This window comes from Phyllobates terribilis, unplaced genomic scaffold (assembly GCF_046119375.1).
Source record: "Phyllobates terribilis strain yellow unplaced genomic scaffold, ASM4611937v1 Scaffold_8__6_contigs__length_399053987, whole genome shotgun sequence".
Lineage (NCBI taxonomy): Eukaryota > Metazoa > Chordata > Amphibia > Anura > Dendrobatidae > Phyllobates > Phyllobates terribilis.
In genome coordinates this window covers 279,000,262-279,072,350 of record NW_027362768.1, presented here as the reverse complement: position 1 = coordinate 279,072,350, position 72,089 = coordinate 279,000,262, and the positions used below count along the sequence as shown (strand labels likewise).

Sequence of the window (72,089 nt, the reverse complement as noted above, 5' to 3'; positions counted from 1 at the left end):
CACCGGGCAAAATAGTGTCGGCTGGGGACCGAGTACCGAGGGACGGCCACCACCATAAGGTTGCGGAAGGATTCCGTCTCCAACAGCCTAAAAGGCAGCATTTCCAGCGCAAGCAGTCGTGAAATGTGCTAATTTAGGACTGTGGCCTGTGGGGCGTTGGCTGCGAATTTGCGCTTTCGTTCAAAGCTCTGGGATATGGACAATTGAACGCTGCGGTGGGACATGGACGTGGATGCTGTTTCTTGAGAAACTGCCATAACAAGTGAAGACTGAGAGGAGGGGGCATCTTTGCATGCAGTATGGACAGGGGATTGCCTTGCACGCACAACAGAGGGTTCTATCACACGCACAACAGCGGAAGAAGCAGTGGTGACACCCGCTGACACTGGTCGTGGACCCTGGGGTTCAACCCACAAAGTCGGGTGCTTTGCTGCCATGTGCCTGATCATGCTGGTGGTGGTCAGGCTGGTAGTTTTGTCACCCCTACTGATGCTGGCATGGCAGGTGGTACAAATGGCCTTTTTGGGGTTATCAGCAGAGTCTTTAAAAAAATTCCAGACTCTGGAAGACCTACCGGTTGTACTGGCAACGTCCCTCGTGTTGGTGTTACAGGGAACTGTTGCCCGCCTTCTGTGTGCGGCCACCACACTGCTTCTTCCTGCCTGTTGGGGTTCTCTGCCTCCCTCCCCCTGTGTGCTGCTGGCCTCACTCTGCGTGTCCTCCTGCCACGTTGGGTCAGTTACTAGATCATCCACCACCTCCTCCTCTTCCACTTGCGCACCACAATCCTCCTCCTCACTTCGTGGCAATTGTGTCTCGTCATTGTCCACCTCTTGTGACAAATTGCCAGCGTCGACTTCCTGTGGCCGTGGCTGTTCAAATATTTGGGCATCGCTACATGAGATCTCCTCTTCCACCACTTCAAGCGTATCAGGCGAGGGGCACAAATATGGAAATGGACCAGTGAACAGCTCTTCAGAGTGTCCAAGTGTGGGATCAGTTGCTGTTTGACGACACTCGGCATGGTGGGAGGAAGGAGCATCAGGGTGAGGAGGAGTATGCGGTCGAGACTCACGGCTGCTAAAACTTGACCGTGTGGAAGACAGACCGGAGGTGGTGGTGCCCAGGTAACTGGAAGTATTATCTGCTATCCAATTAATAACCTGTTCACACTGATCAGTTCGCAATACTGGTGTTGTAGTGTGCTTCCCTAGTAATTCGGTCAAGAAGTCGGAGCGAGAAGATGTGGCTGTTGGTTGTGGCACATTTTCACCTTGGCCATGGCCCCGTCCTCTACACGCACCATCACCAGAACGTCCAGTTCCACGTCCCTTGTCATGTGCCTTGCCCATTGTAAATGAAGTAAAATAGCTTACTCTCGCACTATCAATGGGAAAAGCGTAATAAAAAGGAGATTAGAACCGTGGAAGAGGAAAATCACAGTTCTATTTGTCTGGCCTACACCAGAATCTTTTAAACAGATATATTTGTGACTGAACAGACAGGGAGACACTATTACTGTTTTTTTTCACGTAAAACAGGCCAAAAGCTGGATAATACAGGGATTTGAACCGTGGAGCTGCAAATCCACAGATCTAATTTACTGGCGTATACCAGACTTTTTTAAATAGATATATTTGGGGCTGAACAGTGAGCGACACACTGAAACTGTTTTTTTTTATGTAAAAAGACCCAAAAGTGGATTATACAGAGATTTGACCCGTGGAACTGGAAAACCACAGTTATAGTTATGTGGCGTACACCAGACTCTTTTAAACAGATATATTGGTGTCTGACCAGTCAGGGAGACACTATTACAGTTTTTTTTTACGGCAAAAAATGCCAAAAGTAGGATAATACAGAGATTTGACCCGTGGAACTGCAAAACCACAGTTATAGTTATGTGGCGTACACCAGACTCTTTTAAACAGATATATTGGTGTCTGACCAGTCAGGGGGACACTATTACAGTTTTTTTTATGGCAAAAAATGCCAAAAGCAGGATAATACAGAGATTTGACCCGTGGAACTGCAAAACCACAGTTATAGTTATGTCGCATACACCAGACTCTTTTAAACAGATATATTGGTGTCTGAACAGTCAGGGAGACACTATTACAGTTTTTTTTAAGGCAAAAAATTCCAAAAACAGGATAATACAGAGATTTGACCCGTGGAACTGCAAAACCACAGTTCTATTTTTCTGGCCTACACCAGACTCTTTTAAACAGATATATTGGTGTCTGAACAGTCACAGACACACTCAATTTTTTTTTTTGGGGGGGGGGGGATACCAAAAAGTTAATAAGATGCATATTTGGACAGTCTGACTGAGGAAAAAAAAATACAGGATTTAGATGAAAAAAAAATAAAACATTTCCTGGCCCCTGAGACCGTGGTGATAAGTCTAGCAATTTGACCAACAGGAGCACACAGGACTGTAATGCAGCGTTTGCTGGTATAACCACTGCGTCTCCTATGCAGCCTGCCTGCCTGCCTGATATCTGGGATGGATATTAGTCCTGAGAAGGACTGTTTGTTTGATTTGTCAGCCTTTAGAGACCCTACACTACTTATTTCGCACTATATATCTCTCCCTAACTCAGCAGCCTACACTGGCTGATCCCGAGCGACTGTGTCCAAGATGGCGACGCCCGGTTTTAAACACTCGAGGTGACGCTGTGCGGCCAGCCAATCACTGTAATGCCCACAAACAACATGGCTGTGGCATTACAGTGACTGGCTGGCAATCCCTGCATGTTCATTGGCTCTGTAAAGAGCGCCAAACGTGCAGGGCAGAGACCTGAGCTCCCGCCTGAGTAACCCGGAAATGCTCGGTGCTCGCCGAACATCCCGAGTAGCGTGATGCTCGGGCGAGTAACGAGCAGTGTCGAGCATGGTCGCTCAACACTAACAGTTACACCTGTAGGAATATTAAATATTTTTTTTTTGTTTTCTTTTTAGATTTTACTTATGCTCTGGGGAAAGAGCTTGGTATGAATGTTAATTTTTCTTATATTTTTCATAATGATCTCTGCAATAATTTGATTTGCAATCTTGTGTACAATACACTGCAATACAGTATTGTATTGTAAAATTAACTATCTCCTATTAAGCCTAGCCACAGATTGAGCTTAGCAGGTGGACAAATATGGCAGGTTTGGGGGTCTTGAGTAGACACACCCTTCCCATCTTCCATGACAATGCCATTGGCACCCTGCAGTCAAGTTGCAGGGTGGTCATTGGGCGTTGAAAGGGACACCTTCCCCTATTTCAAGCCTCTTAAATGCCACAGTCATGATTCACAGCATCATCTAAGATTAGGGACCAAGACAATTTTGGCCCTAATAACTCCAGTTTTCAAATTTGACATATATCAATTTATGTGGTGGTAACTCTGGAACGCTTCAACATATCACAGTGATTCTGTCCTTTTTATTTTGTTGGGATTTTTGAAGGGTTAAAATTTAGCATCAATTTTTTATTTTTTCACAGAAATTTATGAAACCTATTTTTTTACAGACCTATTTAGTTTTGATGTGACTTTGAGAGGCTTATATATTGAAAAAACTCCCAAAAGTTATACCATTTTAAAAACTGTACCTCTTAAGTTATTCAAAAGTGCTGTTTGGAAATGTGTTACCCCTTAAGGTGTTTCTCAAAAATGAAAGCAAATTGGAATGAAAATTTTTTAAAAAATAAATAAATTGCCTCTAAATATTGCGATAGCCCTAAATTTTTCTTTTTTGCAAGGGGTAATAGGAGAAAATTAACCCCACTATTTGTTACACAATTTTTTCCATATATGGTAATACCTCATATGTGGTCAAAAAACGCTGTGTGGTCACATGACAGAGCTTGGAAAGTAAGAAGTGCTATTTGATCTATTTTTGGAGGACACATTTGGCTGGAACAGAGTCCTTCAGGTGCAGAACCCCACTTTTGGAAACTAGAACTCAAGGATTTCATCTAGAGGTGCATTGAGTATTTTGAACCCAAAGGTGATTCACAAAAGTTTACAACATTGGGATGTGAAATTGAAAAATTTCATTTTTTTCCAGTGAAATGCTGTTTTAGCCTTATATTTGTCATTTTCACAAGGGGTAATAAGAGAAAATAGACCACACAATTCGTTATACAACATCTCCCAGACACGTTGATACCCCATATATGTGGCTGAAAGCTAATGTTTGGGTACATGGCAGGGCTCGGAAAGGGAAAAAGCACTCTGTTTTTTGGAGCTCAAATTTGGCTGGAATAGGTTATAGTGTTGCATTTGCAGAGCACTTCAGGTACAAAAGCAGCTGAATTCCCCTCTACCACCCACAAGTGACCCCATTTTGGAAACTGAACCTCTCAAGGAATTCATTTAGGAGAGTGGGGAGCATTTTTAACCCACAGATGCTTCACAGAATTTGATACGTTCGGGTTTTGAAAATGAAAAAAATATTTTTTTCTACTAACATGTTTTTTAAGCCTCAACATTTTCATTCTCCAAAAGGGTAACAGGTCATATTAGAACCCACAACTTACTAAACAATTTCTCCTGAACACAGCGATACCTTATATGTGGTCAAAAACTACTATTTGGGCACATGGCAGGACTTCGAAAGAAAAGAACACTACTTGATTTTTGGAGCAGACATTTGGAATACAATCTTTGGAGCACAATGTTGAATAGATTGCGGATGCCATGTTGGATTTGCAGAACTCCTGAGCAGGAATGCATCTGACGGTGGGACAGACTGGGCATTTTCCCAGGACGAAGCAGCAGGGGGGGGTGCCATCTGGCTGACTAATGTGGTGGTCTGAGATGTCTCCCAGGCGGCATTTTGCTGTCCCCCCGAAGTGGAATTCACCTGTTCTCCAAGACAGTTGTCAAACTGCCATCTCCCTGTACTCAATTGTATTTGCGTCTTTCAGGAGTGAGTACAATTGAAGGACTGACTGCCAACTCTTCCGGGTCAGAGCGTTGTCGGCAGTATGATCAGTTGACCTGATCACCTGATCACGCTACTGATGTCACTTCTGCGTCTCCGAGGCGGATGATAAGGTGAGAACTCCATTAGAGCCAAAGATACAGAGGAGTCTTCAGGGAGAATTCTGGGACATTATGGGGGATAAAATTGTGAGAGGACAGTATGGGGGGAGTCTTGTGGGAAAGTAAAGGAGAGAAAATTGTGAGGGGACAGTATGGGGGGGGGAGTTTGAGGAGACAGTATAGGTGGGAAAGTGTGAAGGAACATTATGGAGGAATAGTGTGAGGGGAAAGTATGGGGAAGTCTGAAGAGTCAGTATGGGTTGGGAAAGTGTGAAGGTACAGTATGGGGGAAATAGTGTGAAGGAATAGTATGGCGAGAAAAGTGTGAGGGGACAATATGGGGAAAGAGTGGGAAGGGACAGTATTTGAGGGTAGTAGCATGGAACAGTATGTGGAGAGCGGACAGTATGAGGGCACAGTATGGGGTCAGTGTGATGGGACAGTGTGTGGGGAGAAATGTGTGAGTGGACAGTATGGGAAAGAATACTGTGAGGAGATAATATAGAGGGAAACGTGTGAGGGGAAAGTATGGGGGGAAATTGTAAGGTGTCAGTATGGAGGAGAAATGTGTGAGGGGGCAGTATTGGGGGAGAAATGTGTAATAGCCCAGTATGGGGGGAGTATGAGGTGTCAATATGGGGGAAAGGTGTGAGAGGACAATATGGTGGAAAAGTATGTGAGGTCAAAGTGGAGGGGATGTGAGAGGACAATATGGGGGGAAAGTGTGGGGGGAAGTGTGAGGGGTCACAGTATAGAGAGGGTAGTGTGGGGGGCATTATAGAGATGGGGCATCATGGGGAGACAGTGTGAGGGAACAGCAATTAGGGGAAAGTATGCAGAGGGGGGGAGTGTGGGTTTGAAGCACAGCATAGAGACCGGACAATAGAGGGGGGATACAGTGTGAACCCCAGTGTGAAGAGGGGGCCCAGTATGAAAAGGGGGCAGCATGGTGGGGGACAGTTAAGATAGAAACAAGTTGGTGGTTATAGTTCATAAGGGTGGAAAGTGTTATTTTTTTAATGTTATTTTTAAGGGCACCGTGTCGAGATGTGTTGCAGAAGACCGGAGAGGATGGAAGTTTGCAGAGACGATGATGTGGATATGAAAAGTCATTATGATTTCTGGACAAGATGGAGATGAAAAGAAAGAGAACAATTCCAATCAGAGAAGATGTCATCTACAAGGTACTTGGATGTAAATGTTTATGATTGACTTCATCTCGTCAGTACTGTGGTTCCTGTATGGTCCACAGCCTGATGACAGCTGTTAAGGACATACTAGGAGTTGTAGGTTTATATGATATAATTGTATATGGGGCTGACCTCACAATGCAGTTGATCGCTGTACTACGTTTGATGCTGTATTCATGTACTAATGATGGTTCTGGGGATGTATTCATGTACTGATGGTGGTTAGGATGATGTGTTCCTGTACTGATTGTGCATCTGATGAAATATTCCTGTAGTGAAGACGTTTCTGGTGATGTATTCCTGTACTGATGGTGGGTCTGCTGATGTATTCATGTACCGATGGTGGTTCTAGTGAAATATTCATGTATTGATGGTGGTTCTGGTGATGTAGTCATGTACTGATGATGGTTCTGGTGAGGTATTCATGTATAGATGGTGGTTTTGGTAATGTATTCATATACTAATGGTGTTTCTGGTGATCTATTCATGTACTGGTGGTGGTTCTGGGGATGTATTCATATACTGTTATTGGCTCTGATCCTGTACACATGAAGCAAACCATAACTCATCAGATAACGTTATACATGACTATGTTGATAAAGTATTTTGCCATCTGACAAATTAAGGGTTAGAACATCTGTATTTATGCAATAAGTGTTAATGATAAAAATTCAGCACTGCAACATTCCATATCCTAACAACGTGTAATATACTCACTGTCAGAATTCAGCTTTGCTTGCCGATTTTCACATGTCCACATATATGTGATTTTCAGACGATCATGTGATGTCGTAGAGAAGAATGAAAAATCCATAAAGACATCTCCAGAGAGGGGACATATCACCCTCACATTGAACATGTGGGATTAATTATAACTGGGGAAGTGAAAGAGAGCTCACATTTAACATTTGGGATTAATTATAACTGGGCAAGTGAAAAACTAATTATAACTGAGGAAGTGAGAGAGCTAACACATCAACCTCCATTGAAGTAGGGACCTCCTGCAGTGACCCGGTAATTACAACAGTTGATCTGCTCTGAGAACCAGACACTAAGCCGGGGATTCATGTACTCAAAGGCAGAGAAATACAGGGGTTTCCTCTGTTCAAAGGAGTTATCGCAGATCTTTTGAAGCCAGTGGTCTGTAATGAATATTGGTGTTTGCATCGATCTGATAGTTATGGGAGATGTATTTTTGGCATCATAGTGAAGGGACAAACATAATGCATTCACTCACATCACCATAAGGCCATTCTAACCCCTTCAACTCAAGATCAGTCTGGTGAATGATGCTATCTATGCCATGATTCATCTCTATGAAAAGGTAAAACCGCAAATAGGGAACATGACGACAGTATCTACCGCCTGGGACCTCTAGGGGTGAAGATATCCTGAAAGTTAGGGATCTCATAAACTTCTAAAAGACCTAGCACATCCCCCAACCAGCCCCCATATAAGTTCACCAAGGGGAGGTATGTGGACATAGACTGGATCTAATAAAAGTCTGAGTTTTAGTGTCTGTCATTGTTCATTTTGGAAGACAACGGTTCGTTGTGAGAGTGCTCCATTTTCCTAATTGAAGCTCTTCCCTCCATAAAGATAAGAACCATTCCTGCAACATCAGGTTAAGTACTTCTCTTTTGTTATTCCTTTTTTTAAGAGGTTGTTGTATATACAGTATTGTTTTGTTCCCATTTTGTATAATTTTTTGTATATTTTTTATAAACACTGCCTACCTTTCCGGATATATATAAAATGTAATAGCTCTGTTCCTCTTGCTCTGTAAACTGGACCCCTGAAGCCATACACTATGTGTAACGGGTGTCCTATCGGCCTGAATAAATGATTGGTGGTGGCAGCTAGTTGTTCTCTTTGTTATTGTGGAATTGGCAGTGACCATACCACGGTATATATATATATATATATATATATATATATATATATATATATATATATATATTCCATGAGTTGGAATTGGAGGTGTATATACCATATGCTCACTGTGAGTTCCCCAATAACTGGCCTACCAGTGTAAGCAGCCCAGCCTCGTCTATAACTCGTCAGTCAATTGCATAATTGCCCTGACGATTGGAGGCAGTGGAGTTGCGTCTTTCTGACAAACTGGTGACTGCGTTGGAATCTGCGTGACACCCCAGCTGTTCTCCCTGACATGTGCCAACCAGCTTCTCTTCCTGCTTCCCTCAATACAATATGGGCTGTAGCTTTTAACTGAATATTGCGAGAATTATGAAGAGCAGCTTGTCGGCACGTGACTGTAACACTGCAAATCGCATATGAGCTGTCATATGGTAACCACTCAAACCATTTGTAGGAGGGGGCGCCAAGCTGAATTTTTGCCCCAGGTGCAGGAAAACTTAGATTTGATTCTGTCCTGAGTTTCCTAAAAAGCTAAAACTCCCTCACAAGTGACCCCAGTTTGGAAACTGAACCCTTCAAGGAATTCTTCTAGATGTGTGGTGAGCATTTTTAAACCACAAATGCTTCACACAATGCTATAAGTTTGGGGTGTGAAAACCAAAAAAAATTATTTTTTTCCACTAAAATGTTGTTTTAGCCTTAATTTTTTCATTCTCAAGAGAGTTAATAGAAAAAACGAATCCCATAATTATCTTTGGAATTTAAACCAAATGCAGCAATGCCCCATATGTGGTTGTACACTACTGTTTGAGCACACGGCAGAGCTTAAAAAAAAAAAGGAAGAGTCACGATTTGGCTTTTAGAATGCTGATCTTGTTTGAATAGATAGTGGGCGTAATCAGCAAAGCCCCTGAGGTGCCAGAACAGCAAAAAACTCCCATAAGTGACCCCATTTTGGAAACTACACTGATCATGTAATTTGTGCAGGGGTGTAGTGAGCATCTTGAACCAATAGGTGCCCCACAAAATTTTATAACATTGGGCAGTGGAAATAATATAACATTATTTTACCACTAAAATGTTACATTAGCTGAAATTTTTTCATTTTACTAGGGATAATAGTAGAAAATAGACACTCAGTTTGTTATGCAATTTCTTCCAACTGCGGTGATACACCATATGTTGTCGGAAACTACTGTTTGACCACACGGATGGGCTTAGAAGGAATGAGCCCTATTTGACTTTGGGAACACAAATTTTTCTGGAACAGCTCGCAAGAAAACATTTGCAGAGCCTCTACCGTGCCAGAAAGCAGAAAAAAAATCAAAGTTACCCCATTTTGGAAATTACACCCCTCAATGAATTCGCCACCAGGACAAGTGACTATTTTGGCCCCACAGGGGTTTTCCAAAAAAATCATGGAGTGGATGTTGCAGAGTGAAAATTGCAAAGATGACATTCTTGGGTCCCAATACTTTGAGCCCAGTGTTTGCGTCTGGAGATACAGTATGTACCTTAAATTAGTTAGGAGGAAAAATGTGGAGTATTTATAGACTCAAATAAAATCAGTTTTTATTAGATATATATTACAATACACATTATTTCATAAAAAACAGACAGGACAGACAAAAATTACTTCAAAATGTATGCAGCACTGAATATAGCCATTAAATATGTCTAATCCGAACCTAGAAAACCCGTGGTAAGCAATTTAAAATACACAGGTATAGAATGCCAAAGTGGGCAGCAAAGCCATAGATAGCAAGTTAACACCACCAAAAGGTGGTGAATCACAGTATCTCAGCCTGTGTATCAGGATGAAATGAACAAAACACAATTATTGAATTTCATTATGTAAACACATTGGTATAGTGTCAATCAAGTGTAATCTTCATAGCTTACCCAGGGAGCAGGATGGTCAGAAGTGTAACAGGCTAGCATACACAAAAACCCCCTCAGAGAACCCTGTGTATGTTAGCCTGTTGCACTTCTGGCCATCCTGCTCCCTGGGTAAGCTTTGAACATTACACTTGATTGACACTATACCAATGTGTTTACATAATGAAATTCAGTAATTGTGTTTTGTTCATTTCATCCTGATACACAGGCTGAGATACTGTGATTCACCACCTTTTGGTGGTGTTAACTTGCTATCTATGGCTCTGCTGCCCACTTTGGCATTCTATACCTGTGTATTTTAAATTGCTTACCACGGGTTTTGTAGGTTCGGATTAGACATATTTAATGGCTATATTCAGTGCTGCATACATTTTGATGTCATTTTTGTCTGTCCTGTCTGTTTTTTATGAAATAATGTGTATTTTAATATACAGTATATCTAATAAAAACTTATTTTATTTGAGTCTATAAATACTCCACATTTTTCCTCCTAACTAATTTATGTTATATATGGAGTTTGACGGGGTTGCAAAGCCGTGACAATCCGGCTGTGCTCCCAAGTGTTTACATATATAATGCTTTATCTGGGACTATTTGTACTAAACTGTATGTACCTTGTAAGTTGTTAAGTGGCTTTTTGCCGCCAGAGCAATTTCCATACATGTGTATGCTAACTGCAGTTTACACACAATGTGGGTCTCAGAAGGGGTAATGGAGGGCATTTGGATTAGGGAGAACAGATTTCACTACATTTTATTTTGAGGGGACACAAGTCACTTTTCCAGAGCATTTTAACTACAAGTAAAGTGGAACCCCCCTGTTTTACCATTGACATTTGATGGACCTGAGTGGGAACTGTTTTTTCACGCGATACTTTGAGATTTTTTATTGGTAGCGCTTTGGGGTACATACATTTTTTTTAATGTGTTTAAAGCTAGGCTCACATTTATCTTGTGTGCTCTATGCTGAGTCTACGTCCCCCCAAATAATGAGACTCGGATGAGACCTGCCAGAGACAAGTTCACTATAATGCAGCAGATACAGTTGTGCTCAAAAGTTTACATACCCCGGCAGAATTTTTCCTTTCTTGGCCTTGTTTCAGAGAATATGAATGATAACAAAATATATTTTCCTCCAGTCATGGTTATTGGTTGGGTGAAGCCATTTATTGTCAAACTATTGTGTTTTCTCTTTTTAAATCTTAATGACAACCAAAAACATCCAACTGACTCTGATCAAAACTTCACATACCCTGGTGATTTTGGCCTGATAACATGCACAGAATTTGACACAAATGGGTTTGAATTAAAGGTAACATCCTCACCTGTGACCTGTTTGCTTGTAATCAGTGTGTGTGCATAAAAGCTGAAAGAGTGTCTGGGATCCAGACAGACTCTTGTATCTTTCATCCAGCCACTGACGTTTCTGGATTGTGAGTCATGGGGAAAGCAAAAGAATTGTCAACGGATCTACGGGAAAAGGTAGTTGAACTGTATAACACAGGAAAGGGATACAAAAAGAAATCCACGGAATTGATAATGCCAGTCAGCAGCGTTCAAACTGTGATTAACAAATGGAAAATCAGGGGCTCTGTAAAAACCAAACCACGGTCAGGTAGACCAACAAAAATTTCGGCCACAACTGCCAGGAAAATTGTTCGGGATGCAAAGAAAAATCCACAAATAACATCACCTGAAATTCAGGACTCTCTGAAAACTAGCGGTGTGGCTGTTTCAAGATGCACAATAAGGAGGCACTTGAAGAAAAATGGGCTGCATGGTCGAGTCGCCAGAAGAAATCCATTACTGCGCAAATGCCACAAAGTATCTTGTCTACAATACGCCAAACAGCACAGAGACAAGCCTCAAAACTTCTGGAACAAGGTAATTTGGAGTGATGAGACCAAATTTGAGCTTTTTGGCCACAACCATAAACGTTACATTTGGAGAGAGGTCAACAAGGCCTATGATGAAAGGAACACCATTCCTACAGTAAAGCCCGGAGGTGGATCGCTGATGTTTTGGGGATGTGTGAGCTACAAAGGCACAGGGAACTTGTTAAAAGTTGAAGGAAAGATGCAGCACGTAATCAGCAAATACTGGAGGCAAATTTGCACTCATCAGCCAGGAAGCTGCGCATGGGACGTTCTTGGACATTCCAACATGACAACGATCCAAAACACAAGGCCAAGTCGACCTGTCATTGGCTACAGCAGAACAAAGTGAAGGTTCTGGAGTGGCCATCTCAGTCTCCTGACCTCAATATCATTGAGCCACTCTGGGGAGATCTCAAGCGCGTAGTTCATGCTAGACAGCCCAGGAATTTACAGGAACTGGAGGCTTTTTGCCAAGAAGAATGGGCAGCTTTAGCATCTGAGAAAATAAAGAGCCTCATCCACAACTACCACAAAAGACTTCAAGCTGTCATTGATGTTAGAGGGGGCAATATACGGTATTAAGAACTGGGGTATGTGACCTTTTGATCATGGTAATTTGGATGTTTTTGGCTGTCATTAAGATTTAAAAAGAGAAAACACAGTAGTTTTACAATAAATGGCTTCACCCAACCAATAACCATGAGTGGAGAAAAGTTTTTTTTGTTATCATTCATATTCTCTGAAACAAGGCCAAGAAAGGAAAAATTCTTCCAGGGTATGTAAACTTTCGAGCACAGCTGTATAGTCACTATGGACTCTGTCTAGTCTCTATTTTGGTGCTGTATTTTTAGGCATGTACATATCTGTGGTCGATCACACATTTGTGCGCCAAAAGATGCCTGAAAAGAAAGAACGCCTCTGAAACAGAGGCCAGTCGGATTTCAAAGTGACTCCATCTGCCTCAATGTAGTGAATGATTCCATCGGGACTTCTGTTTTTTAGAACACTAGAAGCTGCTTTTTACAGTACTAGCAAAAGCAATGAGATTTTAGAAATCTCATGCACACACTTTAATTTTTTTTTCCTAAATGAATTTGGAAAACGTCAGCTTTTTTTAAAATCAGCAGCCTGTCAACTGTTTCAGTGTTTTTATGGCGTTTTTTCACCAATAGAAAGCAATGAGAACATGCAAAAACCCTGCAAAAACGCAACTAAGCCTTTTGCCATCTTTTGGGGGAATAAAACTAATTTTATTTAACATGTACAGCAGACAAATCACACAAATAATCCGCACAAAAAACACAGCAAAAATGTTACAAAAATGCTGAAAAATGGGAATTTTAAAAGTAGCATTTTTACTTTCATAAAGAGCAGGTTTTGACACTAAAAACAAATTTTTATAAAAATAGTTTTTCGTAGCCATATTCTGAGAGCTATAAGGTTTCTATTTTTTGCCAATAGCGCTGTATAAGGGCATGTATTTTTGCGGGATGATTAGAAGTTTTTATTGGTACCATTTTATGTTTGCATTTTATTCACAATTTTCTGCCGTAAAATGAGCAAAACCCAGCAATTTGGGAACTGTTTTGAATTATTTATTCTTTTACACCATTCACTGTGCAGTATTTCTGATAAAACAGTTTTATTATTTAGGTCAGTACTATTACAGCTGTACCAGATTTTATATATAAAGGAAAGGGTTTTTTTTGCCACCATAATTTGAGAGCTACAACTTTTTTTAATTTTCTGCCAAATGTGATATGACTGCTTGTGTTTTGCAAGTTTGGCGCCCAGCTGCGCTTGGAGCCACAGATCCTAGAGGGGTGCATTAACGGATTCCTCCACAAGAGGCCCCCACAGCACACACACACCCCCACCTTCCACCTCAGACCACCAGAGGGAGCCCGTTAGGGATATAAAAAGGGAAGGTGGAGCTAGGCAGTAAGCAGTTCCTCTGAAGAGTTCCTGCGGTAGAGAATCCTGAGAGAGGTCAGTCTGCAGTGGAGCTCAGTCTAGTTTAGAGAACTCAGCTAATAGTTCAGCAGTGGAGCACGAGGCTCCTGCTAGCTAGATTCAGGGAGCTCAGTTAGAGCTTAAGGTGTGCCGACGCCATAAGAGCGGCAGAAGAAGCAGCCAGCTAGCTGCCAGTGTGTATAGCCTAGTGAGGGCTCGAGTAGGCCGAAGGCTAGAGGAGTGAGTAGCACTGGGGGCAGAGGAGCTGTACAAGCTCACCCCAGAAAACATATACCGGACACCGGGTCTGCGTCTACAGGGCCGTATATCCCCCTGTAGAGACAACCGGAGACCCCTGGAAGACTTCAATCCCAGGATCACCCAAGAGCTGATACGTACCAGAGCCAGGAGTCACGGAGGCCACGCAAGCTGGGAGCGCGTACTCCAAGAGAAGGCCCTACCACAAAGTCAGCCGGTGCAGGACAGAGACAAAGTTAGGCCTAGCTCCAGGCAGGTAAGAAACTTACCACACAAAGGCAAGAAACAGGAGGCCCTATACCCGCTCACTGGGGAGGATCCTGATATGCACCCTTCGCCCTACAGTGCTCCCGGATGTGCCTGAATTTCCATCAGTAAAAGGTACTGAAGTGACTATCGTGTCTGTCCCTGTTCTTACTCTGGCCCGGCTGGGTCCCATCTGTCCTGCATCCTTACATCCCCACTGCGCTGAGGCCTAGCTCCACCTGTGGGGAGCTATACCACGCAAGCTGCCTTAACACTGGCCTCAGTGGGCTGCCGCAGCGCTGGTGATCCTCACCAGACACCACAGGTGGCGTCACGAACTTAGTAACATAATCATCCACCCTTTTAAAAGAGAGGCCCAGGGTACGGCCCCGGGAGCCGACCACCGCGACATCCCCCAGGGTCAGGCCATAACAAGGCCCGGGCGCCGAGTACTCCCCATTCCCCCCCCCTGGGCTCTACACAAGATAGGTTGAGGTTTTCAGTGATGCAATTTTTTTACATACTATATTCATTTTTGATCGCTTTTTATTCCATTTTTTGTGTGTCGGCATTTGAAAAAGCTGCATTTTTGTTGTTTTTTTTAGTTATGGTGTTCCATGTATGGAATAAATAATGTCACAATTTTATAGGTTGGGTTGTTCTGGATGTGACGATATCAATTTGTGTAAATTTTTTCTTTATTTTTACTTAAAAGTTGCATTTGTAGTGGCAAATCGTTTTTTTCATGATTTTTTGTGTGCTTTTTTGTTCGTGTTTTTTTTTTGTTTTGTTTTTTACGGTTTTGCAAGTCTAACCCAACCTTTTTTTTTTCAGTTTTTTGCTTAGTCCCGCTATGGAACTTGAATATTTCTAACTTTGATTGCTGGTCTCGTATACTACAATACTTCTGTACTGTGGTGCAGGAGACCTGTCAGTTTTAAGTTAAAGAGGTTGTCCACTACTTCAGCATTGATGACCTATCCTGGATAGGTCATCAATGTCTGATCGGCCGGGGTCCAACACCCCGCACCCCCACCCATCAGCTGTTATCGATGTTGACGGCCGGAAATGCACACTTGCGGAGCTGACCGTCTTCTGATAGTGGCTGCCGCCTATTTGAGTAGGAGGTGGATATGTAGTACCAAGCCTTGGCCTCTATCAGAGGACGGCCAGCTTTGCAAATGCTTTTATCCGGCCGGTGGGTGCTGCCACCGATAGCAGCTGATTGGTGGGGGTGCCAGGTGTCGGACACCGACCGATCAGACATTGATGACTAAATGTAAAGTAATGCTAAAGTAGTGGACAACCTCTTTAAGTCCCCAAAATAAGTTATTGGCAAGTTTTTGACGCTGTTTAAATTGATCTGCGGTGCGATTTTGAAATCCGCAACATGTCGATTTCTCTGGCGAGTATGCTGAGTTTTTCCCCTAGAATTGCCATAATTGTGCAAAATCCTCAAGTAAAAAAACAGAAAAATTCATTTTTAATGTGTTTCTTCTGTGGAAACGCACTAAAACCGCATGTAATCCAAACATGACTGTATCAATAACATTTTTCCAAAGCCGAATACCACGAAGTATCAAAAACAAGCCAGCTTTATTTAAAATATGGCGTACCAAAAAGAGACAAAAACCACAGGATTAAAAATGCGATAAAAACACATGGAAAAAAAACACTCTCAAAAACGCAATGAAAAATGCGGATGCGGTATTACGGATGCGATATTACAGATGCGGTATTATGTCTACTCAGCTATATAGGCTGTTTCTCTATGACACCAACAAAACTCCCCTGATGAATCTATTTGAAAAAATGTGTCGGGAGCGTGATCTGTTGATCTCTACCAGGGTAATGCGTCGCTGCACAGATGAGTGCCCCCCATCACGTGGAGGATCATGTATATGGAGGATCATTAGTGGACACCACCTGGACCCGTGGCTGAGATTGTTGCATATTAGGTTTGCTGTTTTGGCACCAATTGCCTTTGACACTATTGTAGGTTATTTTGTAGTGGACTTTGCCTAACTTTGTTCATGTTGTTGTGTCGTCTTTTTATAGCCAGGAGGCTTTTTAGAGTGTACTTTATTAAAGGTTATGGTTTATTATTCTTTATCTACCCTTGCAAGTACTTTTTACTAATATGAATATATTAAAAAATTGGATAAATTTAAGTAATTTTCACTTTCACATAGCAAAAGTAAGGACAAGGAGCAAATGGGAATTATTTTGGTAGGGATCCATGATGACAGTTATTAGGTGCCTTTTTCAGTTTCATGCTCTTGTAGGCCATTGGGTATCATGACAGAGCTCAAATGCCCTTTGTAGCATATTTCACCTAATGCTGCATACCCCTCACTCCAAAGCTACAGCTCCACTTTCACTCTTAATACTAAATCCTAGCAATTACAATGGGGCTTTTATAGAGAGTACAGTTTTAATGTACACTTTTGCTTTTATTCTTTTGAAAAAATATTTGTTATGTTGCAAAGGCGAGGTTAGAAAGCGAAATCTATTCAATACTTTTTCGTATAATAAGCAGCAACATTTTCAAGCAAGGGTTAAGTATATATGGTCATCTGACTGTTTATCTGGAGCGTGAATATAATTTGCTTACTATGGCCGTGCTGTCATATGATGGGTACACTGATCTATGGCAGGCGGTTCTCCATGGATATTAGCACAGCTCCGTTGTGGTTTTTTTTGCCTTTCTGTAATGATAATTCCCATAGCACAGCTCCATGTAGATAGGGATGGATGATGTACTTGTGTGTGAGTGCAGGGGCGGAACTACCGCCCGTGCAGCCGGTTCATTGAACGGGGGCCCCGAGGGAGAGGGGGCCCCTCCAGCCTCAGCAGGGCCGCCATCAGGGCATGACTGCCCTGACTCCAGTATGGGGCCCGGCCGGTAGGGGCCCCCTCGGAGCCCCGTTGGGGGCCCCCCTCTTATGCATCTCTCGCCTCATGGGGCCCCTGGCCCCATGCTAAGCGCCGGGTCCGGGACATCTCAGCGCTGTGCTGCCGTGGCAGCGCCTTCAAGATTCCCCTGACTTCCGGTCATGTGACGGTGCCGTCACATGGCCGGAAGTCAGGAGAACCTGGTGTCAGCGATTTGGACGAGCGCCAGGATTCTGCAGGGATCGCATGGGGGTAAGTATAACAAGTTTTATTTTTTTAAAAATACAATTAACTAGAAGTGGGGGGAATTGGGAGATGCACATGTGTGTGTGGGGGGGGGGGAATTGGGAGATGCACATGTGTGGGGGGGGGAATTGGGAGATGCACATGTGTGTGGGGGGGGGGAATTGGGAGATGCACATGTGTGTGTGGGGGGGGGAATTGGGAGATGCACATGTGTGGGGGGGGGGAATTGGGAGATGCACATGTGTGGGGGGGGGGAATTGGGAGATGCATATGTGTGGGGGGGGGGATTGGGAGATGCACATGTGTGTGGGGGGGGGGGAATTGGGAGATGCACATGTGTGGGGGGGGGAATTGGGAGATGCACATGTGTGGGGGGGGGAATTGGGAGATGCACATGTGTGGGGGGGGGAATTGGGAGATGCACATGTGTGGGGGGGGGGATTGGGAGATGCACATGTGTGGGGGGGGGATGAGAGAGGTGCACATGTGGGGGAGGGGAATGAGAGAGGTGCACATGTGGGGGTGAGAGAGGTGCACATGGGGGGATGAGAGAGGGGCACATGTGGGGGAGGGGGATGAGAGATGTGCACATGGGGGGTGGTGAGAGATGTGCACATGGGGGGTGGTGAAAGATGTGCACATGGGGGGGTTTGAGAGCTGCACATGGAGGGGTGAGAGCTGCACATGGGGGGGATGAGAGCTGCACATGGGGGAATTGGGAGAAAATGAGCTGCACATGGGGGAATTGGGAGTAGGGGGATAATGAGCTGCACATAATGAATGTGGGGTGGGGGAGAGTAAATGATGATGGGGTGGGGAGAGCACGGACATGATATAATGAATTGGGGCAGGGGGTGCATGTAAATAATGAATGCGGGGAGCAGGAAGCATAGAGTAGGGGGCGTTGCGGATGCAGGAGTGTAACTGGTAACAAATTGGCGGAAAGAGTAGAGGTTCTAATTAAATTATATATTGAGTGCCTATTTACAGTTAATGGGGGCACCGTGGTGGATTACAATTTATATTTGGAATGGTAGGTGGCATAATAACTAACCATATATTGATGGTGGATGCACGTCTGTATTCAGCTGCGTAATGTAGAAGTTGGGGAATGTGCTCTAGATAACTGTGTTATTTTATGCAGAGATGAGTCCTGGCTGGAAGACGTGATGGCGGTCTGTGCTGGATGAAGGAGAAAAGCGTAGCTGAAGGACTTCACCTAGAGACGTCACCAGTGAGTCAGTGTATTACATGTACACTTACACTATATACTATGTACCGGGCTCCTGTGTATAATGTCACTGGTGATCACTGTATTACCTGTACACTATATACAGAGCTCCTGTGTATAATGTCACTGGTGATCACTGTATTACCTGTACACTGACACTATATACAGAGCTCCTGTGTATAATGTCACTGGTGATCACTAGATTACCTGGACACTTACATTATACATACCATGTATAGAGCTCCCGTGTATAATGACACTTATGGTAATATTAGTAATGTGGTGGTAATATTAGTAATGTGGTGGTAATATGTGGTCTGGTCATGGTGTGGCAGTTTTTCTCCCTTCTGTGTGGTATTATTCGGTCACTATGTTGTGGTAATATGTGGTCTGGTCATGGTGTGGCGGTATTCCCTGTATGTGGTATTATTGGTCATTTTAAAAAAAAATGTATATGACACATTCCCTTAAAGAAAACTAAATAAACATATATCTAAAAAGAGTATTGCATATTTTAAGAAAATTTTAATAGGTTAGAGTAGGGCCCGGCCAGAAGAGTCTACCTTATCGTGGTGGCGGCTTTAAAAATCTTTTGGCCAAAACAAAAGCTGATGGCTATGTATGTGGCGCCGTCACATGGCCGAACGTCAGGAGAACGTGGTGGCAGCGACGTGGACGAGCGCCAGGATTCTGCAGGGATCGCATGGGGGTAAGTATAACAAGTTTTATTTTTTTAAATACAATTAATTAACCAGGAGTGGGGGGAATCAGAGATGCACATGGGGGGGGGGGTGAGAGATGCACATGGGGGGGGGGGGTGAGAGATGCACATGGGGGGGGGGGGTGAGAGATGCACATGGGGGGGGATGAGAGATGCACATGTGGGGGGGATGAGAGATGCACATGGGGGGGGGATGAGAGATGCACATGGGGGGGGGGTGAGAGATGCACATGGGGGGGTGAGAGATGCACATGGGGGGGTGAGAGATGCACATGGGGGGGTGAGAGATGCACATGGGGGGATGAGAGATGCACATGGGATGGATGAGAGATGCAAATGGGGGGGATGAGAGATGCACATGGGGGGGATGAGAGATGCACATGGGGGGGATGAGAGATGCACATGGGGGGGGATGAGAGATGCACATGGGGGGGGATGAGAGATGCACATGGGGGGGATGAGAGATGCACATGGGGGGGGATGAGAGATGCACATGGGGGGGATGAGAGATGCACATGGGGGGGGATGAGAGATGCACATGGGGGGGGATGAGAGATGCACATGGGGGGGATGAGAGATGCACATGGGAGGGGGATGAGAGATGCACATGGGAGGGGGATGAGAGATGCACATGGGAGGGGGATGAGAGATGCACATGGGAGGGGGATGAGAGATGCACATGGGGGGGATGAGAGATGCACATGGGGGGGTGAGAGATGCACGGGGGGGGGGTGAGAGATGCACGGGGGGGGGTGAGAGATGCACGGGGGGGGGGTGAGAGATGCACGGGGGGGGTGAGAGATGCACGGGGGGGTGAGAGATGCACGGGGGGGGTGAGAGATGCACGGGGGGGGTGAGAGATGCACGGGGGGGTGAGAGATGCACGGGGGGGGGTGAGAGATGCACGGGGGGATGAGAGATGCACGGGGGGGGTGAGCTGCACATGGGGGGGTTATGTTTACATAACTTTGTTGCCTTATGAAGGGCAGGGGGGGCCCCCAAAAATTTCTTGCACAGGGGCCCACTACAGTCTGTGTCCGCCCCTGTGTGAGTGCATTCGCTTACGTGGATGTATGTGGTGGCTATTTAGCAAGTAGTTTGCATAAAGTTGTTTCTGTCCTATTCGGGAAACAGTCACATTTCTGCCCCATTGTTATGCTAGAATTGGTGAAGCGACACAGTGGGTGACCTTGCAGGACTCCTTGACCTTGTCAGCATTCAGCAGTTTCAACGTAGGAGACTGATCGGCTTGTGATTGAAGCACACACGCGTCTGATCCACGCACAGGCACAGAATCATCTGACATGATCAGCCACAGTCATCTGACACAAATACCAAATCATCTGACAGCAGCCGCAAACACAGTCATATGATTGTGTGAATTTCAAGCATCTGACAGTGAAGCACATCCCAGCCCGCTTTACCACAGCTGAGCTTCTGCTCTATGTATCTCCCATCTTTATTGCACTGAAAACTATAGGACTTTATTGGGAGTATATGCTTTTAGTGTGCTATTCTTCTTACATTCCTCCTGTCATTTAGAACAGTTTGGGCCAGAGGTTTCCAGAGGTTTTAGCAATGTAAAATCTGATAATTGTGAGGCTGTGTGGCCACTATGCATTTTTTAAGCGTTTCCGCAGCGACAATTCCGCAGCAAAAACGCTTAAAAAACGCTTAGTAGAAGGCCTGCCATGTTCCCCAATGATAATCCGCATCTGCTGTGCACATGCTGCGGAAATTTCCGCTGCGGATTATCATTGTGGAAAAAAACGCAGCACTAGCAATTATTTTGAATAATCGAGGCGTTTTCGCCGCCATTGACTTGCATTAGAACGCATAATATCCGCATCACTACATGTGCACATGCGGATATTAAGCAATTCAATGTGCGGATGGTACCCGGGTCTGGAGAAGAGGAGACTCTCCTGCAGGCCCGGAAACCATAGTACCTGTATAAAAAAAAGAATTAAAATAAAAAATATACATTATACTTACCTTCTGATGGCCCGCGGTCTCCATAGCGATGCGTCCGGTCTTCCCGGCAGCTTGCGATGGTCTAAAAGGACCTGCCATGACGTCATTTAGTCGCATGACCCGTCACATGACTAAATGACGTCATGGCAGGTCCTTTTACACAACTGCGAGACACCGGGAAGACTGGACGCATTGGATAAGGAGACCGGGGGCCATCAGAAGGTAAGTATAATATTTATTTTTTATTTTTTACCATTCTTTTACGGTCATCCTATATAAATCCATGCTGGTTGCATGGATTTATATAGTGTGACCAAGTTGTCAAGCACTTTCCAAGTGATGCTAAAATCTCTTGGAAAGCGCTTGTCAACCCGCATGCGGAAATGCATGTGAAGAACGCTTCACTTCCGCTTGTCCCTGGCAGGAAAACGCATGTACAATCCGCATGCACAATCCGCATGTACAATCCGCATGTACAATCCGCATGCGTTTTTTCTGCCAAGGAGATGCAGAAACGCTCAGGAAAAAATCCAGAGCATTTCTGCATCGTGGGCACATAGCCTGATGTGTATATGATGAGCAATACTCATGATAGTATTTGGTGTTCATGTACACTGCAAATACTGTGATTAGAAGTGTCTATTCACGGGTGAAATTCACTTTTTTTGACAGAAGCTTTAAAGAGAACCTGTAATGTAAAAAAATGCTATTAACCTGCAGATATGGCGTTAATCTGCAGGCTATGTTCACACATGTTGGTTTTTTTTTTACGTCATAAATCTCTGGCAGGAAATCAGCTGCGTCAAAAACATTGGTTTTGCTGTGTTTTTTTTGCGTTTTTTGTGCATTTTTTCACCTTTTTTTCACTTTTGTCTTTATTTATGCATGTACATAAAGTTCTGTGAAAAAAAAAGAACCCCATTCTATTTTGATGAAGATGCCCACTTTTGGGTAAGTCAAAATCAGGACTATGGCCTATTATGTTACTGTTTATCTTATTATCAATGGATTTTATCTGTAAACTGTGTGTATTTGGGGGGGGGGGATTTAAAGTTGACTCTAGCAACCAATCACAGCGCAGCTTTCATTTTTTTATGAGCAGAATTTAAATTGAAAGCTGCTCTGTGATTGCTTGCTCTTGGCAACAAGCCAGTTGTTCTTTGAAGGGGTATTTCCATCTCCAAGATCCTTTCCCAATATGTCGTAGGTGTAATAATACGCCGGCGAACGGCGCAAAAAAATAAAATATAAAAACAATAACTGAATTGCTGGTTTTTGTTCATTTTGTGTCTGAAAAATCTGTATAAACAGCGATCCAAAATTACTATGTGCCCCAAAATGGTACCAAAAAAAATCTGCAACTTGTCGCACACAAAATAAGCCATCACACAGCTTTGTTCACCAAAAAATAAAAAAGTTACAGCTCTCAGAATATGGCGACGAAAATAACTACTCTTTATTAAAAAAAAAAGCGTTTTTACTGTGTGATAGCAACAAAACCTAAAAAACCCATATAAATCTGGTACCGCTGTAATCGCACCAACCCGAAGAATAAATCCACCTAATCACTTTTATCGCACAGTGAACCGCAAAAAAATAAAAATAAGAACTATTCTGGTACTGCTGTCTATTTCTTCATTCTGCCTCCAAAAAAAATCGGAATAAGTCTCAGCTCACATTTATCCTGCACTCTCCGCTGAGCGCTTGTGTTGGGGTTTCCGTGTAAATTCACCAAAACCACAATTCAGACAAAAAACCCAGATGGAGCCATTCACTTATGAGGCCGATGGAGTCCCATTGACTGGTCTCTGTTCTGGCGGCGTACCATCATTTTAGGCTGTTTTTTTAGCACACAAGTGTGGGCGACCACAGATCTGTGTGCACCTAAAAAGATGGAGACCACCAGAGCAGACGTCAAACGGACTAAAGTGTCTCCATCTGCCTCTTTGTGGTGGGTGGTTCCGTTGGGGGTTTTGTAAGAATCGCATTTTTGTGGGATTTACACAGAAACTACGACGTAAGTGCTCAGCATAGAACACAAGAATGTGATCCAGTCTTATTCTGGAAGCAATCGAAAATTATGTATCCCAAAATGTTAGCAATAAATTTATCCCACATAAAACCAGCCCCTCTCAGGTCCGTCATCTGTCACTGGGACTGTAGGGGGTCCCACGTTACTGATAGAACAAAGACTCTGGAAATGCGACGACTCCCACCCCTTCAAATAAAATCCAGTGAATTATGCGCTCCCAAATCCAAATGCCCCCTCCTTCTGAGCCCCACTGTGCCTAAACTGCAGTAAGCGGCCACATATTTGGCATTATTGTAGCGGGGAGAGCACTTAATTTACGGGGTGTGTGTCACCAGGAGAAATGTATGGGGGCACTACACTTTATGGTGGCACAATGTATGGGCACTAACCTGGCATAAGAATAAAGCCTGGCGTGGATGTTACATAATAGTCACTGCAGCAGTAGATGAATTCATTGAGATGTGTAATTTCTACTATGGGGTCACTTTTGGGGATTTTCTGTTGTTCTGACACCTTAGGGGCTCCGCAAATGGCGCCCACAAACTATTCTAAAAAAAATCTATGCTCCAAAAGCCAAATAGTGCTCCTTCCTTCTCAGCCCTGAAGTGTGGCCTAACAATAATTTCTGATGACACACAGTGGGTACGGAAAGTATTCAGACCCCTTTAAATTTTTCACTCTTTGTTTCATTGCAGCCATTTGGTAAATTCTAAAAAGTTCATTTTTTTCTCATTAAAGTACACTCTGCACCCCATCTTGACTGAAAAAAAAACAGAAATGTAGAAATTTTTGCAAATTTATTAAAAAAGAAAAACTGAAATATCACATGGTCACAAGTATTCAGACCCTTTGCTCAGTATTGAGTAGAAGCACCCTTTTGAGCTAGTACAGCCATGAGTCTTCTTGGGAATGATGCAACAAGTTTTTCACACATTGTGCTCATCAGAATGACCTGTTTGTGTTTTTTGGGAACTTAAGAAACTACTGTTGTATCCTTAGTAAAATAAAACATAGAACTATAAACGTCTCTCTTACTGAGGATACCTTGTGGCAGTTCTGGCTTATTTCTTCTAACAGTACCCAGCATGATCATTTTTATTTTCAGCAACATCTGCCCTAGTTGGTATGATGTGAAAAAATTGTCGCATGTAACATTTTGTCCTTTGAGTCTGTGTGTCAAATCCAAAACTACTTGCATAGCTTGATTTTTTCAGCTTTCTCCAGTGTTGTTTCCTATGTATACCTGAGCGTTTACAGCGTATGAACTTTTGCTGTCGCATAGAGTCCATATTTTGATGCCGTACTTTGCCGGCTTACTTGGAATATACTGTCTGAACAGGCACCTACCTCTGAATGACACCAGTTGTTCATCTACAGTCACATTTTCACCAGTATTATGAAATGTTGGTAGAATCTCTACCCATTTATTCCACAAATCTCTAATAAGGGCAAGTTTGTCTGTGGCTCTTCTTTCAATTTGATTGGTTTTATTATCAAACCGAAGGACTCTTGAAATCTCATGAAATCTTGCTAGAGACATTGTGGCCAGCTAACAAGGAAAACAAGAAAATCTTTTCATTTACAATGTGAAATGTTGATAACTGAGTTGAACTATTTCTATGTGAACAGCAGGGTAAATAAGATACAGCGAAAATTTTTTGCACATAACTATACTGGAAGCGAATCCATCTGCTGTATCGTAATTTGAAAATGTATGTACGCGTAAATCTGCACGGAGCAAAAGGACCTAGATAAATTGATAAATAGTAGTAGATGCAATATATAGTCCAAAATGAGATTATAACTCATTTATTTTACTCAAAAAAATGTCTGGAGATTAGTATAAAAGGCTATCGGTCATTTTTGACTGAACAGTACAAGTATAAAAGAAAACGTGGAGCAAAAAGTAAACAAAAAAAAATACCCATAGTAAGAACCCCTTCAAATGAGGAAAAGTCAATTAACCACAAGTTTCAGAACCGCATAATGAATATTTTAAAAAATATCAAATTTCAAATTCGGTCATTTTTGACCGAACAGAACAGCAGGGTTAATGGAATATTAATTAAGGATGCTTTTATGAATATATTGGAGGTGTTGAAGTTTCAATTCTCATTTGAATTATAGCTTGAAAAGTTGTAAAAATGGAACTGAAAATGATCATTTTTTAGGGTTTTGCTTGTAAAAAAAGCAAGGAAAACATTTTCCGTTGTGCACAACAGTTCCTTTCCTTACAGTTCACACTATATTAAGTTATATTAACTTATCCTATATGAGCTCATGAAATTTTTTAATGAAATCAGTCTGAAGATACTTCAAAGGCTTGTTTACTGGTGAAATAAAGGACATGCTCTTGGTAACTGTGAGGTTAAATTTGGCCAAATAGGGTTAATTAGCTAATCAGGCCAGCGTCCCACAGCAGAATCCCTTAATCACATTGGGGATGTGAAATTTCATCTGTGCAGACGCGGCTTTGTGTGTAAATCTGCAGGAGCAGTTCTGGCTTTTCCGGGGTCAGATTCTCAAGAGCTCCATTAAATAGAGCCTTTGTTTTCAAGGCTGAATGATACGATCATGAGGAACCGGAGACTGTTGGATTGGTCTTGGGGAGGGGCTGAACTGGGAGGGAGCTCAGAGGACGCCATATTTAACCCGTTACAAATCTCATTCTATCTGGAATCACTGGTTGTATATTAAAGTACTGCAGAGATTTTATTCCATGGCTTCCCCCAACCACTTCTCGGCTATGGAGAAGGGTGCTTGTTATTGTGTTATTGGTGAGTGGTCCATTACCAAGTTATGTGATCCACGGACAATCAGATGCAACGCTTCCATCATACACTCTTCCAATCATACAGTCTGGAATTTAGTGGTAATAACCCGGCTAAAGGAAAAGTTTGATGTTAAAGGCATTTTATTACTGATATATTTACTAAGCTGATAGTGTTATCTAGCCCACTGTAGCAAATGACTATAGTGTGTCCTTATTGTAGCGATGTCTGATAATAATGTATTTCCCTCTTATTATCATATATAAACCCAAGAGTTTGTGTTTGATTTCAGTGTCATGACACAAAGATTTTGTGCCTTGGTCACTAACTTCATCATCCAACAATGTAGATATTAGATACTTAAAAGGGGGGGGGGGGGCTATCAAATACTTTGCAAAACCTCATTAGTGGCCCTAAGGTGGTAGAAAATGAAAACAGACTAATGTCCCAGACCGGCGCTGCTCAAAACTAAGAACTATGTCCCCTACAGCTGCCGACTGGCTGCAGCAGTCATGTGATGTCCCCCAACAGAAGAGGAAGCTATGAGACTGGCATAACTACTGAGTACAGAGGAGCACTGCCGGTCTGAAAAGAGAGTATTGATTTTTTTTAAATGTTTCCACTACCCTTGAGCCAATTATGAAGTGTTGTAAGGTTGTGGACAAACCCTTTAACACCTTAATGACCTTGGGATTTTCCTTTTTTGAATTTTCATTTTTTGCTCCCCTTCTTCCCAGACCCATAGCCTTTTTATTTTTTAGTCAATATGGCCATGTGAGGGCTTATTTTTTGCGGGACAATTTGTACTTTTAAACGCCAACACTAGTTTTACCATATCGTGTACTGGAAAACGGGGAAAAAATTCCAAGTGCGGTGAAATTGCACAAAAAATGCAATTCCACATTTGTTTTTTTTTTTTGTTTTTTTTACCACGTTCACTGAATGCTAAAACTGATCTGCCATTATTATTCTCTGCCATTATGAGTTTGTAGACACCAAACATGTATAGTTTCTTTTTTATTTAAGTGGTAAAAAAAATCCAAAGTTTGCTAAAAAAAAAAAAAATGGCGCCATTTTCCGAGACCCCTAGCGTCTCCATTGTTCCGGATCTGGGGCTGGGTGAGGGCTTATTTTTTGTGTGTCGAGCTGACGTTTTTATTAATACCATTTTGGGGTAGATCCTATGTTTTGATCGCCCGTTATTGCATTTTATTGTAATGTTGCAATGGCCAAAAAAAACGTAATTCTGGCGTTTAAAATGTATTTATCGTTACGCCATTTACATATTGAATTAATTATTATTTTATATTGATAGATCGGGCGATTCTGAACGCGGCGATACCAAATATGTGTATATTGGGTTTTATTTTTATTATTTTATTTTGAATGGGTGAAAGGGGGGTGATTTAAACTTTTATTTATTTATTTAATTTTTTATATTTTTAAAACATTTTTTTTTTACACTTTCTGCTTGCTTCAATAGTCTCCATAAGAGACTAGAAGCAGCAGTTGTCAGATTGCCTCTGCTGCATACAGGCGATGAGTAGATCGCTTGTATGCAGCAGAAATGCTCACTTGCTATGAGCGCCGACCACTAGGTGGCGCTCATAGCGACCAGATCATGACAACCACAGGGGTCTGCTGCAGACCCCGGGTTGTCATGCCCACCCATCGGTGACCCGCGATCATGTGACGGGGTCACCGATGTGCAGGGCTAATGCCGCACTTCCGGCGCGGTGATGTTAAATGCCGCTGTCAGAGATTGACAGCAGCATTTAACTGGTTAACAGCCGCGGGTGGATCGCGATTCCACCCGTGGCTGTTGTGGGCACATGTCAGCTGTATAAATCAGCTGACATGTGTCCGGTTCAGTGCAGGGGTTAAAGGGAACCTGACTGCTCTCATAGTCATGTATATTTGACTCTGAAACCCTGTGGAGTTTCAGGGAATAATATACTTTTGCTAGCTGTCGATGACTGAGCCGCACTGTGCACTAGTTGTACAGGTGGGTCTCTGGCAGCTTCTCTCCACCCACTGACAGTGACTGACAGGTCTCTACCTATTTGTGCGCATAGGCAGAGACTTATCAGTCATTGGCAATGGGCAGGGAGAAGACGCCAAGGGACCCGCATGTACATCTAGTTTCCCATGCGGCTCACTCCCCAGTGGCTATTAAAAGTATATCATCTCTTAAACTCCGCAGCGTTTCAGACTCAAACATACCTGGCTGAGATACTACAGCCAGTGCCTGATCTATGCTGACCACGGTATGGACAGCATGTATCACCTGTCAGGTTCCATTTAATATAAATGTAATAAATAGTATGATGTTTTACAAAGTTTTAAGGGTGCTTTATCACAGCATTTTTTTTTAAAAAAATGCAGAATTCCTTTGCATTGTTTGCTTGGCATTTTTTGCAGTTAATTATGAAGCAAAATACAAACAAGGCTTTTTCTGTGCCCTTTTTGATGTGTTTGTGCCTTTTGGCATTTTTGGGCGTTTTTTCCAAAACACAGTAAGTTTTAGGTATGGCTTTTTTTTGGAAAGAATGCATGAAATTCATGGCAACAAAAAAAGTCCATAAAAAAGTATGTGAAGGAAACTCGCATTACATTAAAGGAATAATTGGACTAAGAATTAGATGAGGAGCCCAACTTGCTAAAGTTAGCATGCATATAACCCAGGCCCTTGTACATTGTCCTGGAATTTCCAAGGCCTCTATTTAGAGACTGCCCCACTAAATGTTACTTTTACACAGAAAATTAGATATGGTCCATGAAGTGTTTTATACTGCAATCATGGGCAATAGAGAACGAGGCAATGTATGATATAGTCCTTGCCCTTGAAGAAATTATTTAATGTTCCTACTAGGTTTTATCCTTCCCTATGTCCCCATACTATTGTATGTATTTAACCGCTACTATGTTCTCACTCTAAGGCTATGTGCCCATGATGTCGCGTGACCCATCACTTGACTAAACGACGTCATGTTAGGTCCTTTTAGACCATCGCGAGACTCCGGGAAGACCGGATGCATCGGATAAGGAGACCGGGGGCCATCGGAAGGTAAGTATAATGTATTTTTTTTATTTTAAATTCTTTTTTTTTTACAGGTACTATGGTACACGGGTCTGGAGAAGAGGAGACTCTCATCCAGACCCGTGTACCATAGTACCTGTAAAAAAAAAAGAATTTAAAATAAAAAAAATACCATCCGCACATTGAATTGCTTAATATCCGCATGTGCACTTGTAATCATGCGGATATTAAGCTTTTCAATGCAAGTCAATGGCGGCGAAAATGCCGCGATTCCGCAAAATAATTGATAGTGCTGCAGATTTTTCCGCAATGATAATCCACAGCGGAAATTTCCGCAGCATGTGCATAGCACATGCGGATTATCATTGGGGAACATGGCAGACCTTCTACCATGCGTTTTTTTTTAAGCGTTTCTGCGGCGGAATTGCAGCTGCGGTAATGCTTAAAAAACGCATAGTGGGCACACAGTCTAAACATATTTCCAGCCTCATAATAAAACAATTTTGAAGACACCATAAGGCCCTCAATTTCATTTTTGCGGTCAAAGGCACTGAGAGGAGGAAGTTCCATGCCTGACGCCAAGTCACTTCAGGTTCCTATGATAAGAAAAAAAAAATAAAGAAGCAAATCAAATGTATGTAAAATATTACATTGAATATTCCAGAAAAACGCAACTTTTTATTTTTATATATTTATCTTGTATATGTTTATGCACAATTAAAAAGAATGACAGAAGAACTGGGTAAGATAGTATGATATTTACATAAATAAGATAGATACAGTTACACATAGTGAAAAAGAAACGACAAACACTGAAAACCAAAAAAAAAAGAAAACCTTTAGCTGAATGAAGACTGATGGAGGAAGGGACAAAATATCGTTATACACTAGGGTTAATCTGGGCATAGAACAAAGCATCAAATAACTTAACCCCAAATGGGCTCATGGATTTCTGTCCCTCTTCATTTCAAAAACCCAAAATTGAAACAAAAATGATTAAACCAAAAGTCTATAGAGACATTATTTGGTATGAAAGCACCTGTCTCGCCACACCTGTCGAAAACAAAAATATATATATTTAGATATATATTTTCATATTTACATATAGCCTTTACTGTTTCCATTTTTTCATCCTGATAAACATACTTCATAGTATCCTGTTAGGAGAAATGTCAGTAGTGTTGTTTTTGGGGGGAAACAAGATGACTGCCATCATATAGATGCAGTAGAGGGAAATGCAGAGTTGACTGCCCTCTGTGTTATCCATAATGTGACTGAACTCGCTTTATCTCTTGTACAGCTTATTTTAAAATGGTATGCTGGAATTAGGTAGCCAAATGGGCTTGTATGTATGCTAGCATGTTAAATTGCTATACATCTACAAGAAAGTTGTATTCTCGTATTTACAGCTATCACTGACATTCTAAGACATTATAAAAATATGTAAACTTCCACACAAGGTTCCTGATTAAAGACAGGAATATATTTCAAATCTTGTAACTGATTTGTTACTTATGACAAGTAGAAAGCTGTTACATCCATTCTACAGTAGAGGGACTGTGAAGTCCAAGTTTTTCTATTTAAGGCAATTATTTGATCAAGCCTAACTTTTTATTTTGTTTGGACTTGCTTTTCTGTACTTCCTTTGGGTCATGGTGATGCAACTACCCCTAAAGATTTATGTAGAAAGTGGACAGCCCAGGTTTTCTCCATTCTAGACGTTTTTTTTTAATAAACATGGATCATTCAGGATGCATACCATTAGCAATACCATGTGGACAAAGTAGTAATAAAATGCCATATTATTTAAGACATTTTTGTGAGCATTGCACAGTACTGTGGATGAATATGCAAGCCAAATGTTGGCCATCTTGAGACACCCAACACTAACTCCAATTGGAGCTATTTATCACTTTATTGCGCTGACCACTGCACAACGAGTGGATTACTATTGAATGAGTTATCTCCTGCCTTCACTTGTTCTAGTTCTTCAGGAATTTTACGATGCAGCTCTATTTGCTCCCCATCTAGACTGATGGGATTAGGAAAAGGTAAAGCAAGAACTGTATCAGATTTTCCATCATAAACTAATAATCATTTTAAAGTATGATGAAGTGACTTGGAGAAACTAAGAATCAGTTTATTCCCATGATGTTAAGTTGATTAGTGATACATGGACTATCCCTTCTTTCAAACTGGTTAGCAGCCCAGGTCAACTGGATGAGAAAGTCAAGCTGCTTTCAGATAAAAATCTGTTTTGTTTTTGCAGCCATTGGCTGTGCATAGTCAATTCTGCCAGCCAATCTGGCGCCTAAAATCAAAGCCACTACAAAGTCAGATGTTGCAGCTTCCTCCTCTAATATGAGAGACACTAGTTCATAATCAGTGTATAATCTTTATTCCCTTCCCCCATCCCTGCATTGCCCTGCTATTCTAGCCCACCATTTTTACACTTGAGTTTTGTTTTTACTTAAGAGAATAGGCCCATTTTTCCCTGGTCACCGTCTTTCTCAGTGGCCCGTAGAAACCAGTTCCCCTGGTGCTCATTGAATCCGGATTCTACCTGGGATTTGAGCTGTGGGAGGACCCCATCGGAGTATGGTTCTCTCCGAGAGATGTCCCTCCTTTGCCTGTTTTTCTGTAATTCTCATGGTCTTGACAGAGTGGTGTAGACAGGTTGTTCCCAATGTGTTGGGCTATGTGATGGAGCCACACTAGGTGGATCAGAAATTGCAGTATAAAGAGGACGCTGTGGAGGGCCCATATAGGAGAACGCCGAGTAGAGCCCAGATGCTTGACCAGAATGGCTGTAATAAGAACTCGTTGGCTGGTGGTCTGAGTAGTCGAACTGTGGCCTTGAGATAGAAGGAAAGGCTGAGCCATAGTGTGGCAGCCCCAGTGAGGTGTAGGTCAGCTGTGATGTGGACGGTTGCTCTGTATAGTGGCTGGTACTTGAGCTTTCCGTCTTCACCTGAGCTTTTGAGTCTGCCACATTGGGAGCATGTTGCTTTGCCAGGGCCCAGGCTGAAGGGCCAGCAGCTAAAGCTCCACTGAGACCATAGCTGGAAGTGTAACCCCCAATGTGACTTGGGTGTGCAGCGTGACCATTAGGTGGAAGGTACTGGTCAAATTCATTGACATCAAATTGCTCCATATTGGACATAACATCATGACTTATTTCTCCAATATCAACGTTGCCAAAATCAATGTGTGGTTTTCCTCCATCCGCAAGAGAGCGAGATCCATCTCTCTTTCCCTCAGATTTTCCACCCTGAAGTTCTGTTTTGGGCGTTGTTGGTGGGGTAGGAGGACCATGACTTTGTCCTAAAATAAAGAAGTATGGATACCCATGGTTAGAAAATTTAATATTGCCCGAAGTTCATAAAAAAAATTATCTTTGTGACTTCTCGATTTTGTATTTTTCATGATGATGCAATTACAGATGAGAATGGGAGAAAATACTTTAACTTTCTTACAATATAGATTATTACTGTTTCATTGCTAACTTGAGAAAAGATTATACATACATCACAGAAACAAATATGTCAGTCATTAAAATGGGCAGAAATCTGAGATTTCTATGATGTGCCCTATGGGGGTGTTAAAAGGATTGTTCACTAGTGGACAACCCCAGCTTAATCAATTAAGGACCTAAATTAAATTAAAAACAGTGTATACTCACCTCTTACAGCAGTGCTGTTCCAGAGATGTCAATGCGAATGTTCCTGGGGGTGACATGACATTGTTGTATCATGTGCCAGCTGGAACCAATGAGCGGCCGCTTATTGAGCAAATGCTCTTCAGGTATTCCCCTTGACTCCCTATATATATGCATGCTCTGATCAGCAGAGCGTGCATAGATTCTCAATCAAATCACTGTTAAGAACCACTGGTGGCAACTCCCTTGACCTTGTTTTCACCTCATACTTTTTAGATATTTGGCCAACATTCAAATAATTTATATGGCCACCTCCAGTGTACAATACCTCAGAGAGTGACTTATCTTTGGTCTAATCATAGATTACTATGAAGACTGTTGCCTTTTTTACTTTGTATCTCTGTATTACATCATACGAAGAGAGCAATCACTGGAGAAGGACATCATGGTCAGAAGAATAGAAGGAATATGGCAAAGAGGAAGACCAGAAACCCGATGGCTTGATAGTATCAAGATAATGGCGGAGAAGATCATAGTGGCCCTATCTAGGCTTCCACAAAATCGATGTTCCTAAAGGTCGTTCATCCATAAAGTCACTATAGCTTGGGATCAAGCCAAAGGCCATTAAAATAAAAAAAAATAGTTCTGTATAGTATCATGTCCATGTTATTGAGTTTGATGCAACATTTATTTTTACATGAGAATTAACCTGATTTCTATTACCTGCAGAGTGTTCTGAGTTCCCATCAGACATAGGGGAACCATGTCTATGATCCAAATGTGAGTTTTTATAGTGGGCCTGTATGGATGCTGCACCTCCCTCATTCTCAGAGGAACCATCTCCCTCTCCAGTGGTGGGCTTTCCATTTTTTCTTCTACGAGGCTGATATTTATAATCTGGATGGTCCTTCTTGTGTTGCATCCGCAGTCTCTCAGCTTCTTCAATGAAAGGTCTTTTATCATTTTCATTTAACAATCTGTAAAAAGCAACCCAACAAAGATTAAAACTTTCTGAAGTATTTCCAAGATGTTTTTTTTTATACGAAAACCTTGAATAAGAATAGAAAATTTGTACATTCAGTGAATTCTTTGAATGACTAACCTCATAGTCTGAGAGAGCACTGAAAAGCTACAACTTTAACTGAGAACATTCTGCTGTGGACCGAAAAACCATAGCATTGTATAATATGAGTTTTGGTGTGATCTGTTTGCTTTAGCAACTGTTGGGGTATGTGCCCACGATCAGGAGCAGCTGCGGGTTTGAAGCTGCGTGTTTATGCAGCGTTAAACCCGCAGCGTCCAGATGTTACAGCATAATGGATGGGGTTTCTAGAAATCCCATGTCCACTGTGCGTCCCTGTGCATTTGCGGATCACCCGGGAATCTGAAATGAGGTGCGTCTTTCAGACCCACAGCATGTCAATTTCTCTTGCGGATCCACATGTTCCCCATAGACTAACATCAATGAGGAAAGTCTGCATGTGAAAAAAAAAATTGTGTGGCTCATTTGCATAAATGAAGGCAGAAGCCTTGCGGCTGCTCTACAGCGTCAGGGACGCAGGTGGCTCCGGATTGTGGGAACATACCCTTGGGGAAACAGTTTGTATATTAAGTGGCAATGAACAAAATCAACTTCAGAAATTATTATTGATAAGTGATACAGGAAAAATATATATCTTTGTACTGAGTTAGCCAGTAGATAGAAAAATATTTTAAGATTTGGGAGTCCTCAGTGGTTGATACCTTTTAATGGCTAACTGAAAAGATGGTAACAAATTGCAAGCTTTCAAGACTACTCCAGTCTCTTCATCAGGCATAGTATACACAAAATCTGAAGAGTCACATATTTCTGCACAACAGGGCACAGGAATAATGCAATAGATGAGACAAGTGACGTCAAGCTCCTCAGACCATTTTGGGGCATCAAAATCATGGACCAGACCTCAATCATAGAACAATAAAACTTTCACACTCCTTGTCTATGAACTGTTCCAATATTTGCGGCCACAACTCTTTCTCCCCCCTCCCATACTCATAGTTCTGCTTTACGTCATTTGTCTTATCTATTGCATTATTCCTGTGCCCTCTTGTGCATTAATATGTGACTCCTCTGATTTTGTGGTATTCTATGCCTGATGAAGAGACCTGCGTAGTCTTGAAATCTTGCAGTTTGTTACCATTTTTTCAGTTAGCCATTAAAAGGTATAAACATTGAGGACTCGCAAATCTTAAAATATTGATAAATGAAAATTGTGCAAAATAGGAATGAAAAAAATTGCTAGAAAAATATTTCATAAAACATAGGAAATAATGAATATAATTGATCTTTTAAAAACCATCAATGTGATCCTTAGGCGTGTACTCAAAATCTTACCTCCAAAGTTTGCCAAGTGTCTTGCTCAGCTCTGCATTGTGTAGGTGTGGATACTGGTCAGCCAACTTACGGCGGGCAGCTTGTGCCCATACCATGAAAGCATTCATGGGTCGCTTCACATGTGGTTTAGACTTGTTGCCACCATTGACCCTCACTGGCATAGGAACTAATGTCCAGTCATAGCCGCTCAAAACTTGGGAGACAGCTTCACGAATGCAGACAGGAAACCTTTCATCCTCTGAATCATGCTCTTTCTTCACCTTTCCATCTTCATCATCATCTGGACCAGAATGGGAATGAGATCCCAGAGGCTCAGGTGTCAAAGAAGGATCTTCAGACCCAACTGGGCTCATCTCCACCTCTGAAAGACTCTGATCATCACTCATGGTGTGTCTTTTACCAGGAAACTGGAACAATTAATAATAGTATTAAAATATTTGCTCGAACTATAGCAAAAAATAAAGTGCAATCCATAGAACAAAAAGAACGAATGAGAAAGTGTTTTTCCCCGAACATTTACACAACGGGATAAAAGTTACACAAGTCAAGTGTATGCCAAGTTTCCATCTACCGTGTTTACAAAATATAGTAAAATATATACTTAAGCCTATGTAAAGCAAGGGACCTTTGGGTCATATAGAATTATGATATTGTATAAACTAGTAAAATGTAAGTATAGCTTTAGTATAGTAAATTATTTTGCTGATAATCTTGTTAGGTGGTCAATTTTCCTATAGTCACTTGTAAGAACTTACCCTGGGACTCTATAATCAGGCTATGCTTCCAAAGGAATATATCAGTCTGGTCGTAATTTTGGTGGCTTCACAGTGGACAACTAAGAATGAACATACCCAATGTCCAGTCTAGTCCCTATATATACTAAGTGAATGCTTCTAGCTATAATCTTGGTACGACATGTAATTAGTAACCACATGAAAACAGATTCATGCTGAGTTAACAAGAGGCATACAAATCCTTCCTGAAATCTTTCTAAGCAGGGAAAAAGGGTTTAGCAAAATCTCTACAATTTGTTTTATAATAATTGAACTATGCAACAACTAATAGGTTTAAGTCATCTGTTTGCTGGGAAATAAATACTCTTATTTTGCTATTGCTTTTGATACTCAGTCAATTTTATTACAGAATAATTAAAGAACAATGGTTCAACTAAGAGGAAAATGTAAAACTGCAGAAGAAGCATTATGTGGATATATAACCAAAAGCCAAATATAGGAATGTCTACATAGTGTTAAGCTCAATAAACATATGACTCTAACATAATATGAAAGTACTTATCCATATGTAACCAAACAAAGACTAAAGGATATTAATACTGTTACAGAATCAAGTGTTCTGATTTTACTATTTATGCTAATTTACCGGGTATAGATAACTTGGGATTTCTCTATGCGATATTGACAGATTAACAGTACACATGAATTGCAAATGAAATGAAACAATATTAGTTAAGTATCCAAAGTATCCAAATTATAGTTATTTACTTGGGCACATAAGCTGGATATTATGTGTTACATCAGTAAGGTCATCTGTGACAATAACAGACATCTCAATTCCTGACTATGAACTGTGTCTTGATACTGAAGCTTTTTACAGATACATCTGGATATTATACAGTGTAATAGTTTTTTGACCACTTAAACAGTGTCTTCATTTGACCTTGGGTTGTCCCTGATACATTTATTACTTATTAAATTTTGTACATACAGATTTACGAGTGGAATTTTCAAGTTATATTACCATTTATAAACTTATAGTTACTTTGTATTTATATTAGTCAACAATATATTACAAAATTCTATATGTTTTAAATGTCAGAATATTAAACTTCTAAGAAAAGTCTTCATTTCATTAAAAGAAACAATGACAATAGGATTATTATTGGTCATAAAAGTTCATTGTTTCATTGGTAATTACAACAAGGAAGTCAAATATCTTCAAATATCTTCTATATCATTTCCAAATAAGGACACAGATGTTTAGCTGCCGAATGAAGAATTAGAAACTTGTGCGGGATGGTATCAAGACTGCACATATAGGTTTATTGTGTAGGTTTTGTAAATTCTGATCTATATAAATTATTTGATACAAATTTTATCATTTTGTAATGATGATATGTCTAAAATACCTGTTTATGGTGAGAAAGACTAATAAATGTGAATTTAGAAAAAAAGAAACCAATATGTTACTAAACAGTAGAAGATTAACCAATTTATGTATCTAGCAGCAATGTGAAATGATCACATATAAAGAAGACATATATATGGATATATATTAATATTCATGTAAGTATATATACCTATACATATATTTGTATATATTTGTTTACATATATATATATATATATATATATATATATATATATATATATATACACACACATATATATGTAGATAGATAGATAGATAGATATAGTAACACATAAATAGAAAGGAGCATAGAATACAAATCATTGTACAGTTCTTTTCTAACTGAATGTTTCTGCTTCATCAGATCATACAAAATCAATAACTGTAGCAAAAATACATACAAAAAGAATGAACATTTTTGAAAAATAAATGTATGAAATGAAACACTAATATAAAGTTCTCTTTGAGTTACTTAGTCCAAAATGATAAATCTTGTCAAAGTTTCCAAAGAATGGAAAAAGTACAAAATATATTCCAAATTTTTTTCAAAATTGTATAATATCTTTTAGAATATATGTAAAGAAATTCAAGTAATCACATAAAAGAGGCCATTAAAAAAAACTAACATAGGGAAATTAGTATAAACTTTAGAAGGCAAGTTTTATATTAGGGAGAAAAAAATCAAGTGAGAAACTAAATGAATTGTTAGAAAAGAGAAAATATTAAGCAATTAAAAAAGTTACGTGATAGCTATTAAAAAAGAATGAAAATATATTAAAATCACATATGATATAAAAAGTAATAGAAATATGTAAATCATTTCTGAATGTAGGATAGTAACAAATTTAAAGGAATTTGTTTAAAAAGAAAAATGAGCTATTATAGCAAAAGTTACATGGGGAACATGAGTGTGGATTAAAAATAAAGTTACAACCGATACGTAGTAATTTTAGAAGGGGGTGTTATATAAAGAGTATATAAGAAATGATAAAAAGTTAGTAGCTGATGTATACTGTAGTTTACAGCGAGAGTGAATACAAGGCTAAGTGAGGAAAGCAGGAAGAGTTGGAATGCAGAATGTACCTACTGAGTCTTAGTGGTAGGAGGTGTGCTGGCTCGATGCTGTGTCAGTAATAGAGGCTCTGTTCTCCTATCTGAATGATGCTCTGTTCGCTGCCCTGATCACTTCTCCCCATGCATTTAAGGCAAAGCTTTTCTCAAACAGTCCTTGGTCCTTCTAATTGGCTGCAGCCAATGTAGGGGTGGGACTAAGACGAAACGTACCTATTTCTGCCAAGAAAATGAAAACAAAAAATACGAGATTCTCTACTTTTTTTTTTAAATGGCCTTGAAACATTTTGTGGGTTAAAGCCTTCAATAGAACATTCCTAAACTAACTACGATAATGTATTATCTATATACACGAACTAAACAAGCAAATCCCATATTACCTTTACTATTACGTATTCCAGAAAAGTTAGAGCAAAATACCAAGATCTTAAGAGTCTACTTAAGTCAGATGACACAGATACTATACTGATGAATGCTAACCCGAACCTCTGGAATGAATGCATTCTACACTACTCACCAAACTACACTCATGCACAGTGTGGAAGCCAAGTACATTTGTGACCGGTACGCAGCAGACCTATAGCATGTCCCCTGTGCTTCTGTACAACTAATCCTGAGTTACAGCGCTCACAACACCTCATTCATTCACTTCTAATCCAAACCTGATTCATTAATCCACAGATCTTATTCTCTGCTTTGGCACAGCACAAAATACATAATATAAACACATATCCTGTGTACACCACACACATGTGCCTACATGAATTTAACTCTGTGGCACAAAAAAAAACAAAATTATTCTAGCAATAATATGCTACATTGCAAAAAAACAAAGTTGGTAAATGAAATGTGTTCTTTATAAAGTATAAAAGAATATGTATTTTTGTCCTGACATTAAAGCAACAACCAATACACTGTAAAAAAATAATATACCTTGACCACGCAACATCGTGTACGGGATATAAATCTATATATAAAGGTTGGACCAGACACCACCATATGCAGGCAATGATGAAAGAAGTAAGAGACTATTAGAATCCCGGAGATTTTATCTATGTAAGATAGAAGTGATTTTCTTTATGGAAGCCTCATTCTCTATCCTGCCATTCTCTACTTCTTCATTTTAACCTATTAGCCCTGATATTTTGGATGCTTTTTCAGCAATGTCTCACTTGACAGATAGTGCCAGGCTTGCACACATTGTTCCCGCAGATGTTGTGTGATGAGTCTGTGTAGGTATGGTCTGTAGGAGGAGAAAAGCAGACAGAGGATGTCATGCATAGCCCGAGGGTCCCTTGTCCTCATCTGTGCAACTGCCTGAACAGTACGCAATTGTTGGACCCCTCTATTAGGAATGAAAAGCTCAGTAACTGGCAACTGCCTTCCCATGGAAGCAAAGTTATAAAGTCACAAGGATTCATTAACTATTTTAGTGTTACAAGCACTATCCCAGGGGCTGGTGGTTGAGGAAGGGGGGGGGGGGAGAGAGAAAACAACAATTTTTTTGGCTATGTCTTTGGAAGAAAGACAGTCACATATGTAGAGTTATATCTTCACATTAGTAAACTTTTAAACAGTAGGACTATTACCAATCCCCTAAAAAGCCTTATAGAATTTTAGACTTTGTGATCATGGAGTTTGGGGTAGTTTGGTAATACACTTTTGCAGGGCTATGGACTTTTCAGTGCCAATCGTATAGTACTAGGAGGAATTGACATTTCTGTGTGGCTGGTTTCCGATGAAGGATGGGTTTGGTTCTGAGCAGTTGCCAACAGAGTTTGAGTAGCGGTCATATCAGGCTTGCCGGTTGTTTCCAGGGGCTTCACCTTAGAAGGACAGGAGCTGCGCCGATGATTTTTTTTCAGTTTATGCCCAGTTTTATGTTCAGCAGCTCTGCTGTGATCCTCACCCCTCTATTACCTGAGCTTTTTCCCTCCCCCCTTCTGAGACAACGCAGGCTTTTGTCCTGAGGGCAGGCCGATCGCATATAGACCTTCCATTGTCCTGCCTTATTGGCGAAGCCAGGCTAGGCCGAAAGCCTGCACAATGAAATCTTACATACAGTAAAAAGGGGACATTAAAAAACTCTTCACAATAACTCTTGTGTTTTAAAAAAAGGAGCAATGAAAGTTTGATAAGGGATACAGAGGCCCCCTCCTCTTCTTCTCCTCCCTCCCTGGGATTGAAAACACTGAATATCTTTCTAGGCCTGGCTCATGGGTCTTTTTTTTCTTGATTTTCGGCTTGTCTTTGTGTATACGCTCTTTGTTCGTTCCAGGTGAACCGAAATCATGTGATATGAAAGGGGGACAGAGCGGTTATTATAAAGAGTTTTCGGGCTCTGCCGAGGGCTGTCAGATAGAGTGTGCAGGCTTGGGGGAAACATAGCTATCTGCCTGCAGGGCTGGGTTTTCTCCCATCTATCGGTCTTATATACAGGGCATCTCTACATCAGGAGGGGCATCTGTTCTTTCATCTCTGTAGATGTCATGTGTCTTGCAAAGAAGCGTCTTGCAGGTTTGGATATCCTCTACAAACTATGGAATATTTATGGAGGGTGAATGGCTTCTATGGTGGATGTTCCTTACAAATGATGAAGATCGGGGCAGAAATCACCTATAGGATACCTGGATATTTTTGGAGAAAAAAAATCATTAATTCATATTGTGTCTGGTTTATTGGATGTTTGCCTTTACAGTAAGATCATTTACATGTTCAGGATCTGGAAAGTTGGACTCTCTACATATTCATCTTTGTAAGTGTTCATTTTTTGGACTCTTGATGCCTGGGAACAGGTGAAACGACTTCATTCATTTTCAGAAAAAAAGCGAACAGTGGGGGTGGGAAACTTGAAAATAGCTTTTCCTTCTGCAGATGAACCTGGTTGGTTCTCATTATTCAAGCAGTCTGAGATGGGCCCTAGTTTCCCGAGACCCTGCATGTCACCATTATGGGAGGAGCTTTGCAGCCAGATATGCAAGGATTATATATTTTTAAAGCATGCATCTGTGTTTCTGCACTTATAACATCAGTATTTTAGTATGAGATGTATAAACTTTGCTGAAAAATATATCACACATATTCTCACCTCCTATTTACCAGAGTGAGTCTGTGATTACCTGCAATGTTAATGTCCATTCTAGAACTGTACAAAATAATACCGCACACACCTGAAGCTACACCTCACAGAAGGATATGTCCGGGCTTTGTATAGTAAAATATATTATTCTATTGGGAGATAGATAATTGTATCTGATTTAGAAAAGATGAGAAACTTCATTTGAAATTTTTGGGTGATAAATATTTTTATTCCAATATTTTATATTTTTTGGGAAAAATTGCTTCCGTTAAGTTTATTATCCAGCGATCATCGAGCCCTGAATAGTCATTCTCTCTAGTCATGTAAGGATACAGGAGTGAAAGATGTATGGAGAGTGGAGGATGGTAGCCACACTAGTTGCCAATCAACTTTTCTAGAAACAGATGCAATGTGTGTAAAAAGTTTCAGAGAAGAGGTTTATTTCTTTTCTCTATTTTTCCTGATCCATTTAAGGCTATGTTCCCATGCTGAGCTTTTTGATGTTGCAGATTTTCTCCAGCGTTTCTGCACCTATTAAGCAAATTAGGTTACTTGGGTTTTTTTTTTCGTTGCCTTTTCAGTGTGTTTTTTTTCTTACATGTGTTTTTATTGCATTTTTGATGTTGCAGTTTTCATCTCTTTTTAGCATGTGTGTTTTTTACCTGTAGATCTTAATTAATCGCATCTGATGCAAATGTACGGGGAAAAACTGCACTTAAAACTCAGCATACCCGCAAAAGAAATTAACATGTTGTGGATTTGAAACACGCACCGCAGGTCAGTTTACACAGAGTTAACAAAAAAAAGCAGGAGATTCCTATAAATCCCATCCATTTTGCTGGAACTGTAAGACGCTGCATTTTTGACACAGTAAAATATGCAACATCTAAAACTCACCAAAAACTCATTGTGGACACACAGCCTTAAGGGGACGTATTTGTTAATTAATAGACAGTAATAGTTAATTTTTTTACATCTAAATGATCACTAGAACTGAAAGGGTAAAATCCGAGGCACCTTTCTAATACATTCCTCTATGATATCGTTCCTGGTGATGACAGTGTGTAATCTTGTCCCATTAAATCCGTCCTGTGATCAAAGGTATTATCCTAGATGGGAAAGAACAGGGCTCCCTCTCTTATGCACCTGCTATTAACCCTCTCATCACTGAACGCAAACTCTCCTACTTGCAATAAGTCACTTGTATATCCATTTTAGAGGGTGACTGGCTTGGTATTGTTACTTTTGTGTTTGATTTGCAGCCTGTAATTACACGAAGAATGGTCTTGTGAATAATATATGAACCATTGGGAGTCGCGTTCACGTACTGAATGCCCTGACCTGTTGAATAATGCTCCTTTATTGATAGTCTTACATACAAGTTGTGTGAATTAAATGCTCATTTAGCTTTAATTAATGACAGGATGCGCTTAGGCTGGGTGGCCACACAATCGTTGTGGTGCATTTGATGGCTGCATTTATTTCCGACATTGGGATTGGATCCAGAAGGGAAGAGAGGTATTAAAGGTTAAGAAACGGCAGCACAACTGGAAACAATAGAGTTGTAAAATGTTCTTGAGCATGAGAATAGATTACAAACTTACCACTGCAGTTTTACAATTTTTAAACATGCCATATATGTAAATAATTAATGGCCGATTCCTATATTTACATGAATGTTTGGCAAAACATGACATATTTAGGTGGGTGGTATGACATAGTGACCTCATCTAAATAAATATATATATGTATATAAATGTATTATTTTATGCTATAATTCCTTTTATCATGGTGATAATTGGATGTAATTGATGAGAGGCTCAACTTTCCTATTTGCACTGCCATGTTAAAACCATTAATCATTTGGTTTGAAGACTTGAAAAATACATAAATTAAGGAGGAGCCCTGATTTAAATACATTTCTGGGATGTTATGGTGAAATATCAGAATATGTAATTGGTGAAGGTCCATGAGCTCCCAAACTAAAGGGGCCTGAGTGCTCTATACCAGGGTACCCCAACTCCAGTCTTCAAGGCCCACCAACAGGTCATGTTTTCAGGATTTCCTTAGTATTGCTCAGGTGATAATTCCATCACTTGTGCAATACTAAGGAAATCCTGAAAACATGACCTGTTGGTGGGCCTTGAAGACTGGAGTTGGGGAACCCTGTTCTATACAGCCCCAAACTCCCTTGGGACTTAGATGCTTCCATGAGTGGAATTCCGCAACACAATTCCAACACTTCTACTCCTATAGAACAAGACTTGAGTCTTAGATTTATACTCAGGTAAATTCTTTACTGTACCCAAAGACGTTCGACCCCTCTGAAAAACCCCATCATAAACTTGTCATATTTGTCATTGTCAGAAGATCATTTAGTGTGGAGTTCTCCTTTAAGTAATGGAATATGGACAATATATGGAGTAATGGACAATGTAAATATGTAAATTTACCCAGTGCTTCAAAGAGATGGGAAGTTGTCTTACTTGGTGTACTACTTATTACCTACATGTTGATTTTTGAAGCTTCCAGTCCCTTATTTGCTCATCATACAGCCTGGGGCAGGAACAGCGTTGTAGCCGTACATCATTTGCTTTAGGAGTCCTCTATGGCTGCTAAACTACAGTTATAATATGATGATCATGGAGTCGTATCTATATATTGGTGTGTGAAGGTGCAATCATGATTCTAAAATGTCCCCACCCTGAATTGCATCATTTAGAAACTAAAAATGTAATTAAAAACCCAAACCAAAAGGAGTCCTTGAACTGTGACATATTGTATCTTATAATGTAACTATTTGTGCAGTTTCTCATTACTTTCAATGGGTAAAAAATGCAGCTGAGAGAATTGACATGCTGCCGATTTTCAAAAGCTACAGCGCTCAAATTCAGTCGGGAAAAAAAAAGCTGTGTGTGCATGAGATTTTTGAAATCTCATAATTTTTTGCTGGTACTATAAAACGCAGCTTCTTTTTTGCAGAAAAAAAAAAAGCTGCAAAAAAAGCCACTTGTGAACATAGCCTTGAATGGTAATTGTGTGTGTAAAGCCCTAAGGCTACGTTCCCATGATGAGCTTTTTGATGAGTTTTTGATGTTGCAGATTTTCGGAAAAAAAAAGAAGCAAATAACCTATGTTAGGTAATGGGTGTAGAAAATCTGCAACATCAAAAATTCACTAAAAGATCATCGTGGGAACATAGCCTAGCACTTTAAAGCCATGTACACACATGTCAGGATACCGTAACAGTATTGTGGTTACTAGATTTTCCTAAATCTCATCGAAAAGCCGCATAAAAACCCTCCAAAGTGTAATAGTCCTGTGATAGGAATTTTCAATCTGCAGTATGTCACTTTATACAGTATTTTTTGCAAATCGGCAGCATTTCTGTTGGTGCAGAAAACCCTCTGCAGGTTTGTGTGGCTGTGCCCTAAATAAACTCTATCTTGTAGAATTGCAGCAGGTTGGTCACATATTGGGGGTTGACGCTTTTTTACATGACTTAACCCTTTCTAAACAAAAGATAGAGAAATGAGAATTACTGCGTACTGCACATCATATTTCTCGGTGTCTCCAATCATCCAATGTAACTAGTAAAACTCATTTATAACTTTGGGCAATGCTATTTCCTATCACTGTGGCTTAGGGAACATGCATATGGTTCTAATAACGTGCCCTTGTCGGGCACATGCAGCTAGTTATCTGAAGTCTGTCTTACACGTGGATCTTATTGGCAACATCTGGCCTCTGCATGGTCACAGCCCTGGTCCTGCTCAGCAATATATTCATGTGAAGCCGATATAACCAGCACCTGTTACACATCTGGAACCAGTTATTGATGGCATCACATCTGGTGCTGCTCCCTGTACAGGCACCTGTTGCACATGTGGATTTAGTTATTGTGCAGAGTATTGGATAATATCCCCCATCATTAATAAATCTATACATTAGCTATAATTAATGGCTTGGCTTATTAGTATAAAATATAAATTATAATATATAGAAAAAGTAGAATGTAAGCCCACAAGGGCAGGGTCCTTTTCCTTCTGTACCAGTCTATCATGGTTTATTTGTTACTGTAAGTGATATCTGTATTTGGTATGTAACCCCTTCTCATGTACAGCACCATGGAATCAATGGAGCTATATAAATAATAATAATAATAATAATAAAAAAGAGAAAAAAAAACATGAAAAATATGGAGGCAATTTTACGTAAGTCAAGAGGAAATAAACTAAGTTAGAATGTCGTGTTTGGGGCTGTACATTTTTAAAAGATCTGAGACCGAAAGGGTTAAAGATAATTTCTAGACAAGTAATTCTGTAGGAAGCAGGAGAACAAGGAGCCTATTCTACCAACAATGAATTCATAGCAGGCTCATCTCTTGTGTCACCAATCCTGATCAGATCTCCCTGGAATACTCCGGACCCGTCAGAGCCTGGGGGCAAGATGCTGAGCCATTTCGGTTATTACACGGGGGGGAGGAAAAGGGGGGAGAGTGGTGGATTGTAAATTGGAGGAAGAAAGAAGGGGGCAATCTTGAGGAATGTATGAGTGTCACACAGCTGTGTCCCCAATGGGTTTGTTTATATCGACAGGCTGGGTTGTGGGCTAAAAGTGGCATGACCGGCCACATACTTATCATTAGGAACATGTTATAGGAGGATGGCACTGATAAATACCCAAATGTGACACCATTCTAAAAACTGCACCCCTCAAGGTGCTCAAAACCACATTCAAGAAGTGTATTAACCCTCCACGTACTTCACAGCAATTAATCGAAAGTGAAAGGAAAGAATGAACATTTAACTTTTTTCACTAAAATTTTACTTTACACCTAATTTTTTTTTATTTTCACAAGGGTAACAGGAGAAATTGAACCCCAAAAGTTGTTGTGCAATTTCTCCTGAGTACGCTGATACCCCATATGTGGAAGAAAGCCATTTTGGAAACTAGACCCCTTAAGGAACTTTTTTAGATTTGTGGTGAGCACTTTGAACCCCCAAGTGTTTTGCAAAAGTTCATGACTTAGAGCCATGAAGCAAAAAAATCATTATTTTCCACAAAAACGATCTTTTAGCAGCAATTTTTTTATTTTCACGAGGGTAACAGGAGAAATTGGACCCCATAGGTTGTTGTGCAATTTCTCCTGAGTACGCTGATACCCCATATGTGGAGGAAAGGTATTATTTGGGCGCACGGCAGGGCTCGGATGTGAAGGAGGACCCTTTGACATTTTTAACGCAAAACTTGCTGAAATTGACAGCGGGACGCCATGTCGCGTTTGGAGAGCCCCTAATGTGCCTAAACAGCGGAAACCCCCCACAAGTGACCCCATTTTGGAAACTAGACCCTTTAAGGAACTTATTTAGATGTGTGGTGAGCACTTTGAACCCCCAAGTGTTTCGCAAAAGTTCATGATGTAGAGCTGTGAAAAAAAAAACATTTTTTTTCCCACAAAAACAATCTTTTAGCCGCAATTTTTTTATTTTCACGAGAGTAACAGGAGAAATTCGACCCCAAAAGTTGTTGTGCAATTTCTCCTGAGTATGCTGATACCCCATATGTGGGGAAAAGCCATTGTTTGGGCACACAGCAGGGCTCGGAAGGGAAGGAGTGACGCTTTGGAGTGCAGACTTTGATGGAAGGGGCTGCGGGCGTCATGTCACATTTTCAGACCCCTGACATGCCTAAACAGTGGAAATGCCCAACAAGTGCCCCCTTTTTGGAAACTAGACCCCCATTGAATTTATCTAGATGTGTGATGAGCACCTTGAACCCCCAGGTGCTTCACAGAAAATTATAACGTTGACTTGTGAAAATAAAAAAAAAAATTTTTTTTCCACAAAAAAAAATATTTTCACAAAGGTAACAGGAGAAAGTGGACCTCAAAATCTGTTGTACAATTTCTCATGCGTACGCTGATACCCCATGTGTTGGAGAAAACTACTGTTTAGGCGCATGTCAGGGCTTGGAAGGGAAGGAGTGACGCTTTAGAATGCAGACTTGATGCAATGGTCTGTGGGCATCATGTCACGTTTTCAGAGCCACTGATGTGCCTAAACAGTGGAAATGCCCAACAAGTGCCCCCTTTTTGGAACTGATTCCTGATATGCAAATTTTATAATGTAGTGTCATATGTCGGTTGTGTAGGACAACCTGACGAACACTACACAACTGACGTAGGACAACCTGATGAACACTACGTCAGTTGTTTAGTGTTTGTCAGGTTGTCATACGTCCGAAATTAATTTAGTAGAGCATGGAAGTATGGTACCTTCTGAACCATTCTTTTATGCACAGGCCAGGTTTGTCGTCGCAGGTGTCGCATTGATAAATGGTGTCCTTGCGTATTCCCCTTTTATAACACACTCGGCACCTCTTTTGTGACTTACCTTTTTTTCCTATCTGAGGGACCTCCCTCGGGAAATGCTGGCCTGGTACAATTCGAGGTCCTTCAGTTCCGGAAGTACTGGGGCCCGCTCCATCACCACTGCCAAATATCAGGGCCTTGATCACTATCTCCTGGAACTGAAGGTACGACATAGAAGTCTGCCCTGCACATTGTGATAGAAGGAAAGCGCTGTGCATTGCCATCTGTACGATGTGCACGGCCAGCTTCTTGTACCACACTTTGACTTTTCTCAAAGCACTGTACGGCTGGAGGACTTGATCAGAGAGATCAACTCCCCCCATGTACTTGTTTTACCCCACTACACAGTCTGGCTTGACGACCTGTGTAGTGGAACCTCGTACAGTGCCATCACCATGTATGGTGGTCAAGAAAAGGACATCCCTCTTGTCCTTGTACTTGACCACCAGCAGGTGGTCGCTACATTGGGCTCTGCTCTCACCCCTTTTGAGCATCTGCCCAGTTAGCGTCTTTGCAAGGCCTCTCTGATTTTTGAGGACAGTACCGCAGGCTGTGGTACCTCGCGCAGAGAAGGACTTGAAGAGAGGGACACTGGTATAAAAATTATCCACGTAGAGGTGATAACCTTCATCCAGCAGTGGGTGCACCAAATCCCACACAATTTTCCCACTCACTCCCAGAACAGGGGGGCATTCAGGGGGTTCAATCTGAGAGTCCTTCCCTTCGTAAACTTTAAACTTGTGAGTGTACCTGAGGTACTCTCACAAAGTTTATACAGCTTGATTCCGTACGTGGCCCTTTTACTGGGCAGGTACTGCCGGAATCCAAGCTGCCCCTTAAAATGGATTAAGGACTCATCCATGCAGATGTCCCTTTGGGGCACGTACACTTCAGCAAACTTGTTGTTGAAGTGCTCAATGACCGGCCGAACTTTGAAAAGACGATCAAAGTTCGGGTCATCGCGGTCAGGACATCTCGCATTATCGTTGTAATGCAAGAACTTGTGGATGGCCTCAAAACGTGTCCGGATCGTGACCATTCAGAACACTGGAGTGTTATACAAAACGTCAACACTCCAGTATTGCCGAACTTCTGGCTTCTTCAGGATTACCATATGAAGGACCAGGCCCCAAAACTTCATCATTTCTACTGCGTCTACAGGAGACCACTTAGAAAATGATGAAGAGGGGTTTTGTTCTAAAAATTGATGAGCATACAAATTAGTTTGGCCCACCATGAGGTTTACAAAATCCTCAGAGAAAAAGACTTTGAAAAAGTCTATTTCTGTGAGGCCTTCTGTGTCAAACTTGATTTCTGATTCCGCCACAAAATCAGTAATCAGTGGCTCATAATTTTCCAGGGGTGAGGTCCATACGGGGTCAGTAGTGGGGGGCGCTGGTCCATCTTCTCTCCTGGGACAACTGTGTGACGGTTCAGCAGCACCTGAGGAAGAAGAGAAGGAGGAAGAAGAGGAGGAAGAGAAGGACGATGATGAGGAGTCGGAAAAATAAAGGTGGGATCCTCTCGATCGCTGTCAGTGTCGGAGGCAAGGAAATCATATGCCTCCTCCACTGAATAGCCTGAATTTGAGATGAGCGGGACATTTTTTTTATGTATGTGGTGCGTGTGTGTCTGTACTTTATTTAGAGTGTGTGTGTGTGTGTGTGTGTCAGTGTGCTTGGTGTAAACTTTTTTTTTCTGAAAAAAAAGGAACAACTGTAGGTGGTGCAAACAGCGAGCACGAGTGCGGATTGTTGAACTATGTCACCGATCAATGCTCGGCGGCTGCTGGATGTGCGCACGGATGTGGTGCAAAGGAGGGGGTAAAAGTATAAAACGGCGAGCACGAGTGCGGATCAGTGATCTGCAGTCACTCATCAGCGCTCGACCGCTGCAGGAAGCACGAAAAAAAAAACGACAAAAGTCGAGCGATCAAGTACTGATCAGCACTCGGTGGCAGAAAGAGGGACGGGAAGGAGGGAAGGGGGAGAGTGGGATTGGGGTGGATGAGGAAGGATCAAAAAATCCTACTTACAGTTGTCTTCTGTCAGATGTCTTCTGCAGCAGCAGGAGCCGCGATTGTGGTATCCCAGGCTTCTGTGGCACTGCAAGGCCCAGGACCGCGCACAATCGGACAGCGTGACCACCCTGTACAAAAGAAAAAAGGTTAGTGGGAAAAAAAGTATAAAGTAGCGAGTGCTGATCGGTGATTTGTCTCACCGATCAACGCTCGGCAACTGCTGGATACATGCACGGTGGTGGTGCAAAGTGGGGGGGGGGGGAGAAAAAATGTACATGGACAAAAAAAAGTCCTGGAAAGCAGCGAGCACTCCGCCGCTGCAGGACGCACAAAAAAAAAAACTGACAAAAGTCGAGCGATCAAATATTGATCAAGTAGTGATCAGCACTTGGTGGCAGAAAGGGGAATGGGAAGGGAGGAAGGGGGAGAGGGGGATTGGGGTGGATGAGGAGAGATCAAAAAATCCTACTTACAGTTGTCTTCTATCAGATGTTTTCTGTAGCAGCGATTGTGGTGTCACAGGCTTCTGTGGCACTGCAAGGTCCAGCTTGGTGCATAATAGGACAGCGCGACCACCCTCTACAAAAGAAAAAAGGTTGGTGGAAAAAAAAGTGTAAAGTAGTGAGCGCGAGTGCTGATCGGTGATTTACCTCACCGATCAACGCTCGGCGGCTGCTGGAAGCACGCACGGAGGTGTTGCAAAGTGGGGTGGAAATGGACAGGGACATAAAAAAAGGCCTGGAAAGCAGCGAGCACGGACGTTGATCAGTGACATAGTCACTGATCAGCGCTCGGCCGCACGGAAAAAAAACTGCCAAAAAACGAGCGATGAAGTACTCATCAGCGCTCGGCATAAAGGGGGGGTGGGGAGAGGGTGATTGGGGTGAATGAGGGAAGATCAGAGATGGACTTACCAAAGTCTTCTTTGTTCTTCTTTCAGCAGCAGGATCAGCAGCAGGAGCAGGCTGTGGAGCAGGATCAGCAGCAGGAGCAGGATCTGGAGCAGCTTACTGCAGGAGCCAAGCAGCAGCAGGAGACCAGAGCAGGACATCGGAGACCGGAGCAGCAGACCCAGCAGGAGCAGTGACTGGAGCAGGTAAGAGAAGGTCTTGTGGTGTCTCAGAGGCTTCTGTGGCACCACAAGGCCCAGCACAGAGGAGATCAGATGTGTAACCGCCCTGTACAAATTCTCATTAACTGTGAGGAGATGCAGGGTGGTCACAGGGGGGTGATAGGGCAGTGACAGGCAGGTCACCTCCCTGTCAGGCACTCTGATTGGTGCGATCGATGTCATCATCGATCGCTCCAATCAGAGCCGGCTGGGGCCTTGGCTGACAGTACAGGGGGTCATAGGACGGTGACAGGCAGGTCACAGGCCGGTTACCACGTGGTTGCACCAATCAGAGTACGTTGGGGCCAGGGCTGGCATTACTAGGCAACAGCCTAGCATCTGTGCTCTTAGGCTGCACATCACTATTTCAGGCAATCTGATTGCCTGAAACAGTGACAAATGCTGTGATTGGTTGTTCAGAATTGAACAGCCAATCACAGCGATTGTGGTTGCTGGAGAGCGGCGACACTCCCCGGGATGATGACACCATCTATCCTAAGGTAAGATGGCGCCGGAAATTTAATGCAATCACGGGGACTTCGGTCGCGGGACCGCATTAAACATTGTGCGTAATAGTACGTTGCTGGCCCAATAGGCCCAGGGCACAAGGACGTACTATTACTGACAATGTCGTAAAGGGGTTAAAAAGTCTACATGCGCACCATTTTGGGAGTTTGTAGTAGTTTTTCATCATGCATCATGATCTGGGTATGCCGTCTTTTCTGGTGTTTTCCCATAGATTCACCATGCACATGTGAGGAAAAACTAAAGCAAAAAAATGCAACAAGAACAGTCTGAAAAACACCTTAAAATATTGGAAAATTTTTGTGCATGAAAGAGGCATTGTGGCACTTAAAAGCATATCTAAATCAAAAGTATGCTGTTGATATCCATGATGTCAAGCTGTTTTCCAGTTAGCAGGAAGTATAGCATTAATTTTAACTTCTTGTGAAATCAATGCGTTTTCCAGAAATTCTAACAAGTGGAATGCATCATTCCAGTGTATATATAGCTTATACATATAACTTACTGCCTAAATTGTATCTTCCAGTCTTGTATACCTTGTTGCCTGGGTTAGGGTCAGTCTCTAACGTACCCGAATTTTAATTACTACGTTCAGCAATGCAGTTTTTTTTTCTTTTGCTTTCTGCGGATCAGCACTTGATGCACCTACAATGAGAAATGTCATGGCCCATTCTCTGCAGAACTAAATATTGTATTACAGGGTCCAATAGAAGGAGTTTTTTTTCAGCAGAAGACAGGAACAATGTGACACTACAAGATACTTAGCTTGTCATTAATGAATGCAATGTAAATATAAAAATGTGCATGCAAATCTTGTCACATGTTAAAATTTGTGACTTTTATTTCTCTTCTTTACACTTTTGGAAAGTGTTGAGAAAAGTTGGTTGTTTTAACTGGTAGGAGGTAGGACAACCAAGTTTCTAGCAGATTAAAAGACAGAAAATGGTGAAAATTCTCATAACAGGCATTGATTTATTATGTCCTTTTATCTTTTATGTGACAAATGTTGTGCATTCCACTGTGACAAATTTCAGTTTAAGAGTGGCGTCACTTTTATGCCTTATGACATCGTAACTGTCTATTTAAAGGGAATTTGTCATCAGTTTTTTGCTAAGTAATCTGAGAGCTGCAGAGTCCCAGTGACTTATTACATAGTTTAGTGGGTGCAGCAGTAAAATCTCAGTTTTCTCTGCTGCAGATCTAGCAGAGCTCGGAATGCTGAGCTGTGTATAGCCCCACCCACACTATTGATTGGCTGCCATTGTGCATTGACAGAAAGCTGCCAATCAATGGTGGGGAAGGGGCTACACAGAACAGCAGGACTGGATGGCATGAGACACCTAGTCCTGTAGTAATCATCTCTTGCTGATAAAGCTCTGATTTTATTAAAACAACAACACACAGCCTAGTAAGTGACACATCACTGGAATCAGGGTCTCAGCCCCTACATTATGCTCCTTTCAGATTAGATAGCAAAAACCTGTTGACAGATTCCCTTTAACATTACCTTAGCTTGTAGTATGGTGGCTCATTGCTTTGAGGTTCTGGGTTCAATTCCCACCAAAGAAAACATCTGCAAGGAGTTTGTATCTTCTCCCTGTGTTTACAAAAGTTTCTTTCCACTTTCCATAGACATCTTGATAAGGAATTTAGATTGTCAGCCCCAATGGGGACAGTGATGATATTGTCTGTAAAGCGCTGTGGAAAATGATGGTGCTATATAAGTGAGTAAAAATAATAAAGTCACTCAAATTCTGTTTCTTTGTAGCTGCTGCTGTGGAAAAAATGTATTCCTGGTCTGAACTTTCACCAACAGATTGTCAGGAGACTATAAAACCAGACTTGTCCAGTTGATCACCGGATGGCTTCGTTACAAAAAGCCTGTAAGTTTTCGTTTACACAAATTGACAGTCAGCACTAAACAGCTGCCGAATGGTAAAAATTTACCAATCAGCGTTAGTTTAAAAGCCTATTTGCACATACAGATTGCTCTAAACAATACACACTGAACAATCTCTAATAGATTAAGTGCATAGACTGCCGTGCAATTCCTCATTACACAGGAAGATGTGCTATCGACTATGATGATTTTAACCCCTTCACCACCTTGGGTTTTTTCGTTTTTGCTTTTGCGTTTTTTTTCTCCCCTTCTTCCCAGAGCCATAGCTTTTTTATTTTTCCATCAATATGGCCATGCGAGGGCTTGTTTTTTTGCGAGTAGAGTTGTACTTTTGAACAACATAATTGGTTTTACCATATCGTGTACTGAAAAACCAGAAAAAAATTCCAAGTGCGGTGAAATTGCAAAAAAAGAGCAATTCCACATTCTTTTTTTTTTCCACCATGTTCACTATATGGTAAAACTGACGTGCCATTATGATTCTCCAGGTCATTATGAGTTCGTAGACACCAAACATGTATATGTTATTTTTTACTTAAGCATTAAAAAAAATCCAAAGTTTGTAAAAAAAAAAAAGCGCCATTTTCCGAGACCCGTAACGTCTCCATTTTTCGTGAACTGGGGCCGGGTGAGGGCTTATTTTTTGCGTGTCAAGCTGACATTTTAATTGATACCATTTTGGGGTAGATACGATGTTTTGATCGCCCGTTATCGCATTTTATTGAAATGTTGCAACTACCAAAAAAACATAATTCTGCTGTTTTGAATTTTTTTCTCTTTACGTCGTTTTCCGATCGGATTAATTCTTTTTATATATTGATAGATTGGGCAATTTTGAACGCTGCAATACGAAATATGTGTATATTTGATTTTTTTTAAATTGTTTTATTTTGAATGGGGTAAAAGGGGGGTGATTTGAACTTTTATGTTTTTTTTTTTTTAATTTTTTTTTCACTTTTCACTTGCTTCAATACTCTACATGGGAGACTAGAAGCTGCAATCTTCTGATCACTTGTGCAGCACATAGCGGGGCTTGAGCTGTGCTATGTGTTGCAGAAATGCTCATCTGCTATGAGCGCCGACCGCTGGGCGGTGCTCATAGCAGATCGGCTATGACAACCACAGGGGTCTCCTGCAGACCCCAGGTTGTCATGCCAACCTATCGGCAACCTGCGATCATGTGACGGGCGCGCCAATGGGCGGGTCTTATGATGCGCTTCCGGTGCGGCCATGTTAAATGCCTCTGTCTGAGTTTGATAGCGGCATTTTACATGTTAACAGCAGCGGGTGTATCGTGATTCCACCCGTGGCTGTTAGGGGCACATTGTAGCTAATAAGATCAGCTGTCGTGCTGGAAAAGATTCGGCCTCATCGCCAGAGCCCGCATCAAACAGGAGGAGGCGACCTTGGACATACCTATACGTCCAAGGTCATAAAGGGGTTAAAGCAAGCTTATAAACCATTTCACCAGACAAACAAGCGTTTTACTCGTTCATCAGGTGATAGGCTGTAAGATTATTATGAAGTGAGCATTCGTCCTCATTCACAATACTCTTTCAGTGTCAATGCACCTTAAAGGGGTTGTCCACTATTGGACAACCCCAGCTTAATCAATTCAGGACACAAATTAAATTAATACATTACTCACCTCCTGCAGTGGCGCCATTCCAGAGATGTTCGCACCGCAGTTCCTGGTAGTAACGTGAGTGGCCACTTTTTGGGTGCAACTCATTAATATTCAGGCAAAAAGGAGAAAATCCAGCATCATGAATAAAAAGATTCCAATTTATTTCCAAGACAGCTTAAAAACTGTAAAAATCCACAGTCAGTACAGCAAACGCGTTTCGAATGCACATGGCGTTCTTTTTCAGAGCTCTGGACAACCCCTTTAAGACTCCTATCCATATGTAGTTGCCATCACTTCTTATTGTGGGCTTCATTCACATGTGTGCTAACCTTTTTTTAAACTTGCAGCACATGGACACAGTTTAGTTTATCGGTCTTTTCAAATATTTTTTTTGCCCATTCTAATGAATGTATCTTTGAAAAGAATGGCCTGCAGTGCACAACGGTTTCATCCGTTTAAGCACAGACATATAAATAAGGTGGATATAAAGTGAGCAGCTTGGCGGGCAAAATTGAATTCTTATTTGCATGAACCTAAAATGTTCTTTCGAGGGGTGGGTACAGTATATGTTTTTCACTGAATATGTATTGACATCCAGTTTAGATAATTAAGGCATCATTCAGACATCTAGGAGTAACGTAAGTGTTCTATCCATGTTTTATACATGCTGGATAGGTAGCCATTATAGTCAATGATGCTGTTAGCATGTGCAAGTTCTTTGCAGACCTGTCGGTGTTACCGAGATATGTCCATTTTTGGTCTAAGTCACGGATTAAAATTACCCATGCAAGTCTAAGGGTCTGTGAAAATCATGGACAGCAGACATTGCCTTGCGTGTGCAATGCATGTGCCGTGTGTGATTATCATCGTAAGACCATGTTCACAACCTCAGTATTTTGTCAGTTTTTTACATCAGTATTTGTAAGCCAAAACCAGGAGTGGGTGATAAATGCAGAAGTGGTAACGGGTTTCTATTATACTTTTCCTCGGATTGTTTTGGCTGATTTTGGCTTATAAATAGTGATGTAAAATACTGACCAAATACTGAACATGTGAATGTGGTCTAATGTTTAGGAGAATGTTTGCAGTTTTCTTCTGTGAGAAATCACTGACGCAACACTGATGATAAAACCTGACACACTGAGCAAACTCTGATGAAAATTGTCTCCAAAACATTGATGAACAATATTCCATGTTTTTACATATGAAAAAAATCACTGACATCGGAATGAGGCCTAAGGAATGTCAGCTATAAAAGATAGTATCAACTTTATTTTATCAATAAACTTTCCATACATTAAGACCTCATTCAGACATCTGTTCTTCTCACATCCGAGATAAACCGACTGATTATTTTGATCAGATTTTGATCACAGTGTGGTCCGATTATCATCCGTTTTTCTCATACGTGAAGAACAAAAAAGTTTCTTCACTTTCTCCTTTCTCTGTGCTGAGCTCACTGAGCGACAGGACACCGCTCAGTGAGCTCAGCGCAGTTTAGGGGCCTGCTCGCTGCAGTGAGTCATTCTCCTCTGCTCCTCAGTGTGAGCGGTCGCCTTAAGCCACCACAGACGCTGATGCAGAATTGTCAGTCAGATGGTTTACAGCGTGGGACAGTATGTCGGACAGGTAAGTATAATGTGTTTTTTTATTTTATTCTTATTTTTACACTTGCTGGACACAGCGGGGGCAGAATACAACTCTCAACATTGTCCCCTGCTTTCGCTGATTGCAGCACAAGCAGGGGACAATGATGACACTTGCCTGCAGCACCCGGCATTTGGGAACAGTTCGAACTGTCCCGATGATTCCCAGGCGCTAATACTTGTCACACTGATGACACACGGATGTCATCTGTGTGTCATCAGTGTGCACGTGTGTGGGACGTTTTGCGGCCTTTGCGTGAAAAAAATGGACATGTCAGCTTGTTTTGCCCACGGACACACAATCCATGGAAACACACTAACATGTGCGCAGACCCATTTATTTCACACTAACGTGTGAAAGATCCCTAGGGAGGAGAGGGGCACTCTCCACTGCACATTAAAATAAGCTTTATTTGAGGTTCCAAAAAGAGATTGTGGAGACAATATGGCTTCAACAACCTGATTAATTTTTCATACTTTGGACAAGTTTAGCTTTTTTCACTTTTTTCAGAACTGTTACTATTAAGACACATTTCTATATTTTATGCTTATTTTGGCCTTCATAGTACTTCAGCTTACAGGCTAATGTCTGGACATTTGTAGTTCTCATGATATCTTTATTATAAAAAGGTTTACAACAAAATAATTGGAAACTAAGAGATTCTGTTCAAAGAGTTCTACTTTCCACTCATCTGTTCATAGACTATTGCTACAAATGAAATAGTCAACTGTTGATGCTAACTATTCATGGCTTGCTCAATGCTTCATTTTAGTGAAACCTATTTTTTCCAGTCTCTTTCTTAGGGTTCATGTACACGACTGATTATGTTGGATGAGTGCTAACTGTGGTTTTCCCAGACAGCACTAGAACCCATTATATTCTGTGGGGCTGTGCACATATCCGATTTTTGCCTCGGACTGAGTGATCCAAGGAAAAGATTGCAGACATGTCCGATTTTGATCAGAGAGTCCGATGAAAATCAGCAATTCAAGTCTGTGGGTTCGTGAAAAACATCGGACTGTACCTGGATGGAGAGAAAACAGTTGTGTGCACCTACCCTCACTGTGAGGTCAGAGCTCACCATAACAGAGTTTAACGTACTTTGGATCTTGTTCTGGGTAAATGACTGGTTGTGTTGTGGACCTTGTTCTGGGTAAATGACTGGTTGTGTTGTTACTTTTCCTAGGGCTGACCTTTTCTACGGAGAACCACCACTGTTCTGCGTCTTCTCCATTTGTAGACAAAAGCTCTCACTCAGTTTAAATTAAGTCTAAAGGTCTTACAAATGAGATCTTAATGTTTTCCAGACATTTCAGATTCTGACTTTTGGCTTTGTGGTAACTACTTTAGTCTCGCGGGAAGGTTCAATATATAAATATGGTTAAGTTCAAAATGACAGGTTGCAACCTTAAGTGGATCTCTAGGACTATAAAAACTGTGCCACAGGTTGTGTGTGCTATTTTGGATCAGCCAAATTAATTTCAATACCAGGCACAACTCATGGACAGGTGCGGTTCTGTTGGTGAAAGAAAACAGACATTTTTTTTTAGTTCTGTACAATTAATTTTGAATTAACTTTGGGGAATTGGATGTTAGAAGGGAGTCTGTCCCCACCGAAATGCTTTTTTGACTAACTATACTATGATACAGGAGATTTCACCCCTATAACAATCATACCAGCACTGTACCTATTACTGGTACAATGCTCATGAAAATAACTTTAAATCCATAATCAAATGAGGGGGCTTTGGTAACTCCATGGTGAGATTATGAGCTGGGTGCACCGTCACATCCCCCTCAGTTTGCATCTTACAGACTGCCATAGCTTGTGACGGACAGCGCACACTCCTTATCTCTCCTGAGTGTATGAGGCTTCACTCCTTTGTGTACGTGACTATGTGGAGGATGATGTCCCCTCAGCGTGGACTGGAATAAATTCAGGGAGCAGTGGAGCTTCCTTCCTCTGCCTTGACTAGACAGGACTGAATTGGATTGTACCAGCTCACAGGAAGTGTGTGCAGCGAGCTGGGAGGCTCCTCTCAGCTGTTTCTATGGTGGCTTATTGTGAGGAAATTAATCATCTACCTTTCATAAGCATACATTGACCAGTAGATGGCAGCAAAGTACAAATTACAATGCACATTTATGAGTCCTCAGTGTACGCACATGCAATGTATTACATCTCCTAACTCACGGCCCAAAGTAATTCAGCCACACTGGAACAAATCTACTGCCACACGAAAACCGTTTCACTCAACAGCAGTAGACTTGTACTGGGAGACCACACTGGCTGGGTACGTTCTCCTTCCTGGCACCCATCTACTGATGCTTCTCATATGCCAGGAAGTGTGCGGGATCCAAAGAGAGCCAGGTAGGAGAATGCGCCCAACCACTATGTGCACACGTGGCCGGCACATCCAGTATCAGTGCACATGTGCACACACACGGGGCAGCTTTGTTTAGTTTTTGCCATATTTTCATCTGTAACTGAATCCTGGTGCACTATTGTTTTCATAGTATAATATTGGAGAATTGGGCAGAATTATAGGCACAGTAGTGGGTGTACATATAGCAGTAGGCGTGGTATTTTTAGTAGCAGCAGGATGGCAATGGTAAAGTACGGCTTGTGTAGCGGTAGATGGTGTGGGTATGAGGAGACCGCAAACCTTGCAAATATTATTATTATAGTTGTCATAAAATTCTGGGTCAGTTGGAGAAGAAAACTGGACATCTACAAATCAGTGAAGATGGCATTGAATTATATTTTAGTCACTGCATTGTGAAATTATATTGTTACTTGTCTTTGGTATAGTTGTTTTTATTGTTTGGTTATATTCTTCATTTACTACATTTTGGTAATATTTAGTCATGGTTCTATTAATCAGGCAATGTATGGTGGTATTATAGATATGGAATTACAGTATTATTCTACCGTCAATGTATGGTGGCATTATTTAGTTGTTACTGTATGGTAGTATTAATCATTTACAACCTGGCCTATCTGGGAAGTTTTCTAGCGGATTGGGTTTAGGCTGAAAACAAAGCGTAAAATCTAAGGTGTTCCCATATTTTTGCCTGTAACCTCTTTATTTGTATGTGGACTTCACTGCAAGCAATCCCCAGGTCACTCACAACCCTTGAATCATATCCATTAGTGACAGGTGACATATTGTGGATTCCAGTACATATTGCGATAAGGAGAATTGTGATGTGTAGTCAGATCAGATGGGACAAGATGATGATAGAGCTCTCTCAAATGAGTAGACAGGCGGAGCTCAAGTTAGGCACCACATAGGAAACAAGGTCAGGATCAAGGCTAGGTCAGTAACATGGTAGACAACTTAGCTGTACACTTAGCTCTGATAGGAACATAAATAGCCTTATTGCTCTGGCACATTATTTTTCGGAAGGGCCATAAAGAAGCCTAGGATGGCAGATGATAGGCTGAGGAGTAAGAGACGTGTCCAGTGTTTGCCCATGAATATCCATGAACGCTGTGCCAAGAGGCCCAAGGGGGATATGAAGTGCAGGAGGAGAACAGCTATGGCTGCGAGAAGCGCAACGTCAGGAAAAAGTGTATTAATGGGTGACTGTATAGCACTATTATTTAGTCATTATTCATTAGTATTATTGGTCATAACATAGAACTGATTTATATTTGTGTTCATTGGTATCATTCAGTAAGTATTTGGTAGCATAAACCAGTTACTATGTAATAGCTGTTTTGTCATGTAGTGGTATTATTCAATGAATCTGTATACACAGCTCAAAAAATTAAGGGAAAATGTCCAGAAATCAGTGTAACCCAAGTCAATTAAACTTGGGGATCAATCTATCCAGTTAGGAAGCATAAGCGATTGGGATTCATTTCACCTGATCTAGTGCAAATGAAATGGACAATTGATACACTGGAGAGGCAGCACAAGACAACCACCTAAAAGGGAATGGTTTTATAAATGGTGGCCACAGACAAAAACTCTCTTCTTATCCTTCACGATTCTTCTCTAGTTTTGCGTTTTGCTAGTGTCCTTATCAGGGCCGCCATCAGGGCATTACTGCCCTTACTACTACAAACTGGCAGCCCGGGGCCCTCTGTCTTTGCTTCTGCTCACCGGGCCTCAGGGGAACAGTTCAGCACCGCCGCCGCAGAATCATGGTCCTGACTCCAATCTCCTGACATGCTGCGCACTCATCTTCATTCCTGAGCAGAGCAGCGTGCCTCTGAGGCGGTGGAGGGCAGTGTGTGAGGAGGAGGAGGCTGCTGAGCCTGGTAATGAGGGGAGGCTGCTGGTGGTGAGTGGGGCCTGCTGGTGGTGAGGGGGGCCTGCTGGTGGTGAGTGGGGCCTGCTGGTGGTGAGGGGGGCCTGCTGGTGGTGAGTGGGGCCTGCTGGTGGTGAGGGGGGCCTGCTGGTGGTGAGTGGGGCCTGCTGGTGGTGAGGGGGGCCTGCTGGTGAGGGGACTTTTTGAGTTATATTTTGAGGTGTATTTATATTTTAGAATTTATAGGTTTTTCATGAATACCAATAATGGTATTTTTAATAGTGTAGTGAATATATATGCAATAATATGTACTGTTAACATTTATTAATTCGATGATCGCAGGCTGAGGCGGCGGCAGTGGGCAGGTGGTGGGAGTGGGCAGGTGGCAGCGGTAGGCAAGCTGAGGCATCCATTAGATTCTTCTTGACTGGGCAGCGGGCCACTGGCTGTGTGAGTGGCTAACTTAAGTCCGTGTATTAATTTATCCACCATCTCAGTACGTGATTGTATGATACAATCGTTCCCCCCCTCCTGGAAGGGGGAAGAGAAGGGAATGATTGATATAGGTGGGTATATATGATTGGGAAACATCTTTAATATTATGACAGTGTAATTATTGGAAGGGCGAAATCGGTCTGAGCTCACACTGCAGTACGTGGACTAGGCGCTGATCTCCTGACCCCCATTCTTATACATGCTGTGAGGCTGCTGAGTTCAGGTCAGGAGACCCACGGCCAGTCCATGCACTGCGGTGCCGTTAAATCCACAAGCTTTCTTTTCAACAAGAAATAGGTGTGAACAGGTGCTTACTAGGAGCAGCCATCTTCCTACAAACATCTCCCAAACAAAGTAGCACTCTGTAACGCTAAGTATGCAAACATGAAATATATGAAATATGAATAGCATTACTGCTGTAGAAAATAGAAATAAATGAGAAATCTTAGCGCATAAATTGGCCAATTCATGTGTACATGGTAGCCGCGATAAGGCGTTTCTCAAAATACCACCTCAAAATTTCATGTTCGCATACTTAGCGTTACATAGTGCTACTTTGTTTGTTAGTTCCTCTGTGTCACTCTGACTGCAGACTTGTGAATACTCACATCGAGAGCACTGTGCGCTGTGAGGATTCACCGGTGTCAGAGCCAGGAACGGGGGTCACATAGCTTTAAGGATGTGAAATGCAGACTCCTGGCCAGAAGGGGGGTGGAGATAGAGGGAAAACAAACAGCTGGGTAGGTGAATTTAAATGATTGGCTCCGCTGTGAAGCCCTGAGTGGCCGGACTTTGTTTGAACAGTCATCATGTGCTGACAGTCCCTTTAAACTTATGTCACACTCACCTTCCAGCGTCTTCATCAATTTTCAACACCTCTTCGGTCTTGCGGTGCCATTTTGTGAGAGCAGTTTCTGACTGGCTGGAAGTCAGAAGGTATGTCACAATCTCTCAGTGCAGGTCTGAAAGACTAAACAATGCTCTCATAGACTTGATCTGGTCATGGTGTGGCAGTATTTGAGCCTTGTATGTGGTACTATTCAGTCATTATGTGGTCTGGTCACGATGTGGCGGAATTTGTCCCTTCTTTGTGGTATTATCGGTCTTTGTATAGTGGATTGTGTTGTGTATGGAGCTCACTTGTTCTCTCTGATATAAATGGGGAAGATTCTTTATTTCACATAGAGATTAAATACTTGGACATTTAACCCCTCCCTGTCCTGTAGCAATTATACACTTACAGAGGTTCTTCGGTGAAAACAAGTAATCACCTATTCATTCACACGTTCAGTATTTGGTCAGTATTTCACATCAGTAAAAAAGAGTATTGGATATTTTAAGAAATGTTTAATAGGTTAGAGTAGAGTAGGGCCCGGCCAAAAGAGTCTACCTTGTCGTGGTGGCGACTTAAAAATCTTTTGGCAAAAGCTGCTGGCTATGTTTGTGATTTGGTGTTAAATGTGAACTGTTAATGTTTAATTGGTGAGGATGTGGTGCAGAAGTGGAGTTTTACCAAGAGTGGGCGGTGGGACTGTGGAAGGTTCCAGGGGTGGAGGCGGAGCTGGGGTGGAGCCTTGGCGGAGTCTCAAGGGTGCCTGAAAATTTTGCCAGTGTGGGGCCTTGAAATTCCTAGTGGTAACACTGGTCCTTATCATTACTAGGCATGAATCAGTAACTGCAGCCCATATACCCATATACAGGTTGTAGAAGTAGTCCATCTCATCCAGTATGGCTCATTCATATGTGCAATTGCAAAACGAGTTTCTGTGTCTCCCGGCCCAGACTCAAGAGCACAGAGCAGATACCAAGACATGGAGCATTATATGAGGAAGGCCAGACTGGGCTGTAGAAGGGAATCAATCCAGCAGCAGGACCAAAATCTGCTCTGTTGTGCAAGGAGCAACTAGAGGAACACTACCAAAGTTCTACAAAATGACAAGTGTTTCTCACGAAACTGTCAGAAACAAACTCCATGAAGGTGGCATGAGCACTTAATAATAATAATAATAATAATAATAATTTTTATTTATATAGCGCCAACATATTCCACAGCGCTTTAAAATTCAGAGGTTCATATACAACAGTCATAAGTAACATAGCTAAAAATAATACAATAATTAAAGCAAAAATAATGACGACCCTGCTCATAAGAGCTTACAATCTACAATAAGGTGGGGGTGACACAAAGTACAGGGGCTTATTTACAATGATGGTCCAGTCATCTTGAGGGAATGAGGGATAGATAAAGGCTGCATGGGCTCATCACCAGCCAGTATTTGTAGTGCTTTTGGGTGCGGTGGAGTTTGGTGGAGACTTATGTTTGGAGAAATAATGAATGGGCTATAAAAATATAAAAGGACTTCGATTAGGGAATGTGATAGGCCACCCTAAACAGGTGAGTTTTTAGGGAGCTCCTAAAACTGTGTAAGTTGTGATTCGTCCTAATTATTTGAGGTAGAGCATTCCAAAGAATAGGTGCAGCTTGGGAGAAGTCTTGGAGCCGGGAGTGAGAGGCACGGATTAGTACGAATGTTAGTCAAAAGTCGCTTGCGGAGCGTAGAGAACGGGTAGGCCGATAAACAGAAATGAGGGTAGAGATGTAGGGGGAGTGCCGTGCTGTGGAGAGCTTTGTGGGTGAGAACAAGCAATTTAAATTGGATCTTATAATGTATGGGCAGACAGTGCAATGACTGGCATAGAGTGGAAGAGTCTGAGTAACGATTAGCCAGATAGATGACCCTGGCTGCAGCTTTAAGAATGGACTGGAGAGGGGAAAGTTGAGTGAGGGGGAGGCCAATTAATAGAGAGTTACAGTAGTCAAGCGCGGAGTGGATCAGGGCAACAGTGAGGGTTTTTGTTGTTTCCAATGTGACAAAGGGGCGGATTCTAAAGCTGTTCTTCAGGTGCAAGCGACAAGAGCGGGCAAATTATTGTATATGGAAGGTGAAGGAAAGAATGGTGTCAAACACAACGTCCAGACAGCACGCCTGCTGACTCTGCGTTATTGTCGTGCCACACACAGAGAGGGACATGTCAGATTTAGGGAGGTGAGTAGATGGCGGGAGCAGAAGAAGTTCAGTTTTGGAAAGGTTGAGTTTCAGATAGAGAGCGGACATAATGTTGTAAACTGCGGCCAGACAGTCACTGGTGTTTTGTAGTGCAGTGGGGGTAAGGTCAGGGGATGAGGTGTATAGTTGTGTGTCATCAGCATAAAGATGGTAGTGAAAGCCAAATTTGCTGATGGTCTGTCCAATTGGGGCCGCATAGAGAGAGAAGAGAAGAGGGCCAAGGACTGAGCCCTGAGGAACCCCAATAGTGAGAGGAAGGGGGGAGGAAGTGGAGCCAGCGAACGATACACTGAGAGAGTGGTCAGATAGGTAGAAGGAGAACCAGGAGAGAGCAGTGTCCGTTATGTCGATCGAGTGGAGCATAGATTGTAGGAGGTGATGGTCAATGGTGTCAAAGGCTGCAGAGAGGTCAAGAAGAATGAGCAGAGAGTAGTCACTGTTACGTTTTGCTGTCAGAAGGTCATTGGTTACTTTGATGAGTGCAGTTTCTGGAGAATGTAGGGGGCGGAAGCCGGACTGTGATGGGTCTAGAAGAGAGTGAATGGAGAGGTAACGGGTAAGGTGGGAGTAGACCAGACGCTCCAAGAGTTTAGAGATGAAGGGGAGATTGGAGATTCGTCTGTAGTTGTTTGTGCAGGAAGGGTCAAGAGAGGGCTTTTTTTAAAAATGGAGTAATGGTGGAGTGTTTGAAGGAGGAGGGGAAGATACCAGATGAGAGGGAGAGGTTGAAGATTTTAGTTAGGTGAGTAGTGACAACTGAAGAGAGAGACTGGAGTAGGTGTGAGGGAATGGGGTCAGTGGTGCATGCAGTGGGATGAGAAGAAGAGAGGAGCCTGGAGACTTCTTTTTCTATGACTGGGTCAAATGTGGAGAGTGATCCAGAGGAGATGTGGGGAGGGATAGGAGTCACGGCACTTGGTGGCTGGGAGCTGATTTCCCGACGGATGTTCTCTATTTTCTCTGTGAAGTAGGAGGCCAGGTCCTTAGCACAAATGTCCATGATAGGGGCCTGTACTTTAGGACTGTGGAGGGAGTGAAAGGTGTTGAAGAGTTTTTTAGGGTTGTTGGATAGTGACGAGATCAGGGTTGGTGAAGTAGGACTGTTTGGTGAGTTGAAGGGCAGAGTTATAGGCTTTTAACATAAATTTATAGTAGATAGTTTTCTAGTGTGCGAGTTTTCCTCCATAGGCGTTTGGCACTCCTAGAGCATTGCTGGAGAAATCGGGTTTGCGGTGTGTGCCAGGGCTGTTTTACTCTGTGTTTAGAGGTTCTGAGGGTAAGGGGCGCTACTTGGTCCAGGATGCTTCTGAGAGTGTACTTTACCCATAACGCCAAATCATCCCAGATCCAGTGGGACAGTACCACATTGGGGGATATGTCCTGCTGTTTCGGGAGGTCAGGGCTATGTCTGAAGTTTAGCTGTGTCCTCAGCTGATGTCAGGATAGTCTGTGCAGCACAGTGCTGTCTCCTGCTCTCCTGACCGGGACTATACTGTGATTGTTCAGTTGCACCTTGGGGGAGAGGCCTGCATTTGTCTGTGCTCTGTAGAACATTACATATGCTTATAAATTGTTTCCCTGCTTCCCTTGAAGTCATCTTCAGAATTAAAACTCAGCATTGTAGGGAGCAGCCTTAGCTGTGAGCCACAGGCTATATTGCCAAGGGTAGGAGATTTTTCTTTTGCTACATCTCTCCATGCTGCTCTCCTTTATAGGCACATTGTACATATATACACAATTGAAGCCAGAAGTTTACATACATTATATAAAAAGACAATATCTGACATGAAATCAGAATAAACCTTTCCCGTTTTACGTCAATTAGGATTACCATAATGTTTAATATTTACCAAATGCCAGGGTTTTTGGCAACATCTGAGTTAATTAGAGACACATCTGTGGCTGTATTTTAATGCACACCTGAAGCACACTGATTCTTTGTGTAGCATCATGAGAAAGTCTAAAGAAACCAGCCAAGTTATCAGGAAGAGAATTGTGGATTTGCACATTTGGCTCATCCTTGGGTACAATTTCAAGATACCTGAAGGTGCCTCATTCATCTGTACAAACAATTATACGCAAGTACAAACAAGATGGTAATGTCCAGCCATTATACCGCTCAGGAATGAGACGGGTTCTGTCATCTCTGTGACTCTAATCTCTGGCCCAAGAGACTCTTCTGAAATACCAACAGTGATCTGGATTCGATATCTCTCCCCCACGTCTTAGCCTGGAGTCCTATTTATCTTCCTCTGCTTCCTGCAGACTAGAAGTGCCCCGAGTCCTCACTACCTTTGATGAGTTTCTCCGGCCGGCTAACAGGACTCTTGCTCTTGCGTAGGGAGACTTTCACACTGGTGATCCCACTGTCTGAGGGTATGGAGCTCCCGTCTACCTTAGCAGCCACATATATTAGCTGCTCGTACAATTCACTGTCCTATCTCTTACTGAAAAATCACTTCCTGATTCTGGAAACTAAACAGAGATTTTCCTAATGTGCCCACCCTCAGTGAGCTGTCATCACACAGCATTAACTCATCACTGTCTGTAACACTGCTAGCAGACTCAACCTGACATCTGCACCCAGGACAGTGGCATCTTGTGGCTGTTTACAGGTACTGCGGCCCACAAGGAATTATGCCAGGAACAAGCTCTATGTCACTCAAGGCTTGATCAGGGCACTAAGTTCCCCCTCTACTCTACTGACTGGACCACTTAAGCTAACCCCTTAGCTTGGTCTACCAACAGTTCAGAGAGGTCTGACTTCAAGAACACTTCCTTTAACTATCTCAGTGCCAAGGGAAGGCTACGCCCTTCCCCACTATTACAGAGTGGCCATCACAAAGCCTGATCTCAATCCTATTGAAAATTTATGAGCAAAGCTTAAAAGTCAGGTGCAAGCAAGGCGACCTACAAACCTGGATCAGTTACACAAGTTTTGTCAGGAAGAATAGGCCCAAATTCCGACCAACTATTGTGAGAAGCTTGTGGAAGGAGATCCCAAACGTTTGACCCAAGTCATTCAGTTTAAGGGCAATGGTACCAAATACTAATGAAATGTATGTAAACTTTTGACTTTGAATTACGTAATAAAAATACCTTAAAACATTCTCTCTCTCTCATTATTCTGTCATTTGGCAAATATTAAAAGTGATGTAATCCTAATTGACCTAAAACGGGAAATGTTTATTCTGATTTCATGTCAGATATTGAGAAAAAACATGCATCTGTGTCTTTTATACAGTGTATGGCAGTACACTATGTTGGCAGTAGGCTTCGGGTCTTTGTCCATGTGGAAGACCCATTTCCACCCAAGCTTTAACTTCCTGACTGATGTCTTGAGATATTGCTTCAGTATTGCCACATAATCTTCTTTTCTCATAATGCCATCTATTTTGTGAAGTGCACCAGTCCCTCCTGCAGCAAAACATCTCCACAACATGATGCTGCCACCCCCGTGTTTCACAGTTACAATGGTGTTTTTAGGCTTGCAAGCTTCTCCCTTTTTCCTCCAAATGTAACGATGGTCATTATGCCCAAAAAGTTCAATTTTAGTTTCATCAGTCTCCAAAAATTAAGGTCTTTGTTCCTGTGTGCATTTTCAAACTTTAATCTGGATATTTATGTTTCTTTTGGAGTAATGGCTTCTTCCTGGCAGAGTGGCCTTTCAGCCCATGTCGATACAGTACTCATTTCACTGTGAATATTGACACAATCTTAACAGCTTCCGCCATCATCTTCATAAGGATGAGCCAGATTTATGCAAGTCCACAATGCTCTTACTGATATCTTGGCTGATTTCTTTAGACCAGGGGTCCTCAAACTTTTTAAACAGGGGACCAGTTCACGGTCCCTCAGACCATTGGAGGGCCGGAATATAGTTTTTAAAAAAAACTATAAACAAATTCCTATGCACACTGCACATATCTTATTTTGAAGTAAAAAAAACAATACAGGAACAAATACAATATTTAAAATGAAGAACAAGTAAAATTAAATCAACCGGTATTTCAATAGGTAGGTAACTGTACCCAATAGGCAGCATAGGTCCCCAATAGGCAGGTAAATGTACCCAATAGGCAGCATAGGTCCCCAATAGGCAGGTAAATATCCCCAATAGGTAGGTAAATGTCCCCAATAGGCAGCATAGGTCCCCAATAGGCAGGTAAATATCCCCAATAGGCAGCATAGGTCCCCAATAGGCAGCATAGGTCCTCAATGGGCACGTAAATGTTCCCAATAGACAGGCTGTTTCCCCCTTATAATGCCCCATGCTGGATGCCACCCCCCATATAATGCCCCATGCAGGATGTCCCTTTCTCACACCATATAATGCCCCATGCAAGATATCACTCCCCTGTCTTTATAATGCCCCATGCAGGATGTCCCTTTCCCCCCCATATAATGCCCCATGCAGGATATCACCCCCCATATAATGCCCCATGCAGGATATCACTCCCCTGTCTTTATAATGCCCCATGCAGCATGTCACCTCCCCATATAATGCCCCATGCAGCATGTCACCCCCCCATTAAATGCCCCATGCAGCATGTCACCCCCCATATAATGCCCCATGCAGCATGACACCTCCCCATATAATGCCCCATGCAGCATGTCACCCCCCCATATAATGCCCCATGCAGCATGTCACCCCCCCATATAATGCCCCATGCAGCATGTCACCCCCCCATAAAATGCCCCATGCAGCATGTCACCCCCCCATATAATTCCCCATGCAGCATGTCACCTCCCCATATAATGCCCCATGCAGCATGTCACCCCCCCATATAATGCCCCATGCAGCATGTCACCCCCCCATATTATGCCCCATGCAGCATGTCACCCCCCCATATTATGCCCCATGCAGGATGTCATCCCCCATATAATGCCCCATGCAGGATGTCATCCCCCCTTATTATACCCTTTGCAGGACGTCACCACCCCATATAATGACCTATGCCTCCATACATTAAAAAAAAAAAAATCCAATACTCACCTCACTTCTCACTTGCTGCCGCTGCTCTACTCTGGTCTGGACTCCAGCGTCGCGGCGGCGTTGTCCCGCTCTGCGCTGCCTGTGACAGCACTTGGTAGGGCGCGGTGTAAAGACGTCACCGCGCCCTCTGACCTGAGACGTCACAGGAAGCGCAGAGCACGGAAGACAGCGGATCTGCGGAGGCACGGGGAGAGGTAAGTATCCGCCTGCCGGGGCCCTGAGCAAGCAGGGGGAAGGGCGGGCAATGGCACCGCTCTCCTCTCCTCCGCTCATAGCCCGGCGGGCTGGATAAAAGTCCCCCGCGGGCCGTAGTTTGAGGACCCCTGCTTTAGACTTTCCCATGATGCTACACAAAGAAGCAGTGTGTTTCAGGTGTGCATTAAAATATATCCACAGGTGTGTCTCTAATTAACTCAGATGTTGCCAAAAACCTATCAGAAGCTTCCAAACACATGACATCAGGGTCGGACTGGCGTGTCTGGGGCCCACCCTACATCTATATGCAGATACCTGTTAACCATTATTCCTGTTATAGTGGAGCATCGACTGTAAAACACAGGCGGCTCCTGCACATCTACTGTGCACATACTATAACTGGGATGTACACAGAATTACGGTAGTTTGCATTAAAGGGTTCTTTGATTAAAGCAAATCATCACCGATCCACAGGTTAGATAAGTGATAACTTATTGATGGGTGGAATCCGAGCATTGGAAACCGCACCGATCGGAAGAATGGGGAATTTTTAGCCCTATTTTAAAATGGAGCGGCAGGTGGGATGTTTGACCGCAGCTCCATTCATCCTCTTTGGGGTGTTCCAGAAAAAGCCAAGTGCAGCCCCTTAGATAATGGTTAGTGGTCGAGTCGCACATGCCGCTCCATACTAATGGGGATAAAAGCTCCACATTCTGCAGATCGGTGCAGGTCCCAGCAGTCGCCCCCCTCCAATCAATGACTTATCACTTATCCTTTGGCCACGTTCAGTATTTGGTCAGTATTTTACATCACTATTTGTAAGCCAAAACCAGGAGTGGAACAATCAGAGGAAAAGTATAATAGAAACACGTCACCACTTCTGTATTTATCACCCACTCCTGGTTTTAGATTACAAATACTGATGTAATATCCTGACCAAATACTGAACGTGTGAACATGACCTTAGGATAGGTGATTATTTGTTTTCACCATAAAACACCTGTAAGTCCATATTTGCTACTGTGTAATAGAGAAGGCTTAAACATCCAAGTATTTAATCTCTATTGGAAATCAAGAATCTTCCCTTTATTGATATCAGAGAGAACAAATGGCCGCCATACACAACACAATCCGCTATACCAAGAGCAATACCACCACATACAAGGGATAAATACTGCCACACCATGACCAGACTACATATTAACACCACACTGTGACCGAATAATACCACATACAAGGATCAAATACCACCACATTATGACCAGACCACATAGTGACCGAATACCACATACAGGTGATTAATACAGTCAAACCATGACAAAAACACATATTACCTCCACATAGTGACTGAATAATACCGTTACACCATGATCAGACCACAGAGACTGAATTATACTGTCACATCATGACCAGATCAAATATTACCACTTACCATCACATAGTGACCGAATAATACCATCACACCGTGACCAGACTTGTATTACCACAACAACGATCGAATAATACCACATACAAGGAACAAATACCTCCATACCATGACAAGATCATATAATACCACCTCATAGTGACCGAATAATGCAATAGTGATCATTAATGAAAAACACAATACTAATAACACTAATATTATCACTGGTGACATTATACACAGGAGCTCTGTATATAGTGTCAGTGTACAGGTAATACAGGGATCACCAGTGGCATTATACACAGGAGCCCTGTATATAGTGTACAGATAATACAGTGATCACGGGTGACATTACAACATATACAGTGTACCTATATATGCTGTAATACAGGTATATACAGGTGATACAGTGACCATATCCATACAGAATTATGGGCCCCATGTAATGCTGCTCCATACAGTATATTGGCCCCATATGATGCTGCTCCATACAGTATATTGGCACCATGTTGCTCCATACAGTATATTGGCCCCATGCTGCACCATACATTATTTGGGCTCCATGCTGCTCCATACAGTATATTGGCCCCATATGATGCTGCTTCATACAGTATATTGGTCCCATGCTGCGCCATACAGTATTTGGGCTTCATTCTGCTCCATACAGTATATTGGCCCCATATTATGCTGCTTCATACAGTAAATTGGCCCCATGCTGCTCCATACATTATATGGGCCCCATATAATGCTGCTACATACAGTATATTGTCCCCATGCTGCTCCATACAGTATATTGGCCCCATATGATGTTGCTCCATACTGTATATTGGCCCCATACTGCTTCATACAGTATATTGGCCCCACATGATGCTGCTCCATACAGTATA

At 42.0% G+C, this 72,089-nt stretch overlaps 1 protein-coding gene and 1 long non-coding RNA gene across 4 annotated transcripts; one reads left to right on the top strand and one right to left on the bottom strand.

Annotated features, from left to right (window-relative positions):
• The first annotated feature begins 17,398 nt into the window (after positions 1–17,398).
• Positions 17,399–33,896, top strand: LOC141157260 (uncharacterized). Its single transcript, XR_012247774.1, has 4 exons — positions 17,399–17,488; positions 18,627–18,716; positions 22,306–22,359; positions 33,272–33,896. It is a non-coding gene; the product is annotated as an uncharacterized lncRNA (long non-coding RNA).
• On the bottom strand, positions 29,910–38,669 carry SOX10 (SRY-box transcription factor 10). 3 transcript variants are annotated; one of them, XM_073644289.1, is made up of 4 exons: positions 38,518–38,669; positions 35,284–35,690; positions 33,633–33,886; positions 29,910–32,575 (listed from the first exon to the last, which is right to left on the bottom strand). In XM_073644289.1, the coding sequence occupies exons 2-4, from the start codon at positions 35,667–35,669 to the stop codon at positions 31,899–31,901; spliced, it is 1,317 nt and encodes a 438-aa protein (XP_073500390.1). In that variant the 5' UTR covers positions 35,670–35,690; positions 38,518–38,669; the 3' UTR covers positions 29,910–31,898. The 3 variants fall into 3 exon arrangements, with proteins under 3 accessions (XP_073500390.1, XP_073500391.1, XP_073500392.1); XM_073644290.1 differs by having other exon boundaries at positions 38,514–38,662; XM_073644291.1 differs by lacking the exon at positions 38,518–38,669 and adding an exon at positions 36,039–36,219.
• Between the last annotated feature and the right edge of the window lie 33,420 nt (positions 38,670–72,089).

Excerpts from the sequence above, each read along its gene's own strand:
- SOX10 (XM_073644289.1), bottom strand. The coding sequence starts at position 35,669 with ATGAGTGATGATCAGAGTCTTTCAGAGGTGGAGATGAGCCCAGTTGGG. Across the intron at positions 33,887-35,283 it reads ACACTTGGCAAACTTTGGAG|ATTGTTAAATGAAAATGATA; the intron begins GTAAGATTTTGA and ends TGCTTTTTACAG. Across the intron at positions 32,576-33,632 it reads GAACTCAGAACACTCTGCAG|GACAAAGTCATGGTCCTCCT; the intron begins GTAATAGAAATC and ends TCTTTATTTTAG.